Below are 72,089 nucleotides of genomic sequence, written 5' to 3'. Positions count from 1 at the left end.
TACATTGTCCACCCCGAGGATCTCATCTACACCTGGAGGAAAGGATACATTGTCCACCCCGAGGATCTCATCTACACCTGGAGGAAAGGATACATTGTCCACCCCGAGGATCTCATCTACACCTGGAGGAAACCATACATTGTCCACCCCGAGGATCTCATCTACACCTGGAGGAAAGGATACATTGTCCACCCCGAGGATCTCATCTACACCTGGAGGAAACCATACATTGTACCCCCCGAGGATCTCATCTACACCTGGAGGAAACCATACATTGTACCCCCCGAGGATCTCATCTACACCTGGAGGAAAGGATACTCCAATACATTCCCATCAGCTTTTATCTATAGCTTAGTAAAGTGGAACTTCCCATCCCCCCCAAGGTGTAGGAGGAAATACACAGGAAGGACAATATTCTATTTCTTTGAGGACTTCCTGTTCAGGCCGGATTGTCATCACATCTCCGGAATGTTCTGGAAAGGAGGAGGGGCTCTCAGCTGAGCACTGCTGCCTGAGCTAAGGGCAAATGGATTCCAGAAAGTAAATGCTTCATTCACTGCCCTTACCCAAGATGGCTGCAACTAAAGTGCTGGGGGGGGGGGGGGGCGTTTTAGTAATTTCTCATCAAAAATAAATCCTGGAGACAGAGGAATGGAGAAGTTTGCAGATACAAAATGAACTCATGTTGGTTGGTGGGGCTCGGATGCTGAGAACTTCCAAATTAAGATTTGAAAGTGAAAGCTAGAAGCTGATTGGTTCACACACAGCTGGTCCCGTCTGATATCCCCTCAGACAGACACTGGAAGAGATTTCTCAGGACTTCCTGTGGATCCAAAACACCCCCCCCCCCGTAAGTCGCCTCCTCCGGGGAGATCTCCATACAGACTTCATGTGACCTCCCCATCCCCCTATAAAAGTAGATCCCCTGACACCGGTGGAAGTCGTCTCCATCCATATACACCCCCTGTATACAGTGATCAATGGGGGATAGAAGAATCAGATCGCCCCCTGACACTGGTGTAAGTTTCCTTTGGTAGTGTGTAATCTGTTCATCTTACACCGGTGTCAGGGGCGATCTACACTTCCCATCCCCCACTAATGTAGAGATCATTGTATACTACTAGAGGTGATAACTTACACCGGTGTCAGGGGCGATCTACACTTCCAATCCTGACCTATAGTACTAGAAGGGACATCAGCTCCACACATCCCATCCAGAGTCATCTATGTATTCCCTGGGGGGGGGTGGAGGGACATCTTACACCGGTGTCAGGGGGCGATCTACACTTCCCATCCCCCACCAATGTAGAGATCATTGTATACCACTAGAGGTGATAACTTACACCGGTGTCAGGGGGCGATCTACACCTCCCATCCCCCAATGTAGAGATCATTGTATACCACTAGAGGTGATAACTTACACCGGTGTCAGGGGGCGATCTACACCTCCCACTAATGTACACATTGCATTGATACAGACAAAGGGTTTTCCTCTCCACATGGGGACAATAGAAGTTCCATCATCACCGGAAGTAATGGGGGGGGAGGGGTATCACTGTTTCCATGGTAACGGACAGTACAATGAAGATCCGGGGAGATCACCCTACACACACCCCAATATATATATATATATATATATATATGACAGATCTGACCCCCTCCATAGTGTCCGCTCACGCCGATCATTCTCCCCCTCAGACGATGAATATAACATCCGGTACAATATATAGAAGATTTGTGACGCATGAAGTACAAATATACGGAACGTTCCCGGTATATCCGGCCCGGGGCCCCTAGGAGCCCCCATTAGGTGGAGGAGAGGATGTCCGGGGCCCTATAGAGAAGTCCGGGGGCCCCATAGAGGAGTTCGGGGCCCCCACCCCGGGAAGAAGCCGGCCGCCATCTTGTGAGAAGACAAAGAGCCGCCATCTTGTGTGATCGCCTCATGGTGAAGAGAATCTCCGTCCTCCTCCCCGCCCCCCCTCCGGGTGTACACCCGAATATCACCCCACCACCAGGCCTCACACCCGGGCCCCTCCCGGATCACCTCTAATAATAAAACATAAAATAATAAAAATCTATAAATAGTGAATGGCGGGAATTGTTCGGGGGGAATGGAGTATCGGGGAGACTCACCCGCGGCCTCGGTCGTTGAATCCTGGCATGTCTGCGCTGTATTCTTATTCCTTGTTGCGGTTCTCGGTGTTCGGAGCGGACGGAGGAGATGTGTGCAGCTCGCCGGCCGGTTATATAGAGAGAACAGAGCCGGCTCACCCCCGCCTGATGAGGGCGCGGCGCGTGACGTCACCAGATCCCTCCGCCCTGCCGGATCTACATGGCCGCCATCTTTAGTGAGGGCACCGCCCACCACCATAGAGCGTAAAATAAGCGTAGAAAGTGTGATAGAGCGCTCTCTGAGAGGCGACGTGGAGATGAGGGGGACACGGGAGTAATTCTGAGGGGGATATGAGCTTAGGAAAAGGGGTACGCGGGGGAGATGACCACAACAAACATGGCGGGGGAGAGGCAGCGGCCATCACGTGGTGGGCGGGAAAATTATGTAAGGGGGCGTGACTAATATGACAAAACCAGACGTCACTAGATCCCCCCACTCGCCGGATCGGAGGGCGGCCATCTTGACTGAGGGCATCGTGCGCCGCTTCCCCGCCAAAAAAACGCGAAGTCCCCGTTTTGGGAGTTCTCTGAGAGACAATAAGGAGGGGAGGGGAAAAGACAAAGACATTTCTGAAGGAGGTGCGGGGTCGGAAGGGGGCTGCGTGGGAGAGCTGACCATAACAAAGATGGCGGAAGAAGGGGGGGAGATAGAGGCGGAGGCTGTCATGTGGTGGGGCGGGTTAGAAAATGCCGGGCGTATATAAGGGGAAGTGGTGGCTGGTTTCAGAGGTTGGAGAGTCGTGTCAGAATGAGGATTGTGTGTGGCGGGGAATGGTCGGCTCGGGGGTGTCATGGGGAGAGTGGGTTTATAGGCTGGGGACATAAGATTTTTTTTCGTTTATCTTAATTAGTAAGATATATAATGTGGGTCTTGCAGCCCCGGGCCTGGCCTCCTCTGTGGTGTCTGGGTGAGTGTGTGGACGGCTCTTCCAATCCACTTTTACACATTGATCTTATTTGATCCCCCCCATTATGGCTGCCGGTGGTGGGGAGATGATAGGACTCCTCCGATGAGTCCCCACCGGGGACCTTGTGTGTGGAGATGGCGCTACAGGCGGGTCACGGTGGAAATGATGAGTTGATCAGATATACTAGGCCAGGTTTCTGGCCTGTGAGTATAAAGGCGATTCTGATCCCACTGACTGCTATGTTCCTGCTGTTCTTCCACACCTTCTGGGGCCCTCTTGGTCAGAAGTTGTATGAGAGGAGCCCCTTCCAACGGCAAAGAGGCCTACTTCTCCGCAGATTATCTGAGAAGCTCCTATCGCTTTCCGTGTGGTCTATGAAGAGCAATAATATTGTTCAGATCTTCCATTACTGTTCAGATGGTCCAGTGGAGGCGCTTGGCACTCTCCCAAGTTGTCAGAGGGGGGGGGTGTCTGATCGCTCACTGGGTGATCTATTGAGGGCCTTTGTTGTCTAGGTGGTCTATGAAGAGCTTCTAACACTAAGTCAGTGATTCTCTACCAGGGTTCCTCCAAAGATGTTGGAGGGCCCTGAAGCAGACCTTGCCTCTATGCTGTGGTTCTCACCAGTTTTTGCCAAGCCTTACATTTGTATGCTTTGAGCGAATGAGGATGGTTCGCTGCTCCACTAAATCTTTTTATTTGTTTTTTTCTTGTTATAAACGATTGAAACAGGGTTCCTGCCGAGGTTGCTAGGGGCTCCTTCAGCACTGGACAATTTCTGCCTCTCAGATAAGTTCCCATTTATCCTTTTTTTAGATGTTTGTAAGGAGGTAATTCCTCCCACTGACCACAAGTGTAAGGACCATTCTTCCCACTGACCATCACACTAACCATCACACTAATGCAGTATTTCTCAACTCCAGTCCTCAAGGCGCGCCAACAGGTCATGTTTTCAGGATTTCCCTCATATGACACGGCTGTGGTAATTACTAAGGCAGTGAAACTGATCAAATCAGCTGTGCAAAATAATGGAGAGCCTGAAAACATGACCTGTTGGGGTGCCTTGAAGACTGGAGTTGAGAAACACTGCACCAATGTTTCATGAGTTGTAGATTTCTAACTTTTTAGCAAAGGGTTTACTGAGACTGGAGAACTGTTCCTCCTATTTTGAAAAGGTTGGGTTAGGTGTTTCATGGAAGGTTTTTTTTAAAAGACGGTAGTTTGAAACACACTCGGACTCCACCCGTTGCATACAATGCACAGGGTGTATACGTGGTGAGAAAGGAGACCCTTACACTGGTCCCCAACCCCCCCCACCCCCAGGGTGCAAGATTTCTGACGGGGGACTACAGTGGGCCACCTGGCCGAAGTCAGGCAGACCCCGTTCTCTGGAAGGTCTGCCGAAACAGACTAACCCCCAAGTACTTGGTGGGGCTCCCCTGAAGGGAGACTCAATGAGAGGGCAAACTAAGCCAGAAGGCCATATCCACACCCCCCTGCCAAGACCTTCAGGGCAGGTCAGAGGACGTACGCCCTACTAATCAAATGTGAAATAGAGTGTACCATGCCAAAAACATACAAAAGTGACTAACACACAAATAAAAGAGGGGAAAGTGCCATTGTGCAATACAATGTCTGGCCTTTTGGCCAGAAAAAAAAAAATTCATCTGCTCCCAGCCAAAAGACCCGGCCCTAGAGGCAGGTGTGCAAAAAAGTGTGATGTGGATTCCACATGGAGAGCACCTGCAGTGTCAGGAAACAGTTCCTGAATGGGGTCTTCATGGTCACGCTAGACTTGAAGGACGCGTACCTCCATTTTCCCATCTCTCCAGAATTCTTCCTGACATTGTAGATGCTCTCCATGCAGAATCCAAGTGACGCCAACTTCGGGGTAGGGGGAAGGCTCTAGTGGTTTCTTCCCCAATGGGAAAAGATCCACCAGAGACTGTACATTTTATAGCTTCTAAGAGGGGGCTACAGGTTGGAACTGCCCACCCCTCCTCCAAGCTTTGTCCTAATCCACCTACCCAGAGATCTGCAGAAAGCAAGAGGCCTTCTAGGGAGCATCCAGGATCTGGTGGAACAGGAGGTTATTGTCCCGATTTTGGGTTTTATTCACATATCTTTGTGGTTCTAAACCCCTCAGGCAAATTCCGTTTAATAATTAATTTACGGAAGGGAAACAAGTACCTGCAGTACAAAAAATTTGATATGGCGACCATCTATAGTGTCAGGAAGTACCTCCCGAGTGGGGTCTTTATGGTCACGCTAGACCTGAAGGGCGCGTACCTCCATGTTCCCATCTCTCCGGAACATCAGAGGTTCCTGCGTTTCGTGGTCCTTACAGGACAGGGCGTCCAACATGGGAAGTAGGTCTGCCATCCTGGAGGATTTCCCAGAAACACTATTAGCAGTAAGTGTAACTGGTAATTTTGCGCAAAGCGGAGCTCCAGGCTCCCTCAGAGAAAAATACTGTAGCTGCTGACTTTTAATATTAAGGCATTGAATCCAGCGGTGTCTTCACCCCAGCCAATTTTTCCTGGAATCCAGCTGTGTCTTCACCCCAGCTAATTTTTCAGTCGGCTCTCAGGTGCTGCCGCCTCGGCTAAGGGAAACTGTCATTGAAGCCTTGCGGCTTTACAGCTGGTTCCCTACTGCGCATGCACGGAGCACACTGCTTTGAGGAGGGGGGCCTGAACCTCTGGCTAACTTCAGTCAGCTGGGAGTGGGAGCAGGTACCTGTCAAAACCAGGTCTAAACTCTTACACCATTTATCCCTACAGGTAAGCCTATAATAAGGCCTACCTGTAGGTACAGTGAATATCATATGCAATGTATAACATTGACATTTGCCTTGCAGGGGATCTTTTTTTTTTTTTTTTTTTTTTAATTTAGTTTACTACCAATTTAAATCTGTAGTGTTAAAGAAACAGGGATTACCATCACTTTAATGTCCGCTCACCTTAATTCCTTGTACTGTGTGTGTTTAATGATCTCCCACCTGGGTGTGTCTTGTCCCGATGTCGGGGCTGGTCCTCTGGTTGGGTCGGGGCTGGTCTCTGATGCTTGGCTCGCCTCATTTCTTTATACATTTTAGGTGTTCCAGTGCTCCTCCACCTGTGTCGCCTACACTACCACCTACCTGTCTTATTTGGTGGAGACTCTACAGGTTGGTCTAATTTTGCTCTTCTTGTATCCAATCCAGAACATCCCACCAGAGTTTGGGTTGGGGGGTTCTGTGATGTTTTTCAGACCAGCTCTTGGTGGGTCGGGTTGGTCTCTGATGCTCGGCTCACCTCATTTATTTATACATTTCAGGTGTTCCACAGTGCCCCTCCACCTGTGTCACCCACACTGCCACCTACCTGTCTGATTTGGTGGAGACTCTACAGGTTGGTCTAATTTTGCTCTGCTTGTATCCAATTCCAAAACTTCCCACCATAGTTTGGATTGGTGGGGTTCTGTGATGTTTTTCAGACCATCTTCCACCTGACTAAGGAACTTTTAAAGCGGTATTACACCCAAAACGTGAATTTTATAATTTTGCAGCTTACCAATCATTAGATGTGGCGGCCGCATTCGTTTTCTTAAAGCGGTTGTAAACCTGCTTTGGGGAAAAGAAAAACCTGCACGATAAAGGCATAATGTGCTAGTATGTGTCTCCTATAATGAATCTGGTGATCTGGCCAGTAACACACCTCCTGTATTAGAGCGCCCCTCCACTCTGGATGAAGGAGCACAGGGGGGCACCTTTGGACAGCATCATTGTCAGTCTTGGGGGGGGGGGGGGGTGTTAGAGGGACTAGCAGATTTGGATACACCAACACATTGAAGCCAAACTCTGGATCACACTTTATAAACAGTAACTGTTTTTTCCTTTTGGGGCATCTTCTAGATCTTCTAAAAATAAAAAGCAGATTACTGTAAGCCCCCTTTGTCAGTGATAAATGGTTTCTCTCATTTATTCTGTTACGTCTGCAGGAAGAGCTTGTTCTGTTGAAAAACATCTACTGGCCGGATCACCAAGTGACAATAGAAAGAAAAAAGAAAACTAACGCAGCCACCGCATCTCAGAATTGGTTAGCTGTAATATGTTTGCTTTTGGGTTTAATTACTGCTTTAACGTCTGCTTCCATCACCATTCCCCTATAGAATACAGGGCTCCATTGATTGGTTCAGGCCTCATTTGATAACCAGACATCTATTTATCACAGATACTTCTATAGTGTCATCAATTTACATATATATGAGTGGTGGCTGGTGCAACAGCGGGGGGGAGGCAGACAAACCACCCCATCTTCCCTCCCCCCCACGGTCGGGGCTCTGTGTTGGAGCAATGACCAAACAAAAAGCCCCCCACGTGGGTGGTACTCATGTGGTCGGGCTCTGTGTTGGCTCTGAGAGATCACTCATGGTGGCCATCTTCCGGATCTCCCTGCACATACTCTGCCCTTGTCCGGCCAATACGGTCGCTTCTCCTCTCAGCCAATCGGGTCCCAGGACCTGCTTCCTGATTGGCTGGGAGGAGAAGCAGGAAGACCATAGCTAATATTAATTGCCCCATCTAGGTCGCAGCCAGCGATTCCTCCGGGCGGCAACTTCCCCTGCGTCTACTCCTAGGCGGCCAATAGGATCACTTCCCCTCTCGGCCAATCTGATGACGGGTCTCAGGACCCGCTTCCTGATTGGCTGGGAGGAGAAGCAGGAAGGCAACAGCGAATAATAATTTGCTATTGTCACACAACTGGGTGGGTCCGGGATGCGGTGCTCTGCTCCCCGCTCCCCCCCCCCCCCCCCCCCCACTTTTACAAGCCAATTGGAGCCTCAGGCTCCAATCGTGCTTAAAAAAAAAAAAAAAAAAAAAAAAAAAAAACCTCATTGGAATCCATGTGTCTGGCTCCCTGCATGTAGATTAGGGGCCGGGCGCATGGATTGGGGGGGGAGGTGCCCCCTAATGGACGGGCTGCCACTGATATATTATACTTTCACATCAGTCCCTGCCCCCAAGGAGCTTACAATCTAAGGTCCCTAACTCACATTCATACAAATACTGGGGCCAATATAGACAGGAGCCAATTAACTTCCCAGCGTGTGTGGGAGGAAACCGGAGTACCCGGAGGAAACCCACACAGGGAGAACTTGCAAACTCCAGGCAGGTGGCGCTGTGGTTGGAACTTGAACAGGCAGCCCCAAAGCTGCCAGGCGGAAGTGCTAACCACTTAGCCACTGTGCTGCCCATCCTCTGGCATGTCTAATGGTTCATATGGCAGCATAGACTTTCAGGCCGGGTTCACACACATGCGGATTGGATGAGGTTTTCCCCGCATGCAATTCACATGAGCGGGGAGTGTGACCGTCTCTCAATGGAGTGGGTTCACACAGGTCTGGGGCGATCCGCATTCAAAAAGGGGTCCTGTGCGTCTTTGGTTGCAAATTCAGTAAAAGAAAACTGACCTGATTCGCACGTGAACCGGGACGCACCGGACCCCGGGCACGAACCTGCGGCCGCACATGTGTGAACCCGGCCTCATTTTGAGAAATTAAGTGGAACTTCACTCTCTTAACATTGGCTATTTGTAATCCTTATACTGCTAGTCTTAGTAAATAGGAAGTTAGATCATAATTACATGTGTTACACATTTTTATTTTATTCTTTTACATTCAGTTACTTCCTGGTTTCTGGCCTAGGTCAAAATGATGTCATCCTTCCCAAGAGTCTTCATGGGAGGAGGGGCGTTCTCAGCTGAGCACAGCCTCCTGCTTGCATGCCTGATCTGGTGAGCTAATGCTCCAATCACACCAATGCGTTTTTTTCATGGTTTTTTGCTACCCATCAGAAAGTGCAACGGAAGTGACGTTCTGTCACGGCCATCTTGGTACACCCCGCACCCGGCCACACTAAGCCTACAGTCTGAAGTTGCCAAGCGGACATCTTTTTACACCCACCGGAGCCTTGCGTTTCACACTTCTTTTTACCACTAAACCGAGCTTATATTGTGAAATACAGGATTTTGAAATCCGTGACACTGATTTGATGTTGAATTTTAAAATCGGCGGTCTTCTGTCAGATCAGCAAACCTGTGAGATCAGGAGGCTTGCCGCTGCTTTTAAAATTCAACATCAAAACAGTGTCAAAATCCTGTATTTCACAATTATAAGCTCAGTTTAGTGGTAAAAATAAGTTGCAAGATCCTGGTGGGTGTAAAAAGATGTCCGCTTGCCGCCTTCTGACTGTAGGCTTGCTGGGGGTGAGTGTGGGGTGTACCAAGATGGCCGCAACGGAACGTCACTTCCGTTGCATTTTCTGATGGGTAGCGGCTTTCTGACAGACCTTCTGCGGTCGTGCAACGTGTATACCCAAACAAAATTGACATCTTTCTTTCCCCACAAATAGAGCTTTCTTTTTTTTCTTTTTCCTCTGCAGTTTTTATTTTTTGCGCTATAAACAAAAAAAGAGCGACAATTTTTTAAAAAAAGCAATATTTTTTTACTATAATAAATATCCCCCCCAAAAAAGTAAAAAAACGAATTTTTTTCCTCAATTTAGGCCGATATGTATTCTTCTACATATTTTTGGTATAAAAAAACGCAATATGTGTATATTGATTGGTTTGCGCAAAAGTTATTGCGTCTACAAAATAGGGGATAGATTTATGGCATATTCATTATTATTAATATATTTTTTTTTTTTTTTTTTTTTTACTAGTAATGGCAGTGATCTGCAATTTTTAGCGGGACTGCGACATTGCAGTGGACAGATTGGACACTTTTTTTTTTTTTTTTTGGGACCAGTGACGTCTATGCAACGATCAGTGCTATAAAAATGCACTGATTACTGTATAAATGTCACTGGCAGGGAAGGGGTTAACACTATGGGGGGGGGGGGGGGGGCGATCAAGGGGTTACGTGTGTTCCCTAGGGGGTGTTTCTAACTGAAGGGGGGGGGACCGACTCGGAGCAGAGAGAGATCGCTGTTCCTGATCACTAGGAACAGACGATCGCACTGTACTCCCCTGTCAGAACAGGGACCTGTTTGTTTACGCTGGCAGATCCCCCATTCTGATTGGCTCCCCCGCTAGCGAATGGGCACACGCACGTGCCCACAGATCGCCGTGTACGTGCCCGATGTATAATAGCGGTGATTCGCAGTACAACTGCGGAGGCCGGTCTTAAAGTGGTTAAATGCAAAACTGCTTTTTTTTTTTTTTTGTTTTTTTTGTTTTTCTTCAATAGACTTCAATGGGGATACAGCAGAAAAGCATGTAGTGCGTTTTTACTGAGAGTTGCATTTTTAAATTTGTCCAACAGATTTAAAAAAAACAAAAAAAAACCCCATAAAACTGCAAATAATGGTAACATTGCTAAAAAAAAAGAAAAAAAAACAGCAAAAAGCACTGCAGAAACACTCAAAAGCAACATGCATAGATGTGAATCCAGCCTAAGGGCAGATGGAGTCCAGGAAGTAAATACTCTGTAAATCTTCTGCCCTTATTCAAGATGGCTGCAGCTAGAAATGCTAGAGGGGTACTTTTCAAAGTGATTTCTCATCAATGTGAAACATGGAGACATGGGGGGGGGGGGGGGGTTGCTTTAAATGTTTAACACTTCACTACCGGGTGCTTTCACCCCCCCTTCCTGTCCAGTTTACAGCTTTCAGCGCTGTCACACTTTGAATTACAATTGCGCGGTCATGTAATACTGTACTCATGATTTTTTTTTTTTTTTTTTATCATTTATTTTCACACAAATAGAGATTTCTTTTGGTGGTATTTAATGACTGCTGGGTTTTTTATTTTTTGCTAAAAAATACCGAATATTTTGAAAAACAAAAAAAAAAGTTTCATAGTTTGTTATAACATTTTGAAAACAGGTAATTTTTCTCCTTTACTGATGTGCGCTGATGGGGCTGCGCTGAGAGGTGGCGCTGATGGGGCTGCACTGAGGTGGCGTTGATGGTTGGCACTAATGGGTAACACTAATAGGTGGCATGAAGGGCACTGATGATCAATGATGGGTGGCACTGGTAGGTGACACTGATAGACAACACTGATGATGAGGCATTGATAGGTGGTACTGGTGGGTACTGATGGGCACAGATGAGGCAGCCGCGGCTCTCTGTGTGAGGGACTGATGTCCCTCTGACAGAAGCCGGTGAAGCTGCTGACTTTTACGTTTTCCAGAGTGGAGAACTTCTTCAAGCAGAGTTTGGTGACTGTATATAGTGATACCCAGAGATGGAAATGGTTGGGTTAATCTCAAGCAATGTTCTAGGTGTCGCCTAGACAGGATGTGAGAGAATTGCCTCTAGTCGGACATAATAAGAAAACCCATCCCCCTGAGTTTTGTTGGGTTTTTCACTTTCCACAGAAGGTTTTGGTAAGATGATTTGACATTTGTGTTCTGTAAACAGAAGGGTTGCTCTGTCCAGTCACTGTAAACATTATCTGTCTTCTGTTATGATAATTGGCTGCATTGTAGGAAGTATTGGGGCGGATAGAGGGAGATTATGGGCCCTATTACACTGAGGAGAGGGTCTTCTTTTACATAGTATTTATAATGACAAAAGGAAGAACCTCACCCGAATATCACCCCCTGCCCCCTGTGGACACTTTCTATACGGACATCAACAACTCAAATACTTGTTACTGTTTGTATTTCTGGTTTTGATTTACAAATAAAATGGAGTACAATTAAACCTTGGTGTGATGTCTTATCTGCATCTGTTTAAACATTATTACTTTGTTATTATTGGAGTGGTTTGCAGAGTGGGGAAAGGTTGACATGGAGGGTTCTTATTGCAGAGGTTTCTGCTGGGAAGATATGCCTTTATTTGCCTGTCTTTAGGAGACCCTTAGTGGTGGGCCTTAATCTCCTGTCTTGGGGAGACCCTTAGTGGTGGGCCTTAGTTTCTTGTCTTGGGGGAGACCCTTAGTGGTGGGTCTTTGTTTTTTTGTCTAGGGGGAGACCCTTAGTTTCCCATCTTGGGGGAAACCCTTAGTGGTGGGGCTTAGTTTCCTGTCTTGGGGGAGACCCCTAGTGGTGGGCCTTAATCTGCTGTCTAGGGGGAGACCCTTAGTGGTGGGCCTTAATTTCATGTGGTGGGTATTCATTACCTGTCTAGGGGGGAGACCCTTTGTGGTGGGCCTTAGTTTCCTGTCTTGGGGGAGACCCTTAGTGGTGGGTATTTATTTCATATCTAGGGGGAGACCCTTAGTGGTGGGGCTTAGTTTCCTATCTGGGGGGAGACGCTTAGTGGCGTGCCTTCATTTCCTGTGTAGGGGGAGACACTTTGTGGTGGATCTTAATTTCCTGTCTAGGGGGAGACCCTTAGTGGTGGGTATTTATTTCTTATCTGGGGGGAGACCCTTAGTGGTTGGCCTTAGTTTCCTAACTTGGGGGAGACCCTTGGTGGTGGGTATTTATTTCATATCTAGGGGGAGATCCTTAGTGGTGGGGCTTAGTTTCCTATCTAGGGGAGACGTTTAGTGGTGAGTCTTAATCTGCTGTCTAGGGGGAGACACTTAGTGGTGGGCCTTAATCTCCTGTCTTGGGGAGACCCTTAGTGGTGGGTCTTTGTTTTTTGTCTAGGGGGGGACCCTTAGTGGTGGGTCTTGGTTTCCTATCTAGGGGGAAAACCTTAGTGGTGGGCCTTAGTTTCCTGTCTAGGGGGAGACCCCTAGCGGTGGGTCTTCAGTTCCTGTTTTGAGGGAGACCCTTAGTGGTGGGCCTTAAATTTCTGTCTTGGGGGAGACCCTTAGTGGTGGGTCTAGGAGGAGACACTTAGTGGTGGGCTTTAAATTCCTGTCTTGGGGGAGACCCTTAGTGGTGGGTCTTCATTTCCTGTCTTGGGGGAGACCCTTAGTGGTGGGTCTTCATTTCCTGTCTTGGGGGAGACCCTTAGTGGTGGGTCTTTATTTCCTGTCTAGGGGGAGACCCTTAGTGGTGGGTCTTCATTTCCTGTCTAGGGGGAGACCCTTAGTGGTGGGTCTTCATTTCCTGTCTAGGGGGAGACCCTTAGTGGTGGGTCTTCGTTTCCTGTCTAGGGGGAGACCCTTAGTGGTGGGCCTTCGTTTGCTGTCTAGGGGGAGACCCTTAGCGGTGGGACTTCGTTTGCTGTCTAGGGGGAGATCCTTAGCGGTGGGCCTTTGTTTCCTGTCTAGGGGAGACCCTTAGCGGTGGGCCTTAGTTTCCTGTCTTGGGGGAGACTCTTAATGGTGGGTCTTAATTTCCTGTCTTGGGAGAGACCCTTAGTGGTGGGCCTTAATCTCCTGCCATGGGGGGGACCCTTAGCTTGGGCCCTAGTTTCCTATCTAGGGGGGAGACCCTTAGTGGTGGGTATTTTTTTCCTATCTGGGGGGAGACCCTTAGTGGTGGGCCTTCATTTCCTGTCTTGTGGGAGACCCTTAGTGGTGGGCCTTCATTTCCTGTCTTGGGGGAGACCCTTAGTGGTGGGCCTTCATTTCCTGTCTTGGGGGAGACCCTTAGTGGTGGGCCTTCATTTCCTGTCTTGGGGGAGACCCTTAGTGGTGGGCCTTCATTTCCTGTCTTGGGGGAGACCCTTAGTGGTGGGCCTTCATTTCCTGTCTTGGGGGGACACCCTTAGTGGTGGGCCTTCATTTCCTGTCTTGGGGGGAGACCCCTGGTAGTGGGCCTTAGTTTCATGTCTAAGGGAGACCCTTAGTGGTGGGCCTTAATTTCTTGTTTAGGGGAGACCCTTAGTGGTGGGCCTTAATTTCTTGTGGCGAGCCTTAGTTTGCTTCCTTGGGGGAGACCCTTAGTGGTGGATCTTCATTTCCTTTCTTGGGGGAGACCCTTAGTCGTGGGCCTTAGTTTTCTGTCTTGAGGGAGACCCTTGGTGTATAGAAACAAAGCATTTCTTTTTGTATGGTGTGGAAGGGTTTTGTCTTGTGGGCACTGGGGAGATTTCCTTTCAGTTTCTGCCCCACTGACACAACAGTAAGCAAAGAAATATCTCTTAAGTACATAATTTATAGATAGTTGTCATGCATTGCAATAGTAGCCTCTGCTGGAAGGTTCCACTCTATTCCTGTGCTAGTAACCAGTGTAGACTAGACTTGTTTTACCATCACCTTATGGCTCGGTGATGATGGCCTCAGGCACAGATGGGGGGTCCATCTGGTATCCCAGTGAGGGGGGAAGACCCGACAAACATCGCAAATAGGTTAATATGTTTAAAAACTTCTTCTGAACATAAGTGGTGTGTGTACAGCTACCACTACAGCACAATACTCGTGGTATATTACAGAAGATCAATGTCCATGTTATAATCTAAAATCAGAACCGATAGTCTTTCTATGGCAACTGTGTATAGAGAGTAATCAAGTATCTGTGTAGCACCTCCTAGATAATGTATCATTGGTGGTATTCGATACGTCGTATAAGTAAAAACTTGTGAATCCCTAATCAAACCGGCTTTTCCAAAGAACACAGAGCATGTCGATCTCTGGGAGTTGGTCTTTCTACGGTATGTACATGCAGGAACCCCAGATGGGGTAGTGAGTGGTCTTCCAACAAGAGCTTGTCATGTTGTCTACAGGGTGAGATATCACCTTCTGGTTGGTGGAGATCCATTACCCAGCAAAGAGATTCTGCACTTCCAGATTAATTCCCCTGGTGAAACCAACACCCCATTTCCTGTGCAGGTGTTGTAGAACAGGAAGTGATGTGGTGGCAGGGAAGAGGTGATCCCTACTGATTCTGTTGCTGGTGATACCCATACCTTCCCCAACTTTTTGAGTTGAGAACGAGAGACACCTATTGGCAAATGTTTCTGGCCATAGAACACACCTAAAAGGAGAACCTTACATAAAATTAAAATTCTAAGTTAAACCCACAAGTGCCTTTTTACCATTACTATTCCTTCATACTGGATTTTGAAATTTACAAATGCAGCAATTTCAAAATGGGCTGAAAGGTTTAGCACCGGGAAGCACTTTTTGAAAGATAAAAAGTTTATTTTATATATAACTGTATGGATCAGACCAACATGAAGGACAAATGAGGAGGAAAGAGGGACATTGTTCCAAATCAGGGACAGTCCCTCCAAATCAAGGACATTTGGGAGCTATGCCCACACACCCATTTCCTGTGCAGGTGTTGTAGGACAGGAAGTGATGGGGTGGCAGCCAGGGAAGAGGTGACCCCACTGCTTCCAGGTGCGGCTCAAGTCTATCTGGGGGTGCAGTAAAAAAGTCAGGGGTCATAATGTCAACAGTGTGTGTGGGGGGGTCACTGACAGTCTATCACACAGTGTCATGACTTGGGAAACACTAATAAACAGAACTTGTGCCCCCCTTATATCAGATGTCCCTCTCAAAGCCCCCCTTTACATCATGATCACTGATCAGTGTCTCCTTCAGGTGTCCCCAATCAGAGTGCCTCTTACATCAGGTGTCCCCAATCAGAGTGCCTCTTACATCAGGTGTCCCCAATCAGAGTGCCCCCTTACATCAGGTGTTCTCATTAGAGTGCCTCTTACATCAGGTGTTCTCATTAGAGTGCCTCTTACATCAGGTGTCCACATCAAGAGAGCCCCCTTACATCAGGTGTCCCCATCAGAGTGCCTCTTACATCAGGTGTCCCCAATCAGAGTGCCTCTTACATCAGGTGTTCCCAATCAGAGTGCCTCTTACATCAGGTGTCCCCATTAGAGTGCCCCCTTACATCAGGTGTCCCCATCAAAAGAGTCTCCTTACATCAGGTGTCCCCATCAAAAGAGCCCCTTTACATCAGGTGTCCCCTTCAGAGTGCCCCTTATATCAGGTGTCTCCATCAAGAGAGCCCCTTACATCAGGTGTCCTCATCAAGAGAGGCCCCTTGCATCAGGTGTCCCCATCAAAAGAGCCCCTTTACATCAATGTGTCCCCATTAGAGTGCCCCTTACATCAGGTGTCCCCATCAAAAGAGCCCCTTTACATCAATGTGTCCCCATTAGAGTGCCCCTTACATCAGGTGTCCCCATCAAAAGAGCCCCTTTACATCAATGTGTCCCCATCAAAAGAGCCCCTTTACATCAAGGTGTCCCCATTAGAGTGCCCCTTACATCAGGTGTCCCCATCAAGAGGGGCCCCTTACATCAGTTGTCCTCATCCAACGAGCCCCTTTACATCAGGAGTCCCCATTAGAGTGCACCCTTACATCAGGAGTCCCCATCAAGAGAGGCCCCTTACATCAGGTGTCCCCATCAAAAGAGCCCCTTTTACATTAATGTGTCCCCATTAGAGTGCCCCTTACATCAGGTGTCCCCATCAAAAGAGCCCCTTTTACATCAATGTGTCCCCATTAGAGTGCCCCTTACATCAAGTGTCCCCATCAAGAGTGGCCCCTTACATCAGGTGTCCCCATCAAAAGAGCCCCTTTTACATCAATGTTTCCCCATTAATGATGCACCCTTACATCAGGAGTCCCCATTAGAGTGCACGTTACATCAAGTGTCCCCTTCAGAGTGCCCCCTTACATCAGGTGTCCCCATCAAAAGAGCCCCTTTACATTGGGTGTCCCCTTCAGAGTACCCCTTACATCAGGTGTCCCCATCAAGAGAGCCCCCTTACATCAGGTGTCCCCATTAAAGTGCCCCTTTACATCAGGTGTCCTCATCAAGAGTGCCCCTTACATCAGGTGTCCTCATCAAGAGAGCCCCCTTACATCAGGTGTCCCCATCAAGAGAGCCCCCTTACATCAGGTGTCCCCATCAAGAGAGCCCCCTTACATCAGGTGTCCCCATCAAGAGAGCCCCTTACATCAGGTGTCCCCATCAAGAGAGGCCCCTTACATCAGGTGTCCCCATCAAGAGAGGCCCCTTACATCAGGTGTCCCCATCAAGAGAGCCCCCTTACATCAGGTGTCCCCTTCAGAGTGCCCCCTTACATCAGGTGTCCCCATCAAAAGAGCCCCTTTACATTGGGTGTCCCCTTCAGAGTACCCCTTACATCAGGTGTCCCCATCAAGAGAGCCCCCTTACATCAGGTGTCCCCATTAAAGTGCCCCTTTACATCAGGTGTCCTCATCAAGAGTGCCCCTTGCATCAGGTGTCCCCATCAAGAGAGCCCCCTTACATCAGGTGTCCCCATCAAGAGAGCCCCCTTACATCAGGTGTCCCCATTAAAGTGCCACTTTACATCAGGTGTCCTCATCAAGAGTGCCCCTTGCATCAGGTGTCCCCATCAAGAGAGCCCCTTTACATCAGGTGTCCTCATCAAGAGAGCCCCCTTACATCAGGTGTCCCCCATCAAGAGAGCCCCCTTACATCAGGTGTCCCCATCAAGACAGCCCCTTTACATCAGGTGTCCCCATCAAGAGAGCTCCCTTACATCAGGTGTCCCCATCAAAAGAGCCCCCTTACATCAGGTGTCCCCATCCAGAGAGCCCCCTTACATCAGGTGTCCCCATCAAGAGAGCCCCCTTACATCAGGTGTCCCCATCAAGAGAGCCCCTTACATCAGGTGTCCCCATCAAGAGAGCCCCCTTACATCAGGTGTCCCCATCAAGAGAGCCCCCTTACATCAGGTGTCCCCATTAAAGTGCCACTTTACATCAAGTGTCCTCATCAAGAGTGCCCCTTGCATCAGGTGTCCCCATCAAGAGAGCCCCCTTACATCAGGTGTCCTCATCAAGAGAGCCCCCTTACATCAGGTGTCCCCCATCAAGAGAGCCCCCTTACATCAGGTGTCCCCATCAAGACAGCCCCTTTACATCAGGTGTCCCCATCAAGAGAGCTCCCTTACATCAGGTGTCCCCATCAAAAGAGCCCCCTTACATCAGGTGTCCCCATCAAAAGAGCCCCCTTACATCAGGTGTCCCCATCAAGAGAGCCCCCTTACATCAGGTGTCCCCATCAAGAGAGCCCCCTTACATCAGGTGTCCCCACCAAGAGAGCCCCCTTACATCAGGTGTCCCCATCAAGAGAAGCCCCTTACATCAGGTGTCCCCATCAAGAGAGGCCCCTTACATCAGGTGTCCCCATCAAGAGAGCCCCCTTACATCAGGTGTCCCCTTCAGAGTGCCCCCTTACATCAGGTGTCCCCATTAAAGTGCCCCTTTACATCAGGTGTCCTCATCAAGAGTGCCCCTTGCATCAGGTGTCCCCATCAAGAGAGCCCCCTTACATCAGGTGTCCTCATCAAGAGAGCCCCCTTACATCAGGTGTCCCCATCAAGAGAGCCCCCTTACATCAGGTGTCCCCTTCAGAGTGCCCCCTTACATCAGGTGTCCCCATTAAAGTGCCCCTTTACATCAGGTGTCCTCATCAAGAGTGCCCCTTGCATCAGGTGTCCTCATCAAGAGAGCCCCCTTACATCAGGTGTCCTCATCAAGAGAGCCCCCTTACATCAGGTGTCCCCCATCAAGAGAGCCCCCTTACATCAGGTGTCCCCATCAAGACAGCCCCTTTACATCAGGTGTCCCCATCAAGAGAGCTCCCTTACATCAGGTGTCCCCATCAAAATAGCCCCCTTACATCAGGTGTCCCTATTAGAGTGCCCCTTACATCAGGTGTCCCCCATCAGAGTGCCCCCTTACATTAGAGTGCCCCCTTACTTGATGTCAGTGCATCACTCTCAGAGTCCGGGGGAAGCACAACTAAAGTTTGGGGGGGGGGGGGCAGAGCCCATCCCAGCACCCCCCTAGGTTCGGCTCTGACACCCCATTTCCTGTCCAGGGGTTGTAGAACAGGAAGTGATGTGGTGACTCCACTGATTCTATTACTGGTGACACCCACATCCTATTTCCTGTCCAGAGGTCATAGGACAGGAAGTGAAGGGGAAGCTTCCTGTTGGTTTGTTCAGAACAGGAAGTGAGGTGAAATTTTCCAGTGGGGACACCCAGAAGGGAATTCCCTGACTGTGGAAACATCTCACTTCCTGTGGACAGCCGGAAATGCTCCCATTCTGTGGGTTTTATTGATTCTTGTATTTCTGTGGGGGTGGGAATTGGTCTCCCCCTGCCTGGCCCTCATTGGCTGGCCGTGAACCTTCCCCTCCCCCCATCACAGACACAACAATGGCGGAAGGACACATTGAGCACCGCTTAGCCCGCTAGTCACCATAGCAACAGCAGAGACGGTTTGCCCCTCCCCCATTACATCACCGGAGAGGTTCCAGCCCCGCCCAGGCCTGCCTCGTGCGGTGACGTCAGGCCGGGACTACCCTGCGGCGGAGGGATACCCTGGCTCGGCGTGAGGGAACCGGTCTCGGTGTTCCCGGTTCAAACTAGAACGAGGAGCCGGCGGTGGAGAAACTGAGAGGATAGAGGCTCGGGAGAGGAGCGGCGGGTTTGAAATAGTCCGGTTTTACCGGGGGGGGGTGACGTCATATCCGGAAGTAACAGCGGCTTTGCGGACGACCAATCAGAAAACTCGGCCGTTTAAATGTCCCCAAGGCTGCCTGACAACGGGGCCCCTGAGAGCTGAGTGTGTCTGGAGCCACCTACCCCCCGTAACCAAGGCAACGAGCCACCTACCCCTGTGACTGGGGCAACTGGAACCACCTACCCCCCGTAACCAAGGCAACAAGCCACCTACTCCTGTGACTGGGGCAACTGGAGCCACCTACCCCTGTGACTGGAGCCACCTACCCCTGTGACTGGGGCAACTGGAGCCACCTACCCCTGTGACTGGAGCCACCTACCCCTGTGACTGGAGCCACCTACCCCTGTGACTGGGGCAACTGGAGCCACCTACCACTGTAACCAAGGCAACGAGCCACCTACCCCTGTGACTGGGGCAACTGGAGCCACCTACCCCTGTGACTGGGGCAACTGGAGCCACCTACCTCTGTGACTGGGGCAACTGGAGCCACCTACCTCTGTGACTGGGCCAACTGGAACCTGGCACCCCAAATACCACTGACTACTGGAGTCTGAATTACTATGGGTAAGTCTCTGTACCAGAGGAGCTTACACTCTAATGTCCCCTCCCCCACAGTCAAGCAGAGTCACACACTTATTATTATTATTCTACATTTATATAGCTCTGACATGTACAGCAGTGCTGTACAGAGATCACTGAGCCAATCACATCAGTCTCTGTACCAGAGGAGCTTACACTCTAATGTCCCCTCCCCCCACAGTCACATCAGTCTCTGTACAGAGGAGCTTACACTCTAATGTCCCCTCCCCCACAGTCAAGCAGAGTCACACACTTACTATTATTATTATACATTTATATAGCTCTGACATATACAGCAGTGCTGTACAGAGATCACTGAGCCCGTCACATCAGTCTCTGTACCAGAGGAGCTTACACTCTAATGTCCCCTCCCCCACAGTCACTTATTAGTATTATTATTATTATAATACATTTATATAGCTCTGACATATACCGCAGCGCTGTACAGAGATCACTGAGCCCGTCACATCAGTCTCTGTACCAGAGGAGCTTACACTCTAATGTCCCCCCACAGTCACACACTATTATTATTATTATTATACATTTATATATCTCTGACATATACCGCAGCGTTGTACAGAGAGCCGGGCTGTGTTGCTGTAATGGAGGGTGATATAGATGGGAGTTGTAAGATTAGTGTATATAGTGATCACATAGGATGATGACTCCCGGGTGCGGACAGTTGTCCTGTGGTGTCAGATGTTCTTTCTCACAGAAGATCCAGAGATCCTCCTAGACGATGTTGGTGGAAGGTGATTTGTGTTCCTCACATTTAGGGTGACAGTGCAGGGAAGAGGGATCCACTACCAGCAGGGTGACACAAGGTTCTATTCAGCTTGTAAGAGATTTCAGAAAGTGGGGGGCTGAAGTTAGACTCTGCATAGCTCAGTGAGAGCTGATTGGAGGGAAGGGACAGCCCACCCCCCCCCCCCTTTCACACAGGAACAGAGCTGAGGCTGTCAATCACAGGCTGTGTGCTGGAGCTTCCTCTCCTGTCACTATTTTTTGCTTGTCAGAAGTGACTTGTGCAGATAGCAGAGGAAGGAGGCAGCAGACAGAAGTGACACTCAGTGCTCTGGACTGAGACAAGTACACAGTATAGAGGGGGATGTGCTTTGTTCAGATTTCATGTCTGAGAGTTACATCCACTTTGAATGATTAGACGAGTAAACTTCAGCTCTCCAAAGCTTTTATTTTCATTCGGATGGAGTAAGGCTTTCAACCCCCTATCAGGTTTTCTTCCCATCTTTTTCCCAATGGGGAGATTTCCCTTCACTTCCTGTTGTGTAGACACAACAGGAAGCGAGAGACCATCTCTCTGAAGTAAGGGGAAGTCCCCTGCAAGTAGGTGTCCCCATTAGAAGATTTCCCCCTTTTATTGCTGCTTTTGTGACAACTTACAATTTTGGATTTTCTATCACTTCCTGTTGTGTAGACACAACAGGAAGTGAGGGAAAATCTCCTCGAAGTAAGGAAAAGTCCCCTGCAAGTAGGTGTCCCCATTAGATGATTTCCCCTGTCTGGTGACCACCTAGAGTTTTGGATTTCCTATCACTTCCTGTTGTGTAGACACAACAGGAAGTGAGAGTGTGGAGTTCCTCTTTATCGCCTGTCCTCTCTCTCTCTCTCTCCGCTCAGACTGGATCGCCGTGGCCAACAACCTTCTCAGCCGATGTCACATCAACCGGCAAGTCGGAGATCTGTCGCAGTGCGATGCCGACATCTTCGTGTCGCTGTACGAGGCCATATTGGGGGAGAAGGTTCCGGGTGAGTGACGGGCACAGAACGACCCCATTTCAAGTTTTTTGGGGCGCCAGTGACGTAAACGACAATTTTCTCTTCGCAGATTTCATCGCCAAACCCAGCAGTCAGGAGGACGACGCCCACAACATGCAGTCTGTGATCGACTCGCTGGCCCTGGACTACCTGCAGGTCAGCCTGTCTCATATAACAGGTATGGCACACAAATGGTGGGGGAGGGGATGGTGGTCTGGCGTCTGTGGTGCATGCTGGGAAATTGCTGACAGCGCTCAGCGACATTCCGGACTACCTATTGCTGGGCTGCGCAATGGACATTCTTGAGGGTGTATCGGGATCTAGAAGTTGAACTGTCTGTGTTGCCCATAGCAACCCGCTTCTCACTTTCATTCATCCAGTGCTGGTCGAGGGATCAGGACAGAAATTATGACATTGCTCGCCACAGATAAAAAAAAAAAAAAAACATATAGAATTTCTCATTGCTGCAAAGCTCACCTTCAGTCTGGAGCTGTACCCTCCACGGGAAGTACATTCTTCCACCAGATGGCGCTCCATCTACGGGCTGAATAATGGGCAGCAGTATGCAACCCGCGTCTTGGGAGCCTGGGGTTCGTTCTTACACTAGATGGCGCTCTGCCTATGGGTTGAATAATGGGCAGAGGTATGCAACCCACTTTAATTTATTTTTATTGTAGTGACAGGGTCACTTAAAGTGGAGTTCCGCCTAATTTATTACTTTTTTTTTTTTTTTTAAAGTCAGCAGCTACAAATACTGCAGCTGCTGACTTTTAAAATATGGACACTCACCTGTCCAGGGCACCTGCGATGTCGGCACCTGAAGCCGATCTGTCCCTCGGGTGGAGGCGCCGCCATCTTCGGTAAGGGAATCCACAAGGCTTCACTTCCTGGTTCCCCACTGTGCGTGAGCGACTCGCGCTGCGCGATTCCACTGGTCCCTGCTGTCTTCTGGGACCTGTGTGTCTCCCAGAAGACAGCGGGGGAGGGGACGGAGGCGGTACCAGATATCCGCGGATACTGTGGCTATCTATGCCCGGAAGTGGGAGCAAATACCTGGATTAGACCGGTCTCTGCTTCCCCCTGAAAGGTGCCAAATGTGACAACGGAGGGGAGGAAGAATTCCGAAAAGTTCAATGTTTTGGGTGGAACTCCGCTTAAAAGACTTTTTTTTTTCCTTAAACATCTTTCAGGACAGCACCTGAGAAGGTGACTCCTCCCACTCACCAACAGAAAACGCATCTTCCAACGAACTTTAAAAGGAGGCTCCTTCCCACATGTTGCCATTTTTTTGTGTTTCCTCCGGCAGGGAACGCTTAGCGGGAAGTCGGGAACTCTTAGCCTATGTACACACAATCGGATTTTCCGACAACAAAACTGTGGATTTTTTTCAGACGGATGTTGGCTCAAACTTGGCTTGCGTACACACGGTCACACAAATGTTGTGGGAAATTCCGAACATCAAGAACGCGGTGACGCACAACACATACGACGAGCCGAGAAAAATGAAGTTCAATAGCCAGTGCGGCTCTTCTGCTTGATTCTGAGCATGCATGGCACTTTGCGTCGGAATTGTGTACACACAATCGGAATTTCCGACAAGTTTTGTTGTCGTAAAATTTGAGAACCAGCTCTCAAGCATTTGTTGGCAGAAATTCCGACAACAAATATTCGATGGAGCACACACACGGTCCGACTTTCCGACAACAAGCTCACATCCAACATTTGTTGTCAGAAAATCCTATCGTGTGTACGGGGCATTAGGTGCCGTCCTGAGAGGCCAGGCTTCCGGCTCCACCGTTTTTTTGTTTTACCTCCAGAGAGCTTGTTCCTCCCATTCCACAGAGCGCCGCTGGATGGGCTGCTTCTCCCTCTTTAAAGTGCTCGGGGAGAGCCGGTACTGCTGCGGGTGCCACTCCTGGGCGGCGCTGAGGTTGAAGCAAACATCATTTTTTCATTTTTTTTTTAATTTTCCTTGCAACCGCCTGCCTCTCTAAAAACGCAGCCGCCATCTTGGGAATGGCAGTCAGTGACTGCATCCGCCGGAAGGGGACGGCGTCAATTCCGCCAAAAGGCGCAGGGGGGGGGAAAGGGAGTAACGGGGCTGGTGCATATTTGCCGATTCTGGCACAGCAGCACTATTGCAGTCCAGAACCGGCATCCTAGCCACACACAGCGCACCATGATGGACTCGATGGGGGCGAGTGGGACAGGCACCAGCAAGGCCCAGGTAAGGGGCAGATGTGATACTGCCCTATTTTTACTATGGGGTCTCTCTCTCTCTTTCTCTTTTTTATCTCTTTTTCTCTTTTTTTTTTTTTTTTTTTTTCTTTCTCTCTCTCCTTTTTTTCTCTTTTTCTTTTTTCTCTTTCTCTCTTTCTTTCTTTTTTCTCTTTCTCTCTTTGTTTCTCTCTCTTTTTTTTCTTTTTTTTTTCTCTTTTCTTTTTTCTCTTTCTCTCCTTTTTTCTTTCCTCTTTCTCTCCCCCCCCCCCCCCCCCCCCAGTGGCCTGTCTGGGCACATGAGGCGACTGTTGTACATCTGTGGTGAGCCATGTTAAAAGGTCAGGTTGTCTCACCGGGATGGTTTTTTTTTTTTTTTTTTTCTTGTGTCCCTTTTTTGTGTCACGGCAGGCCAAGAGCTCTGATCTGGTGGCTAACAGGAAGTGTCCTTCATGCAAAGATACTTGAAGGCTGGAAGAAGACCTTATGTCAAATATGTATTGACTCTCTAGTTAAAGAGGAAGCTTCTTCCGCATGCAGCGATTTGATTGCATCAGTTAAAGAACTAGATGCCATCATTCAATTGTTTTGCTCTTTACTAGCAAATCCATCCCTAAGTCAGCCAGCTACCTCACAATCCTTTCAGGACTCACTATTAGTCCCGGCAATGGAGGCTGAAGCAGGTTCTTTTACCCAAGAGGGACATTTCCCCCTCTCATTCTAAGGAAGAATTGGATGAGGAGGAGGAGGAAGGAATGGAGAACACCTTCTAAATACAGTACAAGCTGTCTTTAGAACAGGTAGATGGCCTGTTTAAAAGCAATTTATACTACTCTGGGCCTAGAAGAGGAGAGAAAAGAATTGTCTCTGCATGATTGGATGTATGCAGGTCTCAGCCTAAAAATCATACTTTTCTTGTGCACTCAGTCATTTCTGAGGCTATTAAGAAGGAATTGGCAGAACCAGAAAGAAAGCCTTTTTTTTCCCCTAAGGCCCTTAACCACTTCAGCCCCGGAAGGATTTACCCCCTTCCTGACCAGAGCACTTTTTACAAATTGGCACTGCGTCGCTTTAACTGCTAATTGCGCGGTCATGCAATGCTGTAACCAAACGAAATTTGCGTCCTTTTCTTCCCACAAATAGAGCTTTCTTTTGATGGTATTTGATCACCTCTGCCGTTTTTATTTTTTGCGCTATACACGGAAAAAGACCGAAAATTTTGAAAAAAAATGATATTTTCTACTTTTTGTTCTAAAAAAAATCCAATAAACTCAATTTTAGTCATACATTTAGGCCAAAATGTATTTGGCCACATGTCTTTGGTAAAAAAAATGTCAATAAGTGTATATTTATTGGTTTGCGCAAAAGTTATAGCGCCTACAATCTAGGGTACATTTTCTGGAATTTACACAGCCTTTAATTTATGACTGCCTATGTCGTTTCTTGAGGTGCTAAAATGGCAGGGCAGTACAAAACCCCCACAAATGACCCCATTTTGGAAAGTAGACACCCCAAGGAAATTGCTGATAGGCATGTTGAGCCCATTGAATATTCATTTTTTTTGTCCCAAGTGATTGAATAATGACAAAAAAAAAAAAAAAAAAAAAAAATTACAAAAAGTTGTCACTAAATGATATATTGCTCACACAGGCCATGGGCATATGTGGAATTGCACCCCAAAATACATTTAGCTGCTTCTCCTGAGTATGGGGATACCACATGTGTGGGACTTTTTGGGAGCCTAGCCGCATACGGGGCCCCGAAAACCAATCACCGCCTTCAGGATTTCTAAGGGCGTACATTTTTGATTTTACTCCTCACTACCTATCACAGTTTTGAAGGCCATAAAATGCCCAGATGGCACAAACCCCCCCCAAATGACCCCATTTTGGAAAGTAGACACCCCAAGCTATTTGCTGAGAGGCATGTTGAGTCCATGGAATATTTTATATTTTGACACAAGTTGCGGGAAAGTGACAATTTTTTTTTTTTTTTTTTTTTTTTTGCACAAAGTTGTCACTAAATGATATATTGCTCACACAGGTCATGGGCATATGTGGAATTGCACCCCAAAATACATTCTGCTGCTTCTCCTGAGTACGGGGATACCACATGTGTGGGACTTTTTAGGAGCCTAGCCGCGTACGGGACCCCGAAAACCAATCACCGCCTTCAGGATTTCTAAGGGTGTACATTTTTGATTTCACTCTTCACTGCCTATCACAGTTTCGGAGGTCATGGAATGCCCAGGTGGCACAAACCCCCCCCAAATGACCCCATTTTGGAAAGTAGACACCCCAAGCTATTTGCTGAGAGGCATGGTGAGTATTTTGCAGCTCTCATTTGTTTTTGAAAATGAAGAAAGACAAAAAAAAAAATTTTTTTTTTCTTTTTTTAATTTTCAAAACTTTGTGACAAAAAGTGAGGTCTGCAAAATACTCACTATACCGCTCAGCAAATAGCTTTGGGTGTCTACTTTCCAAAATGGGGTCATTTGGGGGGGGTTTGTGCCACCTGGGCATTCCATGGCCTCCGAGACTGTGATAGGCAGTGAAGAGTGAAATCAAAAATTTACGCCCTTAGAAAGCCTGAAGGCGGTGCTTGGTTTTCGGGGTCCCATACGCGGCTAGGCTCCCAAAAAGTCTCACACATGTGGTATCCCCGTACTCAGGAGAAGCAGCAGAATGTATTTTGGGGTGTAATTTCACATATTCCCATGGCATGTTTGAGCAATATATAATTTAGTGACAACTTTGTGCAAAAAAAAAAAAAAAAAAAAAAAATTTGTCTCTTTCCCGCAACTTGTGTCACAATATAAAATATTCCATGGACTCGACATGCCTCTCAGCAAATAGCTTGGGGTGTCTACTTTCCAAAATGGGGTCATTTGGGGGGGGTTTGAACTGTCCTGGCATTTTATGCACAACATTTAGAAGCTTATGTCACACATCACCCACTCTTCTAACCACTTGAAGACAATGCCCTTTCTGACACTTTTTGATTACATGAAAAAATTATTTTTTTTTGCAAGAAAATTACTTTGAACCCCCACACATTATATATTTTTTTAAAGCAAATGCCCTACAGATTAAAATGGTGGGTGTTTAATTTTTTTTTTTCACACAGTATTTGCGCAGCGATTTTTCAAACGCATTTTTTGGGGAAAAAACACACTTTTTTACATTTTAATGCACTAAAACACACTATATTGCCCAAATGTTTGATGAAATAAAAAAGATGATCTTAGGCCGAGTACATGGATACCAAACATGACATGCTTTACAATTGCGCACAAACGTGCAGTGGCAACAAAATAAATACATTTTTAAAAGCCTTTAAAAGCCTTTACAGGTTACCACTTTAGATTTACAGAGGAGGTCTACTGCTAAAATTACTGCCCTCGATCTAACCGTCGCGGTGATACCTCACATGCATGGTGCAATTGCTGTTTACATTTGACGCCAGACCGACGCTTGCGTTCGCCTTAGCGCGAGAGCAGGGGGGACAGGGGTGCTTTTTTTTTTTTTTTTTTTTTTTTTCTTTATTATTTTTTTGCTTTTTTATCTTATTTTAAAACTGTTCCTTTCATTTTTTTTTTTTTTTAATCATTTTTACTGTTATCTCAGGGAATGTAAATATCCCCTATGATAGCAATAGGTAGTGACAGGTACTCTTTTTTGAAAAAATTGGGGTCTATTAGACCCTAGATTTCTCCTCTGCCCTCAAAGCATCTGACCACACCAAGATCGGTGTGATAAAATGCTTCCCCAATTTCCCAATGGCGCTATTTACATCCGGCGAAATCTAAGTCATGAAATACTCGTAGCTTCCGGTTTCTTAGGCCATAGAGATGTTTGGAGCCACTCTGGTCTCTGATCAGCTCTATGGTCAGCTGGCTGAATCACCGGCTGCATTCTCAGGTTCCCTGTTGAGACAGGAGAGCCAGAGAAAAACACGGAAGACGATGGGGGGGGGGGGGCATTCTCTCCCACTGCTTGTAAAAGCAGTCTAGAGGCTAATTAGCCGCTAGGATTGCTTTTACATGAAAGCCGACCGCTGGCTGAAAAGAATGATACCAAGATGATACCTAAACCTGCAAGCATCATTTTGGTATAACCACTCAAAGTCGTGAATGCTGTACCTGAAGACAAAAATATGGCTAACAATAAAGCACAGTAAATGGTAAAGTATAAAAAATTGCATACCTGAAAAGCAAACATGATAAAACATAATAACAATAAAACATTGCAGAATAGAATACAGTAAAAAAGAGCAGAACAATAGAGAGAATAGAGAGAGAGAGAATAGAGAGAGAACAATAAAACGACAACTATTACTTTTTATTTTATATTTTTGTTTGTGTTTTTTTTTTTTTTTTTTTACACTTTTTTTGTAACTGTAACTTTTATAACTGTAACCGGTTCCAGGTTCGGGTCTCTCAAAATGCGATGGCATCTTGGGAGACCCTGTGAAAGTGTGTCCTAGTCTGTGCAATGCTGTACCCTACGCTAATACTCAGCTAGTGAATGGTAGCATTCAAAACATTCACCAATGCAAAGACCAGGATTGTCAGGACAGGAGGGACAATAATAGCGGGTGTCACGCCTATATCCGTGCTTACTGCAGACACGACATCTTTTTTGGGAGGGTTCGTTGGGTAGGGGTACTAGGGGGAGGACATAAAGAAAATGCCTCTCATGCAGCCGACTGCATTTGGTTGGGGATGTGAATGGGGGAAGTACGGGCGCTGCAGAAGCGGTGGGTTCCCAATTAGGATTGGCGAATGCAGCAAGAAGGGCATTATGGGCACGACGGGCCTGTGTTTGTCTTCTTTGTGGCAGCGGGACACTACTTGTGCTTGCCACCTCACCAGCTTGAACTGCACTTATGGGACTCGCCACGTCACCAAGTGTTACTGCAGTGCTGGTTTGACTACGACCGGGGTGTACTAGGCCGCTGGCGCTTGCCAGTTCACCAAAACGCTACCAAAAAAACTGTTAGCGATCGCAGGGATCAGGCCTGACTCTGCGAACGCTGCAGTTATGCGTTTAGTGTTTTGTAAGTGACAGTGATCGATCGATACTGCACTTGGGTGGGCTGGGCTGGGCCGGGCGGAGGGGCAAAACGCAGGTGCTAGCAGGTATCTGGGCTGATCCCACTAACACTGCGTTTTTGGGAACCCTAAACTGCTGGGGATGCTAGTATAGATCTGATCGGATCAGATATTGATCAGTTCAGATACTATACCACTAAGGGAGGTGTACGGTGCGTGCGTGGGTGTTAGCGCTACTGGCACTAACCTGACGCTGCCTGGGGCTGGTGCTTGCCAGTTCACCAAAACGCTACCAAAAAAACTGTTAGCGATCGCAGGGATCAGGCCTGACTCTGCGAACGCTGCAGTTATGCGTTTAGTGTTTTGTAAGTGACAGTGATCGATCGATACTGCACTTGGGTGGGCTGGGCTGGGCCGGGCGGAGGGGCAAAACGCAGGTGCTAGCAGGTATCTGGGCTGATCCCGCTAACACTGCGTTTTTGGGAATCCTAAACTGTTGGGGACGCTAGTATAGATCTGATCGGATCAGATATTGATGCGTTCAGATACTATACCACTAAGGGAGGTGTACGGTGCGTGCGTGGGTGTTAGCGCTACTGGCACTAACCTGACGCTGCCTGGGGCTGGTGCTTGCCATTTCACCAAAACGCTACCAAAAAAACTGTTAGCGATCACAGGGATCAGGCTTGACTCTGCGAACGCTGCAGTTATGCGTTTAGTGTTTTGTAAGTGACAGTGATCGATCGATACTGCACTTGGGTGGGCTGGGCCGAGCCGGGCGGAGGGGCAAAACGCAGGTGCTAGCAGGTATCTGGGCTGATCCTGCTAACACTGTGTTTTTGGGAACCCTAAACTGCTGGGGACGCTAGTATAGATCTGATCAGATCAGATATTGATCCGTACAGATACTATACCACTAAGGGAGGCGTATGCTGCGTGCGTGGGTGTTAGCGGTACTGGCGCTAATCTGACGCTGCCTGGGGCGACGCATATCACCGCCGGGCGATCAGGGGGCTAAATCTTTATTCGGCGGGTGCCCTGACACTATAAAAAATAAACAAACTAACCAGCGTCACCCGTAACAGTTATACAGTGATCAGTGGTGAAAGGGTTAACTAGGGGGCAATCAAGGGGTTAAAACATTTATTAGGTAGTATATGGGGGTCCCTGTCGCTATAAAACGCTGACGGCGAACCTAAATATTTACCTCACTAACTAGCGTCACCAGCGACACTAATACAGCGATCAGAAAAATGATCGCTTAGCGACACTGGTGACGGGGGGTGATCAAGGGGTTAAAACTTTATTAGGGGGGGTTAGGGGGGTACCCTAGACCTACAGGGGGCTAATACTAACTGTCCTAACACTGTAAATGTCACAAACTGACACCAATACAGTAATCAGAAAAAAAAAAAAAAAAAAAAAAAAACCTGCTGGTGTCAGTTTGTGACAGGGGGGGGGGGGTGATTGGGGGGGGATCGGGGGGCGATCGGGGGGGGGATCGGGGTGTTTTGTGTGCCTGGCATGTTCTACTGTGTGTAGTGTGTTGGTGCACTTACATTGCAGTCTTCTCTCCTCGGCCCGGAACGGAAAATACCGAGCCGAGGAGAGATGACATCATTTCCTCTGCCTCTGTGTACAATACAGAGGCAGGGAAATGATCCCATTGGCTGAGAGCGATCGCGAGGGGGGGGCCACGAATGGATGGCCTCCCCCTCACCTCCGATCGCCGGGGGAGATTTGCCGACCGCCGCAGGCACCGGGGGGGGGTCCGATCGGACCCCCCACCCGCGGGCAGGCAAGGACGTACATATACGTCCTTTTGCCTGCCCGTGCCGCTCTGTCGACGTATATAGTCGTGCGGCGGTCGGCAAGTGGTTAAAAGGCCCTTTCCATTTGACGAAGACCCAGCGGCACTTTGGAATAAAGTCCCCAAAACTCGATGCAGCCTTTTCCCAGGTTTCAAGATCAACTGACCTGACATTTGAGGATATGGGTGTGTTAAGAGATCCCATGGATAAAAGGATGGATCAAACACTTTAAAGGGCTTGACAATCCCATCATGGGCCATCTCAAACCAGCCATGGCGACTACTTGTGTCTCCAGAAATATGGAATATTGGGTGAATCAGCTCAAAGCCCATAATATAGCAGACTCACCAAAGCAGGAAATTCTGGATTCTTTCTGGACTTTGTCAGCTGCTGTAGCCTTTTATTTCAGACACTTCAGCAGTCTATTAGAATGACAGCAAGATCTTCAGCTCTAACTAACTCTGCCAGGAGAGCGCTGTGGCTAAAGACCTGGCCGAGGGATGCGGCATCCAAATATAAGCTTTGTGAGGTGCCGTCATTCTTGGGTGATTTACTATTTGGACCTGACTTAGATTCGGTCCTAGATGGGACAGCAGATAAAAAGAAGTCATTCCCCGTTAAAAAGAAAAACCAACCAGTTAAGTGTTTGGTTTTTTTTCGGTCTCAAAGGGCTCAAGAACAAAGTACCAAACCCAGGAGAAGAGAAGAAATTGGTCATCGCAGAAGGGAAAGGGCAAAGGAAATGTCCTGCCAGTGGGAGGAAGGCTTCAGAATTTCCTCCCTCATTGGGCTAGCGTGACAGAAAACCAATATAATCTGAGCATGCTGTCCCAAGGTTACAAAATTTGAGTTTTCGGATCTTCCTCCAGAAAGATACTTTGTAAGAAACCTACCAAGGGAAACAACAAAGGCCCTAGCTATGAAGACCCTTTTAAAGTATCTGATGCATCAAAGGGTTGTGACTCGTGTATCTCCAGAGGAACGTTATCGGGATTCTATTCTCACATATTCCTGATATAAAAAAGCCATCCAGAAGTTTCTATTTGATTGTCAACTTGAAACCATTGAACAAGTCAGTGCTATACAAGAAGTTTTGTATGGACTCGATCTTCACGGTCAGGAATCTGCTGACCAAGGAATGCTTTTTGGCATTGATCGACTTGAGAGATGCTTACCTACATATTCCTATAGCCCCCTCAGTCCCAAAAATTCCTGAGGTTGGCAGTCAATATGGGGAAGGAGGTGCTACATCTGCAATTCGAGGCCCCTCCTTTCGGCCTTACATCTGCTCCGTGAGTCTTTACAAAGGTTATGGCGGAAGCCCTCATCCCTCTTTGCCTTCAGGGGATTTGCGGTAATCCCGTATCTGGACGACCTCCTCTTCTTTGCCCTGTCCAGGGAGAAACTGCAAGAAGATCTGGGCAAGACCGCAGTCATTTGGAATCCCTGGGTTGGATAATGAACATTCTGAAATCGAACTTCAATCCGGCTCAGCAAGTACAATTTCTGGGGTACCAAATAAATTCAGTGGATCAGAGAATTTTTCTTCAGGAAGAGAAAAAAAATCAAGGTCCAGAATGTAGTAACTATGCTACAAACGAATCGGGAGATGTCAGTCAGGTTATGTTAACCTTGGGAACTTTAACCTCGACTATGCCAGACATCCAATGGGCAAGGCTACATTTCAGGCCACTCCAGAGGTTCCTTCTAAAGGTATGGAACCACAGGACAGAGACTCTAGATACAAGGGTAAAGATCCCCACCAGCGTCAAACGAACACTTTGGTGGTGGAGAAATCAGCCAGTGTTGAAAAAAGGCCTACTCTGGTCCTTCCTGATCGAAAAAATTGTGACGACAGATGCCAGTATGTGGGGATGGGGGACCCACTTGGATCAGGATTTGGCACAGGGAGCATGGTCCCAGACCGAAGCAGAAAAATCCTCAAATTGGAGGGAGCTAAAAGCAGTCACCTTAGCGTTGGCTGCCTTCTCTACAAACCACCTAGAATCTGGACACGGAATCCTATCGGATAATGCCACTACCGTAGCCTACCTGAACAAGCAGGGAGGCACGAGAAGCAAAACTCTTTAGTTGCTGTCAGAGGAAATTCTGGAGTGGGCGGAAAACCATTTACTGTCCTTATCTGCAATCCATCTCAAAGGCACATTAAACGAAGTGGCAGATTTTTTCAGGAGGCAGAAAATTCAGGAGGCGGAGTGGAGGTTTTTGCATTGATCACCAGGACCTGGGGCCATCCACAAGTGGACCTGTTTGCATCAAAGCAAAACGCACAGCTCCCGCAATTCTTTTCCCTTCGCAGAGACGACTGTTCTCGGGTATAGACGCCTTGGCGCACCCTTGGAATTTTCACCTGGGGTACGCCTTTCTCTCATTCCAGCTGATTCCATTAGTATTGAGAAAAATACAGAAGGAAAGAGTGTCGCTAATTCTGATTACTCCATTCTGGCCAAAGAGAGCTTGGTTTTCCACCATTCTGTAAATGGCAGTCAAACCATTTTGGCAGCTTCCTCTCCAGACAGGATTTGCTTCTACAAGGCCCAGTGCTTCACCCGGATGTGGTCAGGTTAAGCCTCACTGCCTGGTATCTGAGGAGCAGATGCTAAAGAACAAGGGTTTGTCAGAACCTTTTAATAACCACTTTACTTTCCAGTAGGAAGAAAGTGACTAGAGCTATTATGCCAAGATGTGGAAGGTCTACATTTCTTGGTGTCTTTCAGCAAATAGAGCTGTGGAAGACATTGTCTCAATATTAGAATTCGTACAAAAGAGTGCAGACAAGGGTCTTGCAGTCAGCACTCTTAAAGTGCAAGTGACCACATTGGGGGGTTTCCTTGAGAGATCAATTTCTTCAGAAACTTTGATTGCAAGATTTTTTTCAAGGCACTTACTAGATCCAGACCAGCTCCGGCTAAGCATTTTCCCAAATGGGATCTCTCAGTGGTTCTGCAAGCCCTCACAAGGGAACTGTTTGAACCACAACAAGCTGTCTCTCTAAAGAATTTGACTTTCAAAACTGTATTTCTAGTTGCAATCACATCTGCAAGAAGAATCGGTGAACTGCACGCAATATCAGTTAAAGAACCTTCATTTTTATTTTTATTTTTATTTTTGTCCATTTATCCAGCGACGTTTCAGAACCGGTCGCAGGAGATCATCCTGCCAAACTTTTTGCTCAAACCCTTCAAGAGAAAAGGAAGGTCAGTTTCACAACCTGGTTGTGAGATGAACCCTATTACATTAGTTGGAAGTAACGAAAGATTTCAGGTCCTCGGACTCTTTATTTGTTCTTTCCTCTGAAAGCAAAAAAGGCCACTAAGTATCAAAGAGGTCAATTGCTAGATGGCTTAAGTCCGCTATTTTGGTAACCTACTCTTCAGATGGGTCCGTCTCCCCTGCTTTGATTTGGAGCTCACTCTACAAGGGCTCAAGCCAATACATGGGCAGAAAAAGCTGGTGCCACCCCAGATCAAATTTGTAAGGCGCCTACGTGGTCACGTTTGTCCATCATTACAGAGGGGATCTTCTGTCAACAGGTGATCAGGCTTTTTTCAGTCTTTTATCCTCTCAGGTGCTGTCCTGAAAGAAGTTTAGGGAAAATTCAAGTTGGACTTTACCGGTAACTTGTTTTCCAGGAGTCCTTCAGGACAGCAACAACCCGCCCTATTGTATACTGTATGCTGTGACTAACCGTATTATGATTATGTGTTCCAGCTTGGGCCCGGAGGTTCTCTACTGCTACTACTACTACTACTACTCTACTACTACCAACATGTGGGAAAGAGCCTCCTTTTTTTTGAAGTTTAAGTTTTATTAAATTTTTCATGAGAATCCGTACAAAGCGTGTAAAAAAAGCATTACATCAACATTCCATATTGAGTAATACAATATACATCAATCATGAGTAAAGGTATCAGTCCTGAAAATAGGACGTGGCCTTTTAATGTTCGGTGGAAGATGTGTTTCCTGTTGGCAAGTGGCAGGAGCCACTCTTTCAGGTGCTGTCCTGAAAGACTCCTAGAAAACAATTTACCGGTAAGTCTAACTTGAATTATTTATTTATTTTTAATTTTTTTCAGCAAGCGGTTTATAAAAGGCAAAAAATGCATTAACCAATCATTGCTGAACTCAGGAAAATGCTAGCTTCTATTGACTGTCCTCATATAAATTTTTTTAAGCGGTATTTAGCCCAAAAGCAAACTTTTATTATATTACAGCTTATCATTTCTTAGATCTGACGGCTGTATTATTATTATTATTATTATTATTATTATTATTATTATTATTAAAATATATATATATACTCGCATCAAAGTCAGACCTAAATAGTGAATGGACTACTTTTGAAGTTTGTGCGACTTGAAGTTGCACAGATACGAATGGTACTCATTGGAAATCGTGTTGTACGACTTGTCATGCGACTTTGCAGTCCCAAGTCGCACAAATGTCAAAGAGGCCTAATAGAAGTGAATGCAAGTTGCTCTGAAGTCCTGTGGTGACTTTCCTGGGTTTTGACTGGATGTTAGTGATCAGTTCAGTGTAAGAAACACACAGGAGAAAATGCATGTTGACAAGGGGAGTGTAGAGGTGGGCGGGGAGTCTACTGACATCATGACTCCACCCACCGAGCTCCAGACAACAGACCCACCCACAGAATCTGCAGTGTTTCTGGTCTCATAACAGACAGAGGGGAGACATTTGACAGGTAAGGATACGTACAGGGGACGTGTATATCCTTATAGATGACCCCTATGGCAGGAGATTAGAAAGGATGAGAGTGGCTTTACATCCACTTTAAGTTTGTTAGTTTATCTAAATCTGCTAGTCCATCAACCCCCCCCCCAGACTGGCAATGCTGCTGTCTGCTGTGCCCCCTGTGCTCCTTCATCCAGAGCGGGGGCATTCTAATACAGGAAGTGTGTTACTGGTCAGATCACTAGGTGAAAACAGCTGGGGGAGGGGGGGGAGCTAAAAAAGAAAAAAACGAATGCAGCCGTCACATCTAATGGAAAGCAGCAATGTGTGGCAGCATCAGACCTGGAACTAGTATGGGGTGAAGGGGAGGAGTCAGAATGGACAGACAAAGGGTATTTTCAGGATGGCGGCCTCTTTGCTGAGTGTTGTCAGTGGAAGTGTCCCCCGTGGTATGAGGTGTGATGTGACCCCCAGAGGGGCTGACACCCGTCTTCTGTATCCTGCAGGGGAGAATATTGTGCGAGGAGACCCAGAATCCATCCGCAACCTCCTGGAGATATTTGACGGCTTGTTGGAGTATCTGGCAGAGCAAATTAGCGAAGCTTCCTCGCAGAATGGAGGTGAGGGAGCCGCCACAGCAGGTGGCACTCTGGTGGCATCATTTTCCAGCTGTGACCTTTCCTATCTATACTGTCACACCCCTAATCACTGGAGCACCATGTACAACATCAGATAGAGATATATGAACACCACCACCACGCTCCCTCTGAGCCACGTCTCTTCTCCCACCACCACGCTCCCTCTGAGCCACGTCTCTTCTCCCACCACCAGCACGCTCCCTCTGAGCCACGTCTCTTCTCCCACCACCACCACCACGCTCCCTCTGAGCCACGTCTCTTCTCCCACCACCACCACCACGCTCCCTCTGAGCCACGTCTCTTCTCCCACCACCACCACCACGCTCCCTCTGAACCACGTCTCTTCTCCCACCACCACCACGCTCCCTCTGAGCCACGTCTCTTCTCCCACCACCACCACCACGCTCCCTCTGAGCCACGTCTCTTCTCCCACCACCACGCTCCCTCTGAGCCACGTCTCTTCTCCCACCACCACCACCACGCTCCCTCTGAGCCACGTCTCTTCTCCCACCACCACCACCACGCTCCCTCTGAGCCACGTCTCTTCTCCCACCACCACCACCACGCTCCCTCTGAGCCACGTCTCTTCTCCCACCACCACGCTCCCTCTGAGCCACGTCTCTTCTCCCACCACCACGCTCCCTCTGAGCCACGTCTCTTCTCCCACCACCACGCTCCCTCTGAGCCACGTCTCTTCTCCCACCACCACCACCACGCTCCCTCTGAGCCACGTCTCTTCTCCCACCACCACCACCACGCTCCCTCTGAGCCACGTCTCTTCTCACCCACGTCTCTTCTCTTTTTTTTTTTTGTTCTGCAGATGATGCGGATTCCAGAGATCTGCGGGATCAGTATGACAGACGGAAGGATGAGTTGCCTCCGCTGAGGCCGCCCCCATCTCCGGGGTAAATTTCTGGAGATTCTTCAGATCTCTGCTTCAATTATTTCACATGCTGCGCCTAAAAGTGTTTATAAACCCAAAAATTTAACATTTATCCTTTGTTGGAATTGTCTTTACTATACATGCCCTTTATTCTGCAAATTCATAATAATGATAAAGTCCTCAGTATACAGAGAAAAGTGCAGAACCCCACAACAGCCAATCAGAGGTCAGAATATGGACTCTGATTGGTAGCCATAGTGAATGCACTTTGACCTTTGTACGGTTTCCTGAATATTCCTGACACTCTCCATGCTGCTTCATTGTGATCTCTGTTCCTGTGCAGATCCTCGGAGCCCATCGCTCCCTCCTGGGAAGTGGACGGCTCGGAATCCACCGGCGAGCTCATCCGGCTGGGGGACACGGCGCACACCTTCCTTCAGAGAGGTATACATTGTGATTGGATGTTCTGACCCGTTATTTCACCGCTGGCCCTGCCGGGACACCCGGTGTATTCTGGGTGCTATTATTATTATACAGGATTTATATGGCGCCAACAGTTTGCGCAGTGCTTTACAACATGAGGGCAGGCAGTACACTTACAATACAAATCAATACAGGAGGGATTAGAGGATCCTGACCTCAACCCGATAGAACACCTTTTGGGATGAATTAGATCTGGTTGAGATCAGGACTCTGTGCAGGCCAGTCAAGGTCCTCCACCCCTCATCCATGTCTTAATGGACCTTGCTTTGTGCACTGGTCCAAACCATTTGGTGGAGGGGGGATTATGGTGTGGGGTTGTTTTTCAGGGGTTGGGCTTGGCCCCCTTAGTTCCAATAAAGGGAACTCTTAAGGCGTCGGCATACCAAGACATTTTGGACAATTTCATGCCCCCAACTTTATGGGAACAGTTTGGGGACGGCCCCTTCCTGTTCCAAACATGACTGCACACCAGTGCAAAAAGCAAAGTCCATAAAGACATGGATGAGTAAGTTTGGGGTGGAAGAGCTTGACTGGCCTGCACAGAGTCCTGACCTCAACCCGATCGGAGTGGAGACTGTGAGCCAGACCTTCTCATCCAACATCAGTGCCTGACATCACAAATGCTCTTCTAGAAGAATGGTCAAACATTCCCGTAGACACACTCCTAAACCTTGTGGACGGCCTTCCTAGAAAGGGTTAAGCTGGTATAGCTACAAAAAGGTGGGCCAACTCAATATTGAACCCTACGGACTTAGACTGGGGGGGTATTAAAGTTCATGTTTGTTTTAAGGCAGGCGTCCCAATACTTTTGGTAATATAGTGTATATATTGGGGCCCCGTAGTCCTGACAATGACAGAATGGTGTGCTCAGTACTGTGTGGGCGCTTTCATTGTATTAGTAGTCTAAACCCCTGGCACATAAAAAAAAAAAAAAAATATGAGTGGGTGTTAATAATAATATTATTATTAATAGTTTACATTGCGTTCAATGAATCTTTATATATCTCTATGTATCGGTATAAAGAAACGTTCTATAGAATTGAGGATTGTAATTTTACAGTTTCACCAATAAATAAATAAATTCTGAAATCTGCAGTAAGGCATTGCTGACCATCGTAGAGTCTCCTGTGGAATCCACGTTTTCTGAATTCCTGACTTGCAGCTCAGGAGTTCCGGCTTCACTGGCAGGATGCTTGTTCAGGGTTAGTGACTCTGGAGGTATTAATGCCAGGGATTGTAGTACTTTTTAGAAGGAGGTCATCAATCTTCGCTCTGTCAAATAAAAATGGAACTTCAAAAATAAGATGCACAGTAATGATAGAAGAAGTAAAACTCGGGAGCCCCGCAGTACTACTTTTCTGCCACTAGATGACCTCAGTCTTTTGAGTTGAATGACCTTTTATCCCAGGCTGTCATGGACCCGCCTCCTAGGAGGGGGGGGGGCACACAATCGCACTGACCTGCATCCCTAGTACCCCTGGATAGAGTGGTGCTCACACGTCATTTCATATGTTAAACAAGGATATTGTGTCGGCCACAAATCTAGATCACTAGAGATAAAAATGTAAATAGAATCCATGTGTGTCAGAAAACTGGTATTTTTGGATGGATAGTGGGGCTAATTTTCTTTCCTTTTTAACTTTTTTATTATTATTTCTTCACTCTTGACTTGCAGGGTTTACTGTAGAAGGATTGAGACTGAGAACGGACCAGACTGCCAGCTCTAAGGCTGGCGCCAACACTGGTGCTTTGAAACCAGTCACCCATCCTCCTCAGTTTCCTGCCCTCCTCCCAGAGGCAGAGCGCCCCGCACACAGTGAGTATCAGACCGCATGATCAATGTAATGGAGTGTTCATAGGGACCCTTCTAGGGAGCATTGTCCAATGGGAAAACAAGATATTACTTTAGGCTGAGGAGCTGCTGCTATCAGTTAATGTAACCAACTGTCACATTAACCACATGCCCTACAGAAGATTTACCCCCCCCCCCCCCCGCATGACCAGTGCATTTTTTTTAAAGCGGGGGTCCACCTATCTATCGTTTTTTTTTTTTTTTTTTTTTTTTGAGTTCATTCACAAACTTTTCTTCTCAGCATTACATACTCACATATTGTGTGTAATATGTCCGCCTGTGTCAGATTTCGTCGGAAAGAATAACTTATATTATTCACTGCAGGCGGTTTCCATCTTCATTGTGGGCATTTGAAGCCCACAAGCATTTATTTCCTGGATGTGGTGAATGCTGTGCTCCCAGCATTCACTGCTCGCTCCCGCACATGCTCAGTGGCATCCTGGGAAGCCTGAGACTAGCTCCCAGGAGTCTGGGAGAGGCTAGAAACACGCCTACTCCCACGGGAGGAGAACCAGGAAGTGCAAAGAAGAATAGAAAAATAAAAGGTAATTACGGTGATTTAAATTTTTTTAAACGGCATGTCAGCATCTAGGCAAGGAAGAGAATACATACAGATATTGTTCAAAATTTGGGTGGAACCCCGCTTTAAAATATGCCACTGCGTTACTTTAACTGCCAATTGCGCAGTCATGTGACTCTGTACCCTGTGTTTTTTTGTTTTTATATATATATATACACACACACACAAACGCATATAAAACATTTCCAATAATTAAAAAAAAAAAAAACATCAAATTTCTTCTTGAAATGAAAGGCCAATATGTATTCTGCTATATGTTTTTGGTTAAAAAAAAAAAAAATCCCGATGAATGATGTATATTGATTGGGGTGTGTGAAAGTTATAGCATCTACAAACTATGGGATATATACTAGAATTTTTATAAATGTTATTTTATTTCTTTTATACTAGTAATGGTGGCGATTAGCAACTTATAAGCAGGACTGCGATATTGCGGCGGACAATGGGACACTAATTCACACTTTTTTTTTTTTGACACTTGAACCAGTGACACTAATGCCGTGATCAGTGCTAAAATTATGCACTGTCACTGTACTAATGGCACTGGCTGGGAAGGGGTTAACAGGAGGCGATCAAAAAAAATGAAATGTATGCCTAGCCAGTGTTTGTGTTTCCTATGTGTGGCGCTTTCACTAGGGGAAGAGATGGATTTGAGTCCCTTTACAGAAACAGAATTCATCCCGGAACTCTGCTTTGCTTTGTTTACATCCTTATTTGATGATCGGCGGGTGCCAACGGGCATTGAGTGCCTGGCAACTGCAGATCGCCTTCTAAATACGTAATGCCGTGGTTGCATATGACAGACCATGGAGAGGGTGTGGCCACACATAGGTCCTCGTTTTTATGTATAACTGTTAGTATGTTGATAAGTAGGTTTCAGTGCTGGGGGTGGTGGTGGTGAGATATTCTGTGCGTCCACAAGGGGGCAATAATCTGATTATGTTCTTGTATGCACAGGAGGTCTTTCTATGAATGGATTCTCAGTACATGACCAAAATCAGGAGGTGTCACCATCTGCCATCCCCCTGAGACCCCCGTATCAGCCCAAGGACAGCCGGCCTATGCCCATACAAGACATCCCGGGGTCAGAAAGCAGCGACAGAGCAGCAGAGAGTCCACTGAGGAGAGGGGAGCCTACAACTACAGTGAGAGGGGCCCCCAGGAAGAGTAAAACCTCAACAGAAGGTAGACCGCTCCATTCCTATATAATATAAAAGGAGAAGTTGGGGGATGTTCTGGGCATGCACAAGGTGGAGGTCCGGTCTGACCACAGTCTTCTTGTCCACACAGGATTTCCCTCTATGAATGGATTCTCTCTACATGAACAGAATCAGGAGGAGACGCCATCCGCCATTCTTCTGAGACCCCCATATCAGCCCAAGGACGGGCGCCCGGGGCCCAGCAGCCGGGACATCCAGGGGTCAGAAAGCAGCGATAGGGCTTCAGGGAGCCCCGTGAGGAGCAGAGAAGCTACAACTACACCGAGAGGGACTGCGGAGAGGACTACAGCCTTACATGAAGGTAGACAGCCCAGCTTCTGTATAATATAAGAGAGGAGGAGATAGGAGAAGCACTGGTCTCCACTGGTCTGGCACAGGTTAAGCACACTCCATCTCCCTGTCTTCTCTACTCCCCAGTGCTGCAATCTACTCTTCCAACTCATCCTCCTTCCATGTGTCTGCTTCTCTTCTCCTGTGTCATCACTGGGGGACCTAAACTACAGTGATTACACCCCAGTCTATCAAGGCAGAGTGTGTGTGTGTGTGTGTGTGTGTGTGTCTCTCTCTCTTTCTCACGCAGTGCACTAGGAGCACACACATGTCCTGAGCACACAGTGCACTAGGAGCACACAATGCACACACATGTCCTGAGCACACAGTGCACTAGGAGCACATACATGTCCTGAGCACACAGCACACAGTGCACTAGGTGCACACACACATGTCCTGAGCATGCAGTGCACACACACATGTCCTGAGCACACAGTGCACTAAGAGCACACACATGTCCTGAGCACACAGTGCACTAGGAGCTCACACACACATGTCCTGAGCACACAGTGCACTAGGAGCACACACACACATGTCCTGAGCACACAGTGCACTAGGAGCACACAGTGCACACACACACATGTCCTGAGCACACAGTGCACTAGGAGCACACAGTGCACACACACACATGTCCTGAGCACACCGTGCACTAGGAGCACACAGTGCACACACACACACATGTCCTGAGCACACCGTGCACTAGGAGCACACAGTGCACACACACACACATGTCCTGAGCACACAGTGCACTAGGAGCACACAGTGCACACACACACACACACACATGTCCTGAGCACACAGTGCACTAGGAGCACACAGTGCACACACACACACATGTCCTGAGCACACAGTGCGCTAGGAGCACACAGTGCACACACACACATGTCCTGAGCACACAGTGCACTAGGAGCACACAGTGCACACACACACACATGTCCTGAGCACACAGTGCACTAGGAGCACACAGTGCACACACACACACATGTCCTGAGCACACAGTGCACTAGGAGCACACAGTGCACACACACACACATGTCCTGAGCACACAGTGCACTAGGAGCACACAGTGCACACACACATGTCCTGAGCACACAGTGCACTAGGAGCACACAGTGCACACACACATGTCCTGAGCACACAGTGCACTAGGAGCACACAGTGCACACACACACACATGTCCTGAGCACACAGTGCACACACACACATGTCCTGAGCACACAGTGCACACAGACACATGTCCTGAGCACACAGTGCACACACACACATGTCCTGAGCACACAGTGCACACACACATGTCCTGAGCACACAGTGCACACACACATGTCCTGAGCACGCAGTGCACACACACATGTCCTGAGCACGCAGTGCACACACACATGTCCTGAGCACGCAGTGCACACACACATGTCCTGAGCATGCAGTGCACACACACATGTCCTGAGCATGCAGTGCACACACACATGTCCTGAGCACGCAGTGCACTAAGAGCACACACATGTCCTGAGCACACAGTGCACTAGGAGCTCACAGTGCACACACACATGTCCTGAGCACACAGTGCGCTAGGAGCTCACAGTGCACACACACAGTGCACACACATGTCCTGAGCACACAGTGCACTAGGAGCACACACACACACACACATGTCCTGAGCACACAGTGCACACACACACATGTTCTGAGCACACAGTGCACACACACACATGTCCTGAGCACACAGTGCACTAGGAGCACACAGTGCACACACACACACATGTCCTGAGCACACAGTGCACTAGGAGCACACAGTGCACACACACACACACGTCCTGAGCACACAGTGCACTAGGAGCACACAGTGCACACACACACACACGTCCTGAGCACACAGTGCACTAGGAGCACACAGTGCACACACACACACATGTCCTGAGCACACAGTGCACTAGGAGCACACAGTGCACACACACACGTCCTGAGCACACAGTGCACACACACATATGTCCTGAGCACACAGTGCACTAGGATCACACAGTGCGCACACACACGTCCTGAGCACACAGTGCACACACACATATGTCCTGAGCACACAGTGCACACACACACACACACACACACATGTCCTGAGCACACAGTGCACTAGGAGCACACACATGTCCTGAGCACACAGTGCACTAGGAGCACACACATGTCCTGAGCACACAGTGCACTAGGAGCACACACACGTCCTGAGCACACAGTGCACTAGGTGCACACACACGTCCTGAGCACACAGTGCACACACACACACGTCCTGAGCACACAGTGCACTAGGAGCACACACACGTCCTGAGCACACAGTGCACTAGGAGCACACACATGTCCTGAGCACACAGTGCACACACACACGTCCTGAGCACACAGTGCACTAGGTGCACACACGTCCTGAGCACACAGTGCACACACACACGTCCTGAGCACACAGTGCACACACACACGTCCTGAGCACACAGTGCACTAGGTGCACACACGTCCTGAGCACACAGTGCACACACACACGTCCTGAGCACACAGTGCACTAGGTGCACACACACGTCCTGAGCACACAGTGCACACACACACGTCCTGAGCACACAGTGCACTAGGAGCACACACACGTCCTGAGCACACAGTGCACACACACACGTCCTGAGCACACAGTGCACTAGGAGCACACACACGTCCTGAGCACACAGTGCACACACACACGTCCTGAGCACACAGTGCACTAGGTGCACACACACGTCCTGAGCACACAGTGCACACACACACACACGTCCTGAGCACACAGTGCACACACACACGTCCTGAGCACACAGTGCACACACACACGTCCTGAGCACACAGTGCACTAGGTGCACACACACGTCCTGAGCACACAGTGCACACACACACGTCCTGAGCACGCAGTGCACAAGGAGCACACCGTGCACACACGTCCTGAGCACACAGGGGACGCACAGAGCAAACAATATGTTGGTGAATATTTTTGGTCGCAAATGTTGGAGTTGGATGCATGATGTCATTTCTATTGATTATGCCAAGTCTGAATGTCCATCTTCCTAGGGGCGGGGCTTACACCCAGAGGTCTTCTGTCACCAAATAAACATTGTAAGAAATGTCTTTCTGTATGGTGCTCTCCGCACTACAAACCAGATATTCTAATACAAGTTCTTTCTATCGTTCAGATCTTCCAAGTGAGAGGAGTCCGGAGTCCAGCCCTCCATCATCTCTGGAGAGGAGGAGTCCTGGCATTTCCACTGAGGTGAGCATAGCAGAGTTATTAAATCTTTACAGCCAAGGAAGCCGCCATCTTGGACTCTTTGATCTGCAGTTGCCATGGTAATGCACATGTGATCAGCCGACACACAGGACATTTCATGGCTTGACAGTTCAGTTGAGAATGAACATGAGCAACTATCATTCTAGACACGCCTCGCTGTAATTGTTTTGTAAAAACATGAACTTGGTGGGTTTAGTTCCTCTTTGTCTGGCCGTCTTCACTACATAAAGTGCTAAGATTTGTATTTTAAAGGATCACTATTGTGAAAAATATTACATCCTGATAACAATACATGAATAGGATATCGCATGAACAATGTGATTTATTTTGTTGCCTTCTGTTAAATGTTTTCCTTTGTAATTGCAGATCATACTGTTCAGGTGGGACAAACTAACACATTGTTGGGAAGGAGGAGGGTTACAGAGGACATCTTTCATTTTTGGGGCTAAATATGTAAAAAATTACTTTTTGTAGCTGCTTTAGCCCCACCCCCTGCCAGTGTTTTAGTTTTATCTCCATCCATCACTGTCCCTGTACTAGACAGCTTGGCATGCCATTAGACATGATTAAATATGGAGGCCGCTTCTCCCAACCTCTCTCCTGCTTGTTGTCTGCTTGTCTTATTCATCCAGTGGCTTTAATATTCACATCCCTAGATGTATCATTCTTAGAAAGGGCCCACAGGTCTGGTGTTGTATATGAGGTGCTCACCGATTCCCATTTGTCATCTTCAGGTCCCCTCACAATTGGCGCAAAAGAAAGTTGCGTTTCGGACTCAGCCTGACATCCGCTTCATGACCCTTCAGAGGACACTGGGGGACCAGAGTGACCAGAGTGACTGGACGCCACCTAGTGATGGAGGAGAGAGCGACCGCGCCCCCGCGCTGGACTCGGGGTTCTCTCTACTGGAGTGAGTGACCACCGGGGGGCGTGCAGTGTAGAAAGTGTTCCCTCCCCCCCTCCTTCTTTTTTTTTTTTTTTTTCCCATTTTCTTCTTTGCTTTTTTGTCCTTCCTTCCTTCCTTCCTTCCTTCCTTCCTTCCTTTTTTTTTTTTTTTTTCTCCTTCCTTCCTTCCTTCCTTCCTTCCTTCCTTCCTTCCTTCCTTCCTTCCTTTTTTTTTCCTTTTTTTTCTTCTCTTGCTTTTTCATCCATTTTCCTTCTTTCCTTATCTTTTTCTTTTTCTCTTTCCTTTTTCATCCCTTTTTTTTTTTTTTTTTTTTTTTTATTTATTTATTTTTTTCTTCTTTCCCTTTTTTCTTCTCTTGTTTTTTTCGTCCTTCTTTTTTTTTTTTTTTTTTTCTTCTCTTGCTTTTTTTTGTCCTTTTTTCCTTATTTCTTTTCTACTCTTGCTTTTTGTTTACTGGGTTTACAAAGTCGTGTTTAGGAGACCAGCATGTACTGAGAACTACAAACTACCATGTGATCACTGTCTCTGAGAGTAGAACCATGGAGGATGTTGTTAGCTACACATCATATATTTGCCGGGTGTGATTCTAAACCTACAGATGGAAGAATTGATTCTGATTATTACATAACCTATAGGATCTGCAGGCCACACACCCTCCTATGACATGATATGAGAAGAGTAAACTGTAGTTACATGTGATGGATGCAGTGTCCTCCCCTCCTGTGAGTCATAGTAGGCAAACAGCCTGTTCATTCTACTGTTATTTCTGTATAGTAGGGGAGAAAATAAATCTCTTCCCACAATCCCCAGCTTGTGACGTCTATAACCAATCTGTGTTCAGGTAGATGGGTTGTGCTGGTTTTTGGACCCAGACACCCCCCCCCCCCCCCCTCCTTTTTGGACCTGCTCAGGATAGGTTCTTCTCTCTCTTCAGCTCCAGGACATCAGACCTTTCCTTAGCAGATGAGCCGCTCTCTGTTCAGAGGGCCCGGAACAAGTTATCGGAGATGGAGCTGCAGGAGATGTCTGAGAAGCTGTCGCGGCGCCTGGACGAGCTGGATCAGGTGAGCGTAGTGTGCGATGTGAGGGGTGTCTGTTTATGTATTGTGAGGACGTTTCTCACTGTGTACTGGTTGAACAGATGCTGAAGAAGGCATTGGGGGAGCGAGTTCAGAGCAGCGAACTTAAAGATGAGGACAAACTGTCCCAGCACAGCGACAGCATCATGGAATTCCACAGGAAGAAGAGGCTGCAGGGTGAGTGGCACTTCTGAGTACAGCCACAAGGGGGCAGCTGTGCTTAAAGAGACACTTGTATATTTTATTAAGTGCAGGGAGGGACACATTTATTATTACAGGAACTTGTACAGTGTCATCAATTTACACAGCCCATTACATATATATTATATATTCCCATCAGTCCCTGCCCTCAAGGAGCTTACAATTTAAGATCCCTAACTCCCATTCATACATATACATTGTAGGGACAAATGAAAGTAAACTGGTACTTCTGCCTCCAGAAATGCAGTTCATAGTACCCAAGGGGGCAGTCTCCAGGCCTGAGCATGGTTATGTGGCGGTGGGGGGGTCCTCAGCCTGTGTAATGTTTTAGAAATAGTGAAGCGGACACACCAGCCTAGCACATTATCCCAACAGATCATTTTTTGAAAAACCAAAATAAATATTTTCACAAACACTGTGATAGACGCAGCCCATCAGAGTAAGCGTCATGATAAATATTGCACATGATCCTATGGGAGGTCACCACCTGGATCCTAGCTTGAATATGTGTTTTGAGGGTAGTACCCCCTTCCCCAGAGCCAAACAACACTGTTTGTTTGGCTTTGGGGAAGGGGGTACTACCCTCAAAACGCTTAGCCAGCTAGGATCCAGTGACCTGCCATGATAAGGAGCACACGCAGTGGTTTGGGCAATATGGATCTTGACACTATTGATGGCTTTGTTTATCACAGTGTTTATTTATTAAAAAAACAAAATAAATATACTCACAATCTATTGGGATAATGCGCTGGGCTGGTGCGCCTTGTCTCTCTTTCCTATAGCACGATATTGGAGCACCCCCAGCCCTGAGTGGGTGGCAAAGTGTGGCCCGTCCCTGGTTTCCATCAAGGGGTGGAGGCCTTGGGGGTCAGACTATCACAATCGTGTACAGGAGGTGTTTTGCTTTGTTACAGCTTTAAGCCTGTGACTAGGGGAACAGGGGAGCTCAAATAACAGAGAAATCAAGAGAGGGAAAGCGAATATTAAGTTGTTACTTCCTCTTCAATGGGCAAAGAACCGGTTCTATTTGTAGAGCAACACCAATCAATATGAGCAATAAGTGATTGTAAAGGCAGAAGGTGCATTCTATGCATTAAGATAGAAGGATTTTTATGTGTAGCAGCCTCCTTGAGCCCCCTCTCTGTCTAGTGATGTCCTCGAGTGTCACGGCCGTCCGAGACTCTCCCTCCTGATTGGCTGAGACACAGCAGCAGCGCCATTGGCTCCCGCTGCGGACAGTCCACCAATCAGAAGAGAGGGGGCCGGGCCACCTCTCCGTGTCTGAATGGACACGGGAAGCTGTGATTCGGCTCGGGTAACCCCATGGCAAGCTGCTTGCTTGCCAAAAACAAGACTTTACAATCACTTTAACTGCTTCCCGCCTGCTGTATAGTGAAATGATGGACGTGCCGGAGAACTCTCATTCTGGGAGGATGTCATATGATGTCCTCCCATTTTTGGCATGCGGCAGGGCAATTGGTGGTGCGTTGTGTCCTTAGGATACTGTGCATCACCGGTCACAGTATAAAGCCTATGACGTTATCTGCATTTTTCTCATTCTGCTGACGGGGCGTGAGCAGAGATACTAAGTGGCATGCCTCAGCGGGGACATCTGCACTGATCATCAATGCCCATCAGTGATGCATATCAGTGCTGCATAATAATATTGCCGCCTCATTAGCACACATCAGTGAAGGAGAAAAATTACTTATTTACAAAATTTTATAACAGAAACTAAGTAAACCTTTATTTTTTTTTTCCTTCAAAATGTTCAATCTTTCTTTCTGTTTATTTAGCAAAAAATAAAAACCCCAGTGGTGATTAAATACCACCAAAAGAAAGCTCTATCTGTGTATAAATAAATTTAGTTTTGGTACAGTGTAGCATGACCGTGCAATTGTTATTCAAAATGTGACCATGCTGAAAATTATCCTGGGCAGGAAGGGGGTGACAGTATCCGGTATTGAAGGGATCATTAAAGAACACCTGTGCTCCAGTGAGCACCCCTGAATAGCAGAAAGAGGGGACAGAATGTATCTGGAGGGAGTTTCCAGGAACACTGGATTATACAACAGACTCGATCTGTTGAAACAGAAGACTTTCCTCAGCAGTGGAATTCTCAGCCGTTCTATTGGTTGGAGCTTAGATTGTGTCATGTTGTTAGCGCTCTCATCCTTTGCCTTTCTACAATATAAATCTTCTCCTGCAGCCGCACAAAACCATAAAAAGCCGCTGACCAGACCCCGCTCCCTCTCCTCGTCCCCTGTACCGATACCGACGCCGCGACCGCTTCCGTGTGCGCAGTTTGAGGACGCTCTGCACAAGGAGGCCAGAGGGGAGCTGGGGAAGATCCGGAGGGAGGTGCAGAAGGAACTGGACCTGCAAAGGCTGAAAGCTCAGGTATAAGTACCACCGAGGGGAGGGTAATACGGAAACTATGAGTGGTAAAGTGAACCTGTCACGTCTATGAAAATACATATATAGGTGCAACTGATAAAATTAGAATATCATCAAGAAGTTTATTTCAGTAATTCGAGGCAAAAAGTGAAACTCCGTATATCTTATATAGATGTGTTACACACAGAGTGATTTATTTCAAGCATTTCTTTTAATTTTGATGATTATGGTTTTAGCGAGTGACAACCCAAAATTTTAGTATCTTAGAAAGTTAGAATATTACATAAGACCAATAAAAAAAAAAAAAAAAGGATTTATAATCCAGAAATGTTGTCTTAGTGAGAAGTCTGTCCATGTACAGTATAGGAGGCACTCAATACTTGGTCGGGGCTCCTTTTGGATGAATTACGGCATCAATGTGGCGTGGCATGGAGGTGATCAGCCTGCGGCACAGCTGAGGTATTATGGAAACCCAGGTTGCTTTGATAGTGGCCTTCATCTTATCGGCATTGTTGGGTCTGGTGTCTCTCATCTTCCACAGATTCTCTATGGGGTTTAGGTCAGGCGAGTTTTGCTGGCCAATCAAGCACAGTGATACCATGATCATGTGACCAGGTATCGGTAGTTTTGGCACTGTGGAAGGTGCAAAGTCCTGCTGGGGAAAAAAAAAAAAAAATGAAATTTCCATAAAGCTGGTCAGCAGAGGGAAGCATGAAGTGCTCTATAATTTTCCGTGATAGGGCTGTGCTGACGTTGGACTTGATAAAACACAGCGGACCAACACCAGCAGATGACACGACTCCCCAAATCATCACTGAGTATGGAGACTTCACACTGGACTTCATGCAACTTGGATTCTGTGCCTCTCCAGACTCTGGGACCACGATTTCCAAATCAAATGCAAAATTTTCCACAGTCTGTAATGGTTTGGGGAGCCGTGTCATCTGCTGGTTTTGGTCATGTACCAGTTTTGGGGTGCTCCTAAATTTTTTTTTTTTTGCGAATTTACTGACCTGTGGTGCTTCTAAATAAATAAAATATAGAGATAGACCCACACACACCCCAAGACTATTGAATTAAAACCAAACCTTCACTGGGATTTGAACCCAGGTGTCCAGAACAATGCAGAGATCATGTCGTGTAACAAAGCCGTGAGCCACAAGCAGGTTGGTCAGCTCTCAGCAGGTTTTGGGTTATAGCTTTATTTATGTGTGTTCTCTTTGTCATCCTGAAATAAGAGAAGGAAGGTGTAGTTAGATGAGCAGAGGTGAGTAGCTCAGTGGATAAGAACAGTGACCAGGGCGGTGTAGACCTGAGTTCAAATCTCTGAGGAGGGAACAGGGCTGACTTGGATGGCTCAGAGAATGAGAATGCAACTAAGGGCGCATAAACCCAAGCTGGGACCCCTGAGTGATTTGGATGGAAGTACCTCAGAGGTTATGGTGACAGAAGGGCGCAGACCACAGCTTGAATCTGAGTGAATTGGGCGGCAATAATTCACACAGAGCAGTGAAGCCTCGTAGACCCATGTTCAAATCCCTGAGTGAAAGCTTGGAGGCCATGGACAACCCACCAGTCTGCTCCAGTCCCAGGTCCCCACAGGCCTGTAACATGTGTGGGCATCACATTAGGTTGTGGACATCCTGCTTATTCCGTCCACGGTCTGTGACATCACTGCAACATATATAAATAGAATGGGCTGTCTTACTGGGGCAGCCCATTCCAAAAACCAATACTTAACAAAAAAAAAAATTTTCGTTTTAAAAACCATTCCTCAATATATGGACTACACAGTACCTGAACCCTCTACTGGCAGGACATGGTAGCAGGTTTGAAACATTCCCCATCACCCTGTTTCACCAACAGGGGATTCAGGTACTGCACAGCACCTGAGACACACATCACCTACCATCACAGGGATTTGAACTCAAGTCTCCATCAGGCCAGTCTGAGGCCTTACTCTCTGAGCCATCACCTGCACTCAGACACCAAGCTGTTCCTTCTCCTACTTCAGGTATGAACCTGCTGCAAATAAATAAAGAGACACCAAGCCTTGAACCTGTGGCTCTAAAATCTAAGCCAGGTCACTGACTAACTACTAACCCTCAGAGCCACCTACCGGGCTCACGGAGGTGCTTGATTCATATAGACATCAACTGCTCTGCAAAAAAAAAAACAAGGTTGAGAAATAACTACCAGCCCTGGGATTCAATCACACATCTCCAAACCTTCAGCTGAATCTAGGCGCACCAACTACCTCAGCCATCAGGGAAGATGAGCTACCAGCAGCTTTTATCTCATACTCAGAATTCCTCTTCATTGGGCACCAGCCAAAATATTCTAAGTCCCATTCTCTACAACAATGATAAAATATTCCAGGTCTCACCAGTTGAATAGATACAAAAAAAATTTCTATGTTCCTTTATCAGAATTGGAGAAAAATGTTCTAAGCCCGACCAGTGAAGACAGAGGAAAAAATCTTCAAATACTTTTTTTTTTTAAATACTATTTTAATAGAAGTAGGAGGAGAAGAGAACCTGAGGGTGAGAGGTGGCAGTGGCTCAGTGGATGAGAGCTCTGTCTAAAGAAACAAAAAAAAATAAAACAGACATGAGATCAAATCCCAGAGCAGGATACTTCACCTCTTCTAAACCAGGATCAATATCTGAGCACCTTGATGGAGGGGGGCAGAAAGGTTTTAGTCAGCTGCCCCGATGGTTTTGGTTGTTCCAAGTCCCGCCATTTAAAATGGAGGAAAAATATTCTAAGTCTCACCCTCCAAAAATATTCTGAGTTCTGCTATTCAAAATAGAGGAAAAATATTCTATTTTGGATAGCAGGACTTAAATATATTTCCTCTATTTTGGATGGCGGGACTCAGAATGTTTTTGAAGGGTGAGACTTAGAATATCTTTCCTCTATTTTGGATGGTAGAATATTCTAAGTCTCACCCTTCAAAAATATTCTGAGTCTGCCATTTAAAAAAGAGGAAAAATATTCCGAGTCCTGCTATCCAAAATAGAGGAAAGTCTTTCTAAGTCTCACCATTTAAAAGTATTCTACAAGTCCCATTATCCAAAATAAAGGAAAAAAGTCCCACCATCAAAAAAAGAATAAAATATTCTAATTCCAATTATGTAAATCGGTGGAAATCTATTGTAATGGACCCCATACACCTGACGGAACATTGTCTGAAAATCTGTCATTTGGACAGTATGTTTTTCTTCCAGTAAATGGACACTTATCGATAATCGGTTGTGATGTTTTTCAGCCAAAAAAATAAAATTAAAGGAAAAGTTTGGAAAACTCCTACCAGACAATAAATTAAAAGGTTAATGTGATTCTCGTCCCTTAAAAAAAACAAAAAAAAAACTGTTGGTATTGTGCGTGTGTGAAAAAAAAAAACTTTAAACTGGAATATAAACATAATATAATACCAAAAAAATTGGTATTATATTGTGTTTGTGTGCACTACTATTCTTTAAATTTTTGTTTTATTGTCATGAAATGTGCATTTGAAGCAGTAATTTCCTAGCAACAAATACTGATTTTTGGGAAAGGGCCTGGTCTTCAAGTGGTTAGGCGAGGATCTGAACCCACATGTGTGAGCCCGCCAGGAAACGATCACCTGTATGGGTCAGTCATCTGTGAACAGGGCCCACATGTCCCAAATTTGTAGAAGACTTTAAAGCTTCCTTCATTTTCTTAAGGAGAGGGACTCTCACTTTAAACAAGCTGCCAGCCGGCTTCAATCAAGTTTCAGGCAGGGCCGAGTCTTAAGCTGGCCATACATTATACAATTTTCTTAAATTCATTTTCCTTTAGATTTACCTTCAGCTATGTAGCACAAGGGCCGGTGTGATTGCATACAAAGTGAAAGTGTTTAGGTTTGATCTCCTAATATATATATTTGGTAAATCTAAAGGAAAATTGTATAATGTATGGTCAGCCTGTACAAGGCCTTCCTTTTTATTTCCCTCACCAGTCTCCTGCTCTCCTCTGCAGATGCTGAACGCGGCTTACAAGGAGGAACTGAAAGATTTTGAGAAGACTGAGAAAGTCAAACTGTCAAAGCTGCAAGAAAAAATAAGTCAGAAGGTGAAAAACCTGAGCGCCGCTCGTCCGCTTAGCAGAATTTAAGCCCAACTCTGGGCTCGGTGCTCCCCCAGACCCCCCCCCCCCACTCCCTTTTCTCTTGAGGCCCCCACCAGCAGTATATTATGTTTTATATTACTTACCATCTTCTGGCCAGTCCCATGAAACACCGCTTCCTCTTTGGTCCTCGGGGATGGAGAGAGGCATTTAATATACTGTGAGTGAAGGGTGCCATGTAGGGTTGCACTGATACTGATAGTATAGGTGCTGATACCAAGCATTTGTACGAGTATCGGTACTCATACAAATGCTCCAATGTTAATCCGATACCTGTTGTATCGGGCCGGACATCCTCAGTGTAGCAGGGGGTCGGGCAGACTCACAGGTGATCGGTGTGGGGGCAGTTACAAGCACCGATTTTCCCCCCCGTATAGCTTTTCTGACAGCCGCTTCTCCCCCTCTCCCTCCCGCGGCTGTCAGCTGCTTTATTGAAAGGCTATACAGGGGGAATCAGTGCTTGTAACTGCCCCCTCTCTCTGGTGTCCTCCCTCTCTCTCTCTTCCGGGTCCCCCTCTGTGCCCCCTGGTCCTCCTCCACCACCCCCCCTCCCCATGTATAGCTTATCTGACAGCTGCTTCTCCCCCTCTCCCTCCCATGGCTGTCAGCTGCTTCTTCAATTAGATTTTGACAAAAAAAAAAAAACCTGGAAGCCAATTGGTTTCTATGCAAAGTGGCACCAGGTTTTGCACTCTCCAGCCTTAGTAAATGAACCCCACAGTGACTGAAACATACTAGTCAGACACAACCAGGCATCCAGAAATTTTAGAAGGAGGCCTCTGGGTGTAGGAAATTGCTGCACTGAAGATCCAGTTGGTAGAAGGATGATCAAAGAACTACAACTGGTCTTTAAAGCCAAGACAACCGATGGGTTGAATAGAAGCCATGCAATTGACCCTTCCCCATGAGCAGCCAGGCACGAGGGGGGGGGTTATCACAGCATGCCTATTGACTTGCATTCTTTTTTCAGATCCAACCTTTATGCTTCATGTATGTGCAGCTTTACAACCAGAAACAATACACATGCATGCCCACAGCTTGTCAGGTGCAGAGCTGGGACAAGGGGTGGGCAGGAGGGGCGGCTGCACTGTACGCAATGGTATACTGTAGGGATTGGGGCGCCTTCCTTCTCTTACAAGGCTGACAGGAGTATGATAGCAGCAGTGATTTTGACAAGCGAGTGACTGCTGGGCGTAAGATTACCTAAGCTTGCATGTCATAAACGAGGGGGTGGGGAGAGGGCAAATTTGCAATCTTTGCCCCCCGGGCGCTGGATGACCTTGGCCTAGGCACTGCCTCCAGCATTTAGTCGGAGACTCCTGAGCATTTACAGGCTTCAATCTGCTCTCACCCTGATCTCAGATCACTTTCTCTTTTTTTCCTTCCTCACTAAGGACCAAGAGTACAAAGAGAATATCTTCAAACAGCCGGAGAAAAGATCCCACCCGGAGAAGGTGTATTCGGGGAAGCAGCCGAGGCCGCACCAGTGGACCCCCAGCTGTCACAAGGCTGCAGGACGCAGTAAGTGGCGCCCTCTATCTCTCTCCATCCAGCGTTCAGTTCTACGCGGGTGGTTCCATTGTTTTCACACTCCGCTCCTTTTGTCGTTCGCAGTGAAGATTAAAGAAAACGACCTCCTTCCTCTCTTACTGGAGGAATTCCCACATCTGCAGATCTCACCGCACACCTTCAATGCGATGTGGAAGGGGCAACTGGCCCAGGTGGAGCAACTCGCCAGGTCTGCCCAGGAAGACGAGAGGAGCGAGCGCAAGCTGCAGCGAGAGGTGAGGCCGGGAGGGAAACGATCGGTCTTAAAGGCCGTGTTCATTACTTCTCATTCCTGCCCAATGCTTGATCTGTTTGACTATCACCTCTGAACTTTCTGCCTTCTGCAGGTGGAAGAGGCACACAAGAGACACGGCCTTCTCACCGAGATTATCCGGAGGGAACAAGGACATAACCAGCGTCTGGTAAGTGCAGAATTATAATTCCATACAGGGAGGTTAGCACTGGGGTCTTGGGTACACTTCCCTCCAGGACTATTTCATGGATGTGCAGGTTTTCTTCAACCACCCAAGGAACATACCATGAAGGTCTTTGGTCTTAGTATGAGTGTGATAGAAATTTACCCCGTGACCTCAGTGCTGCACAGCCACACCGCTAACCTGCATGACCTCAGTGCTACACCGCTAACCACTAAGCTGCATGACCTCAGTGCTGCACAGCCACACCGCTAACCTGCATGACCTCAGTGCTGCACAGCCACACCGCTAACCTGCATGACCTCAGTGCTGCACAGCCACACCGCTAACCTGCATGACCTCAGTGCTACACAGCCACACCACTAACCACTAAGCTGCATGACCTCGGTGCTGCACAGCCACATCGCAAACCACTAATCTGCATGACCTCGGTGCTGCACGGCCACACTGCTAACCTGCATGACCTCAGTGCTACACAGCCACACCGCTAACCACTAAGCTGCATGACCTCGGTGCTGCACAGCCACACCGCTAACCACTAATCTGCATGACCTCGGTGCTGCACAGCCACACCGCTAACTACTAAGCCACCATGGGGCTGCATAACCTCGGTGCTGCACAGCCACAATGCTAACCACTAAGCTGCATGACCTCGGTGCTACACAGCCACAACGCTAACAACTAAGCTGCATGACCTCTGTGCCGCACAGTCAAACCACTAACTACTAAGCTGCATGACCTCGGTGCTGCACAGCCACACCGCTAACCACTAAGCTGCCATAGGGCTGCATGACCTTGGTGCTGCTTAACCACACCGCTAACAACTAAGCTGCCATGGGGCTGCATGACCTCAGTGCCGCACAGCCACACTGCCTAACCACTAAGCTGCCATAGGGTTGCATGACCTCGGTGCTGCACAGCCACACTGCTAACCACTAAGCTGCCACTGGGCTTCTTGACCTCGGTGCTGCACAGCCACACCGCTAACCACTAAGCTGCCACTTGGTTTCATGACCTCGGTGCTGCACAGCCACACCGCTAACCACTAAGCTGCCACTTGGCTTCATGACCTCGGTGCTGCACAGCCACACCGCCTAACCACTAAGCTGCCATGGGGCCGGTTCTTCAAATACAACATGGCTGTGCAGTTGCTGTGACCGAGCTCTCGCTTTTCTTCACAGAAAGACTTCAAGGAGAGAATCCGCCTGCAGAAAACAGCTCAGAATAAGATGAAGGAGAACCGGCAGCAGGTGACACGTGCCAAGAAATATTACGAAGACTATCATGTGCAGCTCGGGGCCAAACTGATGCGGGCCAGAACACGGGAGGAGAAGGTATGTAGAGGAATGCCCTAACCGCACACCAATCCTAATGTCATCTATTCCACCAATGGGGAAGTATTGTGTGGTGGAGGTACAAGAATTCTATGGTGTCAACGTCCCCAAACATATGTCACCATCTGGACATCAACCATCCTTTGCCTGCTGGGGGGAAGCGTGACATAAACCATACTTTACCTACTGGGGGCAGCACGGCACTAACCATCATGTACCTGCTGGGGAAAGCTTGACACTAACTGTCCCCAACTGCCATTACCTCTTCCTGAACTCTGTCTCCTCCTCTAGATCATGAAGAATCTGTTTGAGGAAGGACTGGAGATCCAAAAGCAACGACTGCGAGAACTGCGCTCATACACCAAGGAACAGCGCGAGGACCAGAGGAAGAGGCACAGAGACGAGCTGGAGTCCATGGAGAACTATTATAAGGATCAGGTGAGTCCATCCAGCCAATCACAGAAGAGTAATCCTGTCATATCTGTCCTCATCTGACCCTTCTTCTCTCTGTTCCTGGCAGTTCTCCATGCTGGCTGAAGCCGTGACCCAGGAAAAGCAAGAAATGCAGATACATGAGAAGGCTCAGTCCAAGGTGAGCGAACTGCGTTACCCATAATCCTCTCTTACATGGGCTAGGAGGAACATGACGTGACAATACAGGAGGTAGAGGGGCAATCCTGCCATGGCAAAGCTCTTGGAGCACACACACACATATATATATATATATATATATATATATATATATATATATATATAGCCACCTCTAATACCCTCACACTCCTTCCCTATACATACTGCCCCACTGTCATACCCTCCATACTCTTCTCCTATACATACTGCCCACTCCTTTCCTTTATGTACTGCCTGCTGTAATACCCTCCATACTCCTCTCCTATACATACTGCCTGCTATCAAACCCTCTATAACCATCTATTGTTTATAATGCCTCCTTTTATACCCCCCCCACACTCCTCTCCTGTACATAGTGCCCACTGTCATACCCCCCACACTCCTCTTCTGTAAATAGTGCCCACTATCATACCCCCCACACTCCTCTTCTGTAAATAGTGCCCACTGTCATACCCCCTACACTCCTCTCCTGTACATACCGCACACACTCATACCTCCTGCAATCTTCTCCTGTACATAGTTCCCACTGTCATACCCCCCATACTCCTCTCCTGTACATAGTTCCCACTGTCATACCCCCCACACTCCTCTCCTGTACATAGTTCCCACTGTCATACCCCCCCACACTCCTCTCCTGTACATACCGCACACCATCATACCTCCTGCAATCCTCTCCTGTACATAGTTCCCACTGTCATACCCCCCACACTCCTCTCCTGTACATAGTTCCCACTGTCATACCCCCCTACACTCCTCTCCTGTACATACCGCACACCATCATACCTCCTGCAATCCTCTCCTGTACATAGTTCCCACTGTCTTACCCTCCACACTCCTCTCCTGTACATAGTTCCCACTGTCTTACCCCCCACACTCCTCTCCTGTACATAGTGCCCACTGTCTTACCCCCCACACTCCTCTCCTGTACATAACGGCCATTATCATACCCTCTGCAATTTGCTCCTTCATATACAAATTGCTGCCATACCTGTGCACTGCTCTCCTTCCCATTTTTGCAAGCTTTTTTTTTAAATGGGTGACAAAGCAGTAATGGTTATTTTATACCCATTCCATGTTCTCTCACCACACTGCAATACATTGTGTATGTATTCAGAATAAATAGCATTCTTTATGGTATTGCAGCGGCTGTGAATGGCCCGATTAGTGTCTCAGTAATGGCAAAATATCGGCCGGCACAGAACTGCCACAGCTTGAATGTGAAAGGAGTGCGGTTCTTACCTGCCGTGGTTCCATGCCGTCTTCTTCCACAGCTCTGGTGACAGGTTCTCTTTAATCACAGCCACCCTTGGGGTTTATTTTTTTTCTTTGCAGAATTTACAGAAGATGAAGAAGGAACTGCGGCTGAAGATGGAGAAGGAGATCCAGGATCTGCAGGAGATGATCTTACGGGCTGATGAAGATGTTTTCTTCCGAGAGCTGGAGGCAGAGCGGCTGAAGAGGAGGCTGCAGATGGCTTCCTTCCAATACGGCAAGAGCCACTGCCTGTAATGAGGCGAAACGACCACTAGAGGGCGACAAACTAATACTGAGACCAAATCCAACGAGGATCGCCCTGGAAACCAGAACTCCGGTGCAAACTGTGGGGGATCAGAAATACTGTCAGGTCTTTATTGCTGTGAACCCCTTTTCTAGTGTCACTGAGACAAGAAGTGGGGGGGGGGATGACAACAAGAACAACCTGGACAGAGGTTCTGTACCGCCCAGACTTCATCAAAAATTAAAGAATTTGGACTGGAGTTGTGTTTTAACCCTTGCAGTGACCGAGAATGCAGGAGGTTAAATTGCTGCTGTGCCACAACATTCAGATTACTGTGTGAACTTTATACAACGCGGCCCTTGGGGGTGTCCTGGGGGGGGCACATTGTATATAAACCCCCCCATCATCCTAACACCTCCCTGGGTTGCAGAGTGCCTTAATTCTTCCTCCCCTTTAAATCCCCAGAATGATGTTTTGTTTTTTGTTTTTTATAATGAATTTTACATTCTGATTTATATTTATTAGAACTTTAACTTATTGGTATTTTTTTTTTTTTTTTTCAATCAAAAAAATAAAAACACTTTTATCCAAGACAAGACCAAGTCTGACATTTCTGACCCACATCCAGAATGACGTCAGACATCGGCTGCTCAGGCCTGTGCTGGGAGATGGAGGATTGCTGTCCTCACCCAGCACCTCATATCGCCCACATAGACAGAGGTGGAGGAGCAGAGAAATTCAGCATCACATATGTATCTGTAAGGACCTATGGAATCAATTGTATTGTCTATGTGTTGGGAAGCAGGATAGCCATTTAAAGCAGAGGGTCTCCAAACTTTCTAAACAAAGGACCAGTTTACTGTTCTTCAGACTTTACGAGGGCCGGACAGTGATCAGCAGGAGTCCAAAAGGTCCTGACATCAATGGGGAAAAATAATGCCCTGTTCAGCGGGAGTAATTGTGTCCCATCATTGGTGTCATTGGGCTCCATTGTTGGTGTCATTGGGAGAAATTTTGCCCCATTATTGTGAGGAATTGTCCCCCATCGTTGGTGTCACTGGGAATCAGTTTCCCCCATCATTGGTGTCACTGGGAACAATTGTCCCCCATCGTTGGTGTCACTGGGAACAATTGTCTCCCATCGTTGGTGTCACTGGGAACAATTGTCTCCCATCGTTGGTGTCACTGGGAACAATTGTCTCCCATCGTTGGTGTCACTGGGAACAATTGTCTCCCATCGTTGGTGTCACTGGGAACAATTGTCCCCCATCGTTGGTTTCATTGGGAACAATTGTCCCCCATCGTTGGTGTCACTGGGAACCAGTTTCCCCCCATCGTTTGTGTTATTGGGAACAATTGTCCCCCATCGTGGGTGTCAGCGGGAGAAATTATGCCCAGTTGTTGGAATCAATTGTCAACACTTGATTGAACAAGCGGAGGTTACCATGCTACCATTGGCTCCCATGCACAGCAGAACCAGATTTTTCACTCTCCAGTTTTAGTAAATCATCCCTCTTAGGCTACATTCATACCTGAGTGTAGCGTCTTTGAGCTTTTTTTTTGCGTGTTTGTATGCAGCATTTTTGGGCTTTTTTTTATTAGGCAATAGAGAAACCTATGATGTTGCATCATTTGTTGCTAGGTATTTCAGCTTTTCAATTAGCTTTTATTTCTTCTTTTACTATTATTATTCATTTATTATAATGTTTTTTTCAGTAGGGTAAGGAGTTTGAGTTAAGTTAGAGTTAGGAGTTGAGGTTAAGGTTGTTTATTTTTATTATATGAGTATGAATAAATGTAAAATAAATACACAAATAAAAATCATTTAAAAAATTTAATAAATACTAAAGTAACAAGTTAATTAACCCTTAAAAAAAATAACTAAACACCCTAACACAAAATAAATTATTATTAATAATGTATTTTTTTTGTTCACGTGTGGGTGTTTGTTTTATTAGTATTATTAATGTATTTAATATTTTTTAAAGTGAGATTTTTATTAATGTATTATTACATATTAATTTTACTTAGTTATGATTTTAAGTTATTTGTGTATTTATTTTACATTTATTTATTCATATATTACCATTTTATTTTTTACATTTTTAATTTGAGCAGAAAATCGCGCAAAAACGAGCGAAGTGGCACAAATTAGAACTAGCAGAATTCGGGGCACAAGTGATCCTCTAAACCAAAACTGTCGCAGATGTTTCTTGAAATTAGGTGCAACACCTTAAATGCCAGAAAAGTTGTGCAGCAGCTGTACTCAATGCCCCGTCTGAAGCTGCAGTACAGAGACTGAGGTTGGGTAATAATATATGCCTGGGGGAGGGGGAATCTATGTGGAGAACTAAGATTGGCCAAGTGGTGGGGTCTCCTATGACCTCCAGGATGGTTGGGGGTGGTGGTCCTAGAAGAGGACAGTCTAATGCAAGGAACTGCAAGACTGGCAGCCACAGGCATGATGGTATTTGTAGTTCAGAGGTTGCCCACCCCTGGATCTAATGTCTATGAGGCACTTGCAGACACTGGCTGAACCTTCTAAGGGCAATAATAATTGCATCAAACCATTGTATTTCTGATAAGTAGACACTGGAAAAGTCAGCTTCAGTTCTCTAATGTTTATGGCGGCCTTAAAGGACAACTCCAGGAAGATGAATAAAGCAGCTTAGTGGGAGGTTACAGTAACATATAGGACTCACCCCCATGTAGAACCCTATGAGATAAGGGGAACCAAGAACCGAGAGCTCATAAGAACTCTCCAGGTTCCCAGTGCCATTTTAAAGTATTCCACACCCGGGCATTTTCTAAGTAACCAGATCTTTGAAGACTTCGATAAGAGGGTGGCCATCTGCGGACCGACGCCGGTGTTTCATCAGGTTTGGTGACCCGTCAGAATGTGTAACGGAAGTAACGTTTCATCACCCCCATCTTGCTACACCCAACACTCACCCACAGCAAGGATACACTGAGAAGGGGGAAAGCGGACATCTTGTTACACCCATCGGAGTTTTGCATTTTACATTTTTAACTGTAAACCGAGGTTATATAGTGAAATGCAGTACTTAGAACTCCGACAGTTTATATGTCGAATTTTAAAAGCAGCGAACTTCTGTTAGATTAGCAAACCTATGAGATCAGCAGGCTTGCCGCTGCTTTTAAAATTCAACATCTAGCCAGTCAGAGGGAGTTCGCCCTTTCACACTGGGGCGGGGGCGGCGTCAGCGGTAAAACCCCCGCTATTATTAGCGGCGTTTTACCGTCGGTATTCGGCCGCTAGCGGGGCGGTTTTACCCCCCGCTAGCGGCCGAGAAAGGGTTAAATACCACCGCAAAGCGCCTCTGCAGAGGCGCTTTGCCGGCGGTATAGCCGCGCCGTCCCATTGATTTTAATGGGCAGGAGCGGTAAAGGAGCGGTATACACTCCGCTCCTTCACCGCTCCGAAGATGCTGCTAGCAGGACTTTTTTTACCGTCCTGCCAGCGCATCGCTCCAGTGTGAAAGCCCTCGGGGCTTTCACACTGGAATGAAAGCAGCGGCACTTTCGGGTCGGTTTGCAGGCGCTATTATTAGCGCAATAGCGCCTGCAAACCGCCCCAGTGTGAAAGGGCTCTAAGTATTGTATTTCACTATATAACCTTAGTTTACAGTTAAAAAATAAGTGTAAAATGCAAAACTACGGTGGGTGTAACAAGATGTCCGCTTGTCCTCTTCCCACTCTATCCTTAGTGTGGGCAAGTGCAGGGTGTAGCAAGATGGCGGCGACATAACGTCACTGCCGTTACACAATCTGATGGGTCGCCAAATCTGAAGAAACACCGGCTCTATGTGAATAAGATGGCTACAGGCTCCTAGTCTCCACCAGCAGAGAACTCATCTGACACATTTCACCCTTTTCAGGTCTTAGGCCAAGTTCACACAGACATTAAAATCAGGCGGGTGATAACGCTTTGCAAACGCTCTGGCAGGCATTTGCGACGCGGTTGCAGGGCTTAAGATTCATTTCCTTAAAGACCAGCCTCGTTTTGGATTTTAGGTGTTTACATGTTTAAAACAGGTTTTTTTTTGCTAGAAAATTACTTAGAACCCCCAAACATTATATTTTTTTTCTAACACCCTAGAGAATAAAATGGCAGTCATTGCAATAATTTTTTTTGCACCGTATTTGCGCAGCGGTCTTATAAGCGCACTTTTTTGGGAAAAAATTCACTTTTTTGAATAAAAAAATAAGACAACAGTAAAGTTAGCCCAATTTTTTTTTATATTGTGAAATATAATGTTACGCCAAGTAAATTGATACCCAACATGTCACGCTTCAAAATTGCGCCCGCTCGTGGAATGGCATCAAACTTTTACCCTTAAAAATCTCCATAGGCGACGTTTAAAAAAAAATCTACAGGTTGCATGTTTTGCATTACAGAGGAGGTTTAGGGCTAGAATTATTGCTCTCGCTCTACTGGTCGCAGCGATACCTCACATGTGTGGTTTGACAACCGTTTTCATATGCGGGCGCTACTCACGTATGCGTTCACTTCTGCGCGCGAGCTCGTCGGGACAGGGTGCTTTAAAAAAAATTTTCTTTTTTCTTATTTATTTTACTTGATTTTATTTATTTTACTTTATTTTATTTATTTTTTTCACTGTTTTTTTTTTTTTTTTTTTTTTTTAAATTTGGATGACTTTTATTCCTATTACAAGGGATGTTTACATTCCTTGTAATAGGAATAAAAGTCATCCAAATTTAAAAAAAAAAAAAAAAAAAAAAAAAACAAGCATGACAGGTCCTCTTAAATATGAGATCTGGGGTCAAAAAGTCCTCAGATCTCATATTTAGACTTTAATGCAAAAAAAAATAAAAAAAATAGTTTAAAAAAAATGACACAAAAAAAATTGTGCCTTTAAGACAAGCGGGCGGAGCTGACGTAATGACATCGCTTCAGCCGTCCTATGGTATGGAGACGGGTGGGGGCCATCTTAGCCTCACTCGTCTCCATACTGAGGAAGTGACAGGTCCCGATCGCCTCCGCCGCTACCGACGGCTTCGGTAAGCGGCAGAGGGCGCGGGAATGCGGCAGAAGGGGGGGTGGCACCTCTCCTGCCTCCGATAACGGTGATCTTGCGGCGAACCCACCGCAGAGACCACCATTATCATGTACAGAACCGCCGGCCCTAAAGATGGATACCGGATTGTGGCAGCAGCTGCTGCCGTTACCGAGATATCCATCTTCAAAGTAATGACGTATATATACAGTGGCCGGTAGGTAAGTGGTTAACGGAATAGGCGTTTGTGGAGCGGTTTTAACGTAACGTATTGCTCATCAAATGCTTCAAAACTGCGCATAGGGAGTTTGGGGAGCGTTTGTAACTCATTAACACTCGTAAAACGCCAATCTAACGCCCATACTAAAGCTCGTTGATGCCAGTCTAAATCCCATACTAAAGCTCGTTTACACCAATCTAATGCACATACTAAAGCTTGTTGATGCCAGTCTAACGCCCATACTGCTTGTTGATGCCAATCTAATGCCCATACTAAAGCTCCTTGACGCCAGACTAAAGCTCATACTAAAGCTTGTTGATGCCACTCTAAATCCCTACTAAAGCTCGTTCATGCCAGTCTAACACCCATACCAAAGCTGGTTCACGCCAATCTAATGCACATACTAAAACTCATTGATGCGTGTCTAAAGCCCACACTAAAACTACAGGAGCATTAGTTAAGCGTTAGAAATGTAGTCAAGTGTGAGTAAGAGCTTAAGCTATAACTAAATGTAATTTTTTCTCTTTTTTTTTTTTTTTTAGTTTTCGATAGAGTGGAGATGAATCAGGAACCCCTGCCAGTTTTTATTGCTGTCTGTGCCCCGTTGGGGAGATTCTCTCTCCCTAGTTGTCCTGTTTGCCGTTATCATTGACAATGAAAGAAAATCCCACATTTTGGGCTGTCCCCAGAAAAGTAATACAAGGGAAATCTTCTAAAGGGGACACTAGTTGGGGCCCCCCCAAGGGATTCCCTTAATTTACAGGTATTTGCTCACTTCCTGTTTTGGCTATGGGACAGGAATTGAAAGGAAATCTTTGTAATGGGACACAGATGGGGGGGGGGGGGGGAGGGTAACTGACAGGGGTTATAACCCTCCCTTACTTTATCCAAAGTAAAAAAAAAAAAAGTTTTGCCTACAGTTTTACTTTAATCAACAAGGCAACTTCTATGAATAAGCCCCGAAAAAGGGCGAAAAGCGTCAGAGGAGCTCCTTACAGGTTTCTACAGGTACAGGTATCTCATTCACATTTGTGCAAAACGGCCACCAATTTGTTGAAGTCACATGCTGATCCGACTGACAGGCTTGAGGGGCATTTCAGGCGGAACCATCACCATTGTTTTGGACTACAGACCTTTGCAGAACAGCGCAGGGACAGGAAAGGTGCAGACAGTCGGAGAGAGACCAGGATTTAGAGGGCCGCATCTCACATTAGGGTACACAGAGGTGAGTTACATGTTACACTTACCATCCACAGAGTTGCCCAATTGTCTCCATTAAAGCAATTTGCTTTCTGAACATAAAACACAAACAGGAAGCAAAGAAGTATTATTGCAGAAGTGTCTGCTGGGGAGAGATGCGTTCATTTCCTGTCTTGGGAAGACCCTTAGCGGTGGGCCTTTATTTCCTATCTAGGGGGAGACCCTTAGCGGTGGGCCTTCATTTCCTATCTAGGGGGAGACCCTTAGCGGTGGGCCTTCATTTCCTATCTAGGGGGAGACCCTTAGCGGTGGGCCTTCATTTCCTATCTAGGGGAGACCCTTAGCGCTGGGCCTTCATTTCCTATCTAGGGGGAGACCCTTAGCGGTGGGGCCTTCATTTCCTATCTAGGGGGAGACCCTTAGCGGTGGGCCTTCATTTCCTATCTAGGGAAGACCCTTAGCGGTGGGCCTTCATTTCCTATCTAGGGGGAGACCCTTAGCGGTGGGCCTTCATTTCCTATCTAGGGAAGACCCTTAGCGGTGGGGTCTTCATTTCCTGTCGTGGGGAGACCCTTAGCAGTGGGGTCTTCATTTCCTGTCTTGGGGAGACCCTTAGTGGTGGGGCCTTCATTTCCTGTCTTGGGGAGACCCTTAGCGGTGGGGTCTTCATTTCCTGTCTTGGGGAGACCCTTAGCGGTGGGCCTTCATTTCCTGTCTAGAGGGACACCCTTAGTGGTGGGGCCTTCATTTCCTGTCATGGGGAGACCCTTAGTGGTGGGCCATCATTTCCTGTCTAGGGGGAGACACTTAGTGGTGGGCCGTCCTTTCCTGTCATGGGGAGACCCTTAGTGGTGGGCCTTCATTTCCTGTCTAGGGGGAGACCCTTAGCGGTGGGCCGTCATTTGCTGTCTAGGGGGAGACCCTTAGTGGTGGGCCGTCATTTGCTGTCTAGGGGGAGACCCTTAGTGGTGGGCCGTCATTTCCTGAATTAGGGAGACCCTTAGTGGTGGGCCTTAGTTTTCTGTCTTGGGGAAACCCTTAGTGGTGGGCCTCAGTGTGAACACATTCATTGATTTTTAAAAGCAAGCGTTTTTCTTCAGCTTTGCAGGCGCTTTTTTTTTTTTTTTTTTTAATGCAAAAGCCCTTGAAAAACTCCTCAATGTGAAAGGGACCAAAAGCCAAATACACACGGGCCGAATGTCGGGTGGCATCAGCAGGTTCAATAGAAACCGGCCGACATTCGGGCCCGAGTGTACTGCAGCCGGTCCAACAGAGGTTCGGCCGGCTTCTGTCAAAGGGGCATGACCGAAAAAGGTCTGCCAACCAGCTCCCTATCAGCGCACTCAGCCAATGGCTGAGCACGCTGACCGGAGTGTTCTGGCAGGGGGGCCACTCCCCTGTTAGAACACAATGGAATAGCAGGGGGGGAGATCGCTGTACTAACATTACATAGTACGGTGGCTCCAACCTATGCTGTCAGGTTTTATTTCTTTTCGTTCAGCCCGCTAGGTTGAACGAAAAAAAAGTTGTGTGTACCAGGCTTAATCCTCTGCCAATCAGGGACCCGCTGATCGGCTTGTGCTGTGACTAATCACAGCACAGCTGGGACATCGGACGCGCATGTGCACGCCTTTTACCCGCAAGAGCTGGATTACGTATAAGATGCGTGATCCAGCGCAGAAGAGACACTCTGCCGCCATATTCCTATGCGAGATGGTCGACAAGTGGTTAACATTACATTTCTGGCATGCTGGATTGCGAACTGTCACATTTGCTTGTGCTCTCAACCAAACTATCAAACGGCTGGTGTCACAACTGATCACATGTGCACCATCATGGCCGCTGCAGACCAGACAGAAGCCAAGATGGCCGCTGCAGACCAGACAGAAGCCAAGATGGCCGCTGCAGACCAGACAGAAGCCAAGATGGCCGCTGCAGACCAGACAGAAGCCAAGATGGCCGCTGCAGACCAGACAGAAGCCAAGATGGCCGCTGCAGACCAGACAGAAGCCAAGATGGCCGCTGCAGATCAGACAGAAGCCAAGATGGCCGCTGCAGATCAGACAGAAGCCAAGATGGCCGCTGCAGATCAGACAGAAGCCAAGATGGCCGCTGCAGATCAGACAGAAGCCAAGATGGCCGCTGCAGATCAGACAGAAGCCAAGATGGCCGCTGCAGATCAGACAGAAGCCAAGATGGCCGCTGCAGATCAGACAGAAGCCAAGATGGCCGCTGCAGATCAGACAGAAGCCAAGATGGCCGCTGCAGATCAGACAGAAGCCAAGATGGCCGCTGCAGATCAGACAGAAGCCAAGATGGCCGCTGCAGATCAGACAGAAGCCAAGATGGCCACTGCAGATCAGACAGAAGCCAAGATGGCCGCTTCTATGGCTGAAAAAGATAGGAGGGCTTAGTTCCACTTTTAAGAGGACCACCTACAAAGCGACAATTGATCAGTTTAAATTGAAACCTGTGAAGAAAAACAGGACAGTCTCCACCATAAAGAGAAAACAGACCCCCAGTCTTTGAAAATACATTTTAATTCATCAGCTATAAATTGAAGCAAGTTAACATTATGTTCGGTATCATGCTGGTGTCACCGGGTTAGTGGAGGAGAAATGGTGAATAAAAAAAAGATATTAATGCCAACTCCACGTCTGACCTCGGCAGCAGACGGACAGAAATCAAGTAACGGCTGCCCAGTTATCGCTCTCCCAAGGGTGATGGAGGTGACCCCCTCCAATACAGGCTCTAGAAGTTACGAAACCCATACGGCGCCGGCAGAGGTCAAACTATGGACTGGAGGGGGAGAAGCTTATTTAATTTATACGATAAAATGTTAATTCATTGTGGAGTCTCAATCTAATAATCCGCTCTGGCAGAAAGTGGGTTCAGGAAAATAAAATAAAGGGGGGGGGGGGGGATAAAGCAACTATCCCATGATTCAGTGTAACAGTTATACAGCAGAGCGGTCATTAAAAAAGTGGCGCACCGGTGCCGCGCTCACATGATTAATCGGACATCAATGCAGCCGCTCCGTTTTCTGCTGGAAAAGATAAAAGAATGACACCTGAAACACAAAAAAAAAAAATGAATTGACGTACAGGTGGCCATTTTGTACCGTGGCACGGGGAACCCCAGTAGCCAATGGCTGTAAAAAAAACAAAAATCAGACTAGTCAATGACTCTCCAGACGTGACAAAAATAAAAACATCACGCCGTGACGGCGGACGTGCCAGCGAATCGGGAGCCCCTCCCCCTGCCAGGGTGAGCGGATTTGCCGTTTATGCTCTGTTTCTTATATACAGGCAACACGAAGAGGTTGGCGGAAGGTGAAATGAGACCCGGCCTACACAAATAAGCGCAGAATTTTCACAGAAAATTCCCTTTTTTTTTTTCTATCTATTTACATATGAAGACCAGGATCAGACAGAGCAGAGGTAGGAGGACCGGATAAAGCTCTCAGACGGAATGCGTCAGTGGCTGGATGGGACGGGCGTGCGCTACGCCTGCGCCACCGTTCTCTAAAAAATAAAACACACCCCCCGATTAACGCACTGTTCGCAAAACCTTGCGTCTGATGCAGAAACAGAAGCGGAATCAGTGGTTTGACATCTCATTGCCACGAAGAATGTCTGAACACTTATGAGGGTGCGTTGTTACGGACAGGAAGAAAGCGTCTAAAGTGCACCTGTCATGGGGTGGGGTGGGGGGGCGTCCTGTCAGAAAACCAATATTCCATGTGTGTTCAGAGTGATGTCACTGCCTTGAATGACCTCAGACATCAGATGGGTGTAATGGCTGCTGCTATTAAGCATCAAGGGACATGGATTTGGAAATATTGATTGGTTTCCTTTAATGTCTATTCAGTGCAATGCATGAAAGTCAATGAGGGGCGATGTATGGTGTTCAACAAATAATGCAACACGTCATGGGAATGATCCAGGGTCCCTCCACAACACCGCCATAGCTACACCAGTAACGTCATCTGCTTCTGCTCCGAGCGTGAAGATCCAGCAAAGTCACAAGTCCCTCTATGATGTAATGGATGATGGCCCCTTGTAGACCCTCTATGCAAAATGGATGATGGCAACTTGTAGACCTCTATGATTGTAATGGATGATGGCACCTTGTAGACCAGACCGTAGCCTGGTCTACAAGGTGCCATTATCCATTACATCATAGATGGTCTATACAAGGTGCCATCATTCATTACATCATAGAGGGTATACGAGGGGCCATCACCCATTACATCATAGAGGGTCTACGAGGTGGCATCATCCATTATACCATAGACCAGCGATGGCATAGCTTGGCACCCCAGATGTTTTGGAGCTACATTTCCCATGATGCTCATACACTCTGCAGTGTAGTTGAGCATCATGGGAAATGTAGTTCCAAAACATCTGGGGTGCCCAGGTTCGCATCACTGTCATAATCGGGCTACAAGGGGCCATCATCCATTACATCATAGACAGTCTACAAGGGGCCATCATCCATTATATCATAGGTGGGCTACAAGGGGCCATTATCCATTACATCATAGAGGGTCTACAAGGGGCCATCATCCATTACATCATAGAGGGTCTACAAGGGGCCATCATCCATTACATCATAGAGGGTCTACAAGGGGCCATCATCCATTACATCATAGAGGGTCTACAAGGGGCCATCATCCATTACATCATCGAGGGTCTACAAAGGGCCATCATCCATTACATCATCGAGGGTCTACAAAGGGCCATCATCCATTACATCATCGAGGGTCTACAAAGGGCCATCATCCATATCATCATAGAGGTTCTACAAGGGGCCATCATCCATCATAGAGGGTCTACAAGGTGGCATCATCCATATCATCATAGAGGATCTACAAGGGGCCATCATCCATCAGAGGGTCTTCAAGGTGGCATCATCCATATCATCATAGAGGATCTACAAGGTGGCATCATCCATACTATCATACAGGGTCTACAAGGTACCATCTTCCATTACCTCACAGAGGGACTTGTGGTGTCACTAGACCTTCACGTTCGGATAGGCTGCCTATATTAGTGACATTGAACGTTCAAAATGGCCACACAGCAGGCACCATGGTCTAAACAGGGACAACCAACCATCGCCCATAGCAACAAGAACCTAACAAACATTCTCCAGGTCTATCCTACACAAGGCCCACCCACTACTCAATGATACATCTAACAGGAGACAATATGGCAGCAGTGACGTCAACGTCTCCAAGGAATATCGGTTGAAGCTGACAGGGCGTCTCCCAAGGGACAGGTGCACTTTAAACTATAAAAACACAAAAACCTTTATACACAACAAGCATGAAGACATCAAGGAGGAGGGGGAGGAACATAAAATACAGGAGTGGTGGGTATTAAATTATTCCATTAGGAATTATATTAATAAAATAAGTGGTGAATAGCTGGGATACAGACCGACGGCCGTGAGGGTATCATGTTAGTTCAGTATCATATCATTGCATCCACTGGAATGGGTAGTGGGGTCCTCCGACAAGCACAGGACGCACCCCCCCCTCTTCTCCGAGTCACAAATCAGCACCTTGTATGACATCACAGAAGACGGCGGTCCTGAGGGCGGAGACTGGTGGGACCATCCTGGATGAGGCGGCACGGAGGACCCCCACTTTTTTTTTTTTCCTGAACGGGCCTGTGTACAGATCGGCTCGGCCTCTCTCCCCTTCGGCACCCGCGATGTCACGATCCGGGAAGAGGGAATGTAATCGATAACCCCCCTCTTTTTTTTTTCATATAAAAATAGTAGTCTTTATATGCAGAGCGCTGCCTTCCCGTAAAAAGTCAGCGTCCTTTTAAAGTTCAAGATATTTGATTTTTTTAAATAGCAGCTAAGTCGTGAGCGCGGTACGACTTTTTCATAATGGAAAAAAAATATATATATTTATATAATCCCAAACCGTCAGTTTCTTTCCTCATTCACAGTGCCCCGTGGAAGGAAGCCCCTCCCCCCACTCTGAAAGCACCTCTGATGCAGAGGGAGGGGCCGGGAGATAGCGCTTCATAAATAATGTCCGCAGGTGGTGCGCAATCATTCCACGGCGAAGCCGCACGTCTCTTCTATGGCTGTGAGGAGCTTCTCGGAGAGCTTTTCGTAGTTCTCGTAGGGCGGGATGTCAATGCGGTTGAAGCTGCGATAAAAAAAAAAAAATTATTACTAATCAATGTTTCCACCACAAAACTTCTCCAAGTTAACTGGAAGGTTTTACCCATTTCATGACCAGGCCATTTTTTGCTATTCAGCACTGCGCTACTTTAACTGAAAATTGCACAGTCATGCAATGATGTACACAAATAAAATGTATAGAATTGTTTTTCCTACAAATAGGGCTTTCTTTTTTGTGGTATTTTATCTTTTGTAATATAAACAAAAAAAGACCGCAAATTTAGAAATTTTTTGTTATAAAAGATATGCAAAGTTTTTGTTTTATTTTATATAAACAAAAAAAAAAAAAAAAAGCAAACATAAACCCCTTCAATACCGGGCACTCTCACCCACTTCCTGCCCAGGCCAATTTTCAGCGCTCTTACAGTTTGAATGACGATTGCGCGGCCATGCTACAAATATGACATTTTTATTATTTTTT

At 47.1% G+C, this 72,089-nt stretch overlaps 3 protein-coding genes and 1 non-coding gene across 4 annotated transcripts in view; 2 read left to right on the top strand and 2 right to left on the bottom strand.

Annotated features, from left to right (window-relative positions):
• The window catches only part of DDX5 (DEAD-box helicase 5), a 15,057-nt gene extending 12,762 nt beyond the window's left edge, over positions 1–2,295 (bottom strand). Inside the window, 1 exon segment of the mRNA XM_073607153.1 lies at positions 2,137–2,295. Within this exon segment, the coding sequence (XP_073463254.1) occupies positions 2,137–2,165 (29 nt within the window). The 5' untranslated portion in view covers positions 2,166–2,295.
• Positions 2,296–2,961: 666 nt separating this feature from the next.
• LOC141114735 (small Cajal body-specific RNA 2) lies at positions 2,962–3,313 on the top strand. The gene has a single exon (XR_012237001.1).
• A 15,877-nt stretch (positions 3,314–19,190) lies between these two features.
• On the top strand, positions 19,191–59,598 carry CEP95 (centrosomal protein 95). The gene is made up of 22 exons (XM_073607152.1): positions 19,191–19,971; positions 21,625–21,753; positions 21,833–21,940; positions 36,063–36,176; positions 37,015–37,099; positions 37,421–37,521; positions 39,236–39,376; positions 40,950–41,177; positions 41,283–41,513; positions 44,728–44,804; positions 45,557–45,732; positions 46,664–46,793; positions 46,871–46,985; positions 49,219–49,409; positions 53,412–53,504; positions 54,953–55,079; positions 55,173–55,342; positions 55,454–55,528; positions 56,722–56,874; positions 57,166–57,312; positions 57,395–57,466; positions 58,837–59,598. Exons 1-22 carry the CDS (start codon positions 19,968–19,970, stop codon positions 59,011–59,013), a joined length of 2,844 nt encoding a protein of 947 aa, XP_073463253.1. The 5' UTR covers positions 19,191–19,967; the 3' UTR covers positions 59,014–59,598.
• Positions 59,599–67,983: 8,385 nt separating this feature from the next.
• SMURF2 (SMAD specific E3 ubiquitin protein ligase 2) overlaps positions 67,984–72,089 on the bottom strand; it is a gene marked incomplete in the record, with an annotated part of 59,243 nt that continues 55,137 nt past the window's right edge. The window contains 1 exon segment of the mRNA XM_073607151.1: positions 67,984–71,633. Within this exon segment, the coding sequence (XP_073463252.1) occupies positions 71,534–71,633 (100 nt within the window).

This window comes from Aquarana catesbeiana, linkage group LG12 (genome assembly GCF_042186555.1).
Source record: "Aquarana catesbeiana isolate 2022-GZ linkage group LG12, ASM4218655v1, whole genome shotgun sequence".
NCBI lineage: Eukaryota > Metazoa > Chordata > Amphibia > Anura > Ranidae > Aquarana > Aquarana catesbeiana.
Note: the sequence above shows the minus strand (reverse complement) of the source record. Positions and strands in the feature narration are given on the sequence as shown.

What these genes read in the sequence shown, in the direction of transcription:
- CEP95 (XM_073607152.1), top strand. An exon ending in AAGAAAAAATAAGTCAGAAG is followed by an intron (nt 53,505 to 54,952) that starts GTGAAAAACCTG and finishes TTCCTCACTAAG; the next exon opens with GACCAAGAGTACAAAGAGAA. An exon ending in AGCGCAAGCTGCAGCGAGAG is followed by an intron (nt 55,343 to 55,453) that starts GTGAGGCCGGGA and finishes TGCCTTCTGCAG; the next exon opens with GTGGAAGAGGCACACAAGAG.